Raw genomic sequence first — 72,089 nt, 5'->3', positions numbered from 1 at the left:
AACCTTGAGGGGTGAAATGAAACCATATCTCCCATTCAACACATCTCACATTGTATGAGATTTACAGCTGGAAGAACAACGCAAAGCTTCAACTTCCCGCTTGAGTTCTGCTTGTTGGTGTTCCATTCTAATATTGGATACCTAAGTTGTGACTTGAAGACCGAAAATCTATCATATAAGATGGCAAAAAAATTAGAACATGTTCTACTATCAAATTATTTCAACTATGGCACTAGATATTTAAATTCTATAGTGAGATACGTAGTGCAGACTTCTAAAACTAACAGGTGAGTACTGGTTCAATAATATTCTTGTATTTTGTTATGACTTAAGAAATCAAAGTTTTGGAATGTAGTCGGGAATGGTTTTTTTTTTTTTTTTTTTTTTTTGCATGTATCAGGAGAATCTCGATGATATATTGAATTTATCTGACAAATTAGTTCACGAGTAATTAATGTGCATTTACTTCTGTGAGCACCTACATTTTTTTATTTTTTTTAATTTAAATATTATAACTTAATTTCTAAAAATTGGCTTAATCACTGATTTAAATAATGATAATAATAATAAAAAAATTGCATGTATTTTAATTGGACCGTCAGGATCAATTCCAATATGTTGGATGACACGCGTGGGCGACTATGATCATTGGAGATGGGAGAGGCGTCTATACGCGTCGGTGGTATATAATTGTTTAGACATACACTATAATATGAAATTTATGACAAAATATTATTTGAAGGAGGACCTCCTTATAAGTAGGGCATGACAAGTTTGACTATGAAAACTGTGACTAGTTGATTAATTGTAATGTCTCTCAATCAGCAACTAGGCTACGTTAGCATGGATGGGTCTGAATTCGACCAATAATGTAGGGCATGAACGGTCCAATTATTGTGAAATACTCATGCACCCTTTTAGAGTCCGTCTCGGGATAAATAAGGATGAATTCGTAGATGATTGTTACGTGGTCAAAAGTTACGAGTTTTTTCCTTGGAAGATATGTGCACGTCATGATTTCGACTCTCTTTGGAGGGGTCACAAGACGAGGAGGCAAAGAATAGCACGTCATGATTTGGACTCCCTGTGGAGACGAGAATGATTTTGAAGTTAATTAGCATTTCTATTATTTCACTGTGTATTTATGCATTTAGATTTAATATTAAAAAAAATCAGATAACCAGCACTATTTTCATGTTTTATTATATTAAAATTTGATTGATTTATTTGTTTAAATTTAATTAACGCTATTTTAATTTGATTAAAATTGTTTAACCTTATAGTTGTTTTAAGGTAGTGCAATTTGATTAAGGTTTTTGATATACCAATATCGGAAGAATATTTTAGTATTTTTAGAATAAAAAATAAATCCTTTTAATTTTTAATATAATTTTTTATGATTAAAAAAATAGAGTGTTGCCTCTTGCATCGCATTGGGAAGAAGTCCGTGCAAGTACAATGGAATTTAAAAATTACTTATTTTATTTTGTAGATTGTGATGGGGAAGCCTATAAATAAATGGTAATGAAACTCTATTCTACACTTATACTATCTCAATCTCTATTATCCACTGTATAATCACATATAAATATTTTTATATATATTTTAGTCATTTTGAAATAAAATATTTTTATATATATTTTTATAAAATATTTTTTATATATATTTTACAGTTGAAGCTTTGTGCTGTTCTTTAGATTGTTTAGAACAATTTAGTTGAATTTATACTATTTTACATTAAAAACAATAAGCTTAATTTTATACTTCTAAATAAAGGGTCTTATACAGAAATATTTACTTTTTTTAAAAAAATGTTTTTTATTTTTAGGTTGATTTTCTATTATTATAATTTCGTCCATTCAGTTTAACTGAATAAGAAATTGTAAAATTAAATTTAAACCGAATTAATCAATTTTTTTAAAATGAATTTCTAAATAAACCAACCGATTTTTTAAATTCGGTCGATTTGATTGGTTTGTTCCATTTAATTGAACTTTTGCTCATCCCTATCCGTCACTTTGCTGCGTGCTGCCACCTTGCTAATTAATCTCATGCGCCATTGCCCCGGCTGCTCCACCACCGCCGAATGGATTACCTTTAGCAGCGAATATGACTTCGGTTGTATGATAAAGGCGTTGTCTTTAGATCAATGATTACCAAAAACTCTGGATGAATTTTTTTTACTGCAAGTCGCCTACTTGTTCGGTAATTTTATCGATGCCTTTGTATGGTAAAGGCATTGTCTTTAGATCAACTATTATCAAAAACTCTGGATGAATTTTTTTTACTGCAAGTCGCCTACTTGTTCGGTAATTTTATCGATGCCAAGAATTTGATGTACCACTATGATAGATTGTTCAGTAAATTAGAGAATGTTGACAGGATGATGGCGATAACTCGTGAAGTTGGCGGTGCACACAAGGCTGGATCTTATAGCTTATTGATCGCGCAAGTCTTTCTAAGCTTTTCTTCCCTAGCAAAGCTGACATGGCAAGATATGGGAATGCTATTTTGGGTTTTAGTGAGTGTCAATATAGGGGCATGAGATTTTTGTCCTCCACATAGCATTAATTGTGGATCATTGTCAATATAGGGGCATGAGAGTTTTGTCTTTCACAAAGGATTAATGTTGGATATAGGGGATGACAATCCGAGATAATTCAAAAATGTTATTTATTTTATCTCTATCCATCTAGGCCTTTTTACCACAAAATATGTTTTTTTAGAATTTTATTATTGTTCTAGGCCTATTTTTGTTCTTTTAGAATTTTTTTTTAAAAATTTCATATTAAGTGAATAAAAAAAAAATGCATGGACAATTATCCTACAAAAAGATGCAAAAGAATTTGCCATTGACAATTATCCTAAGGTATGTTTAAAATTTCATACAATGTTTTGCTTACTTTGAAAGATGGAAAGAGGGAGGGAAGAAATTGATGGTGCTGTGGGAAAAAAAATCATAGGAAAAAGTGAGAGAAAGGAAAGAGAAAAAGATAAGAATGTAAGGGAAAGGAACACAAGAAAAAGGAAGGTGGGAAACAAAATATATTGGACTCGTGCAGAAGAGCTGTTGCTATGATTTCTGTTATGCAATTGTAATCATATAGAGACCTACACTTAATCAATTTCCTCATCTGAGCTTTTAAGAAGTTTATATTTGAATAATGACCTTTATGCGACACTAAGGATTCACAAGAGATTATGAGAGAAAACAAATCTCACAAAGACCCAAGTCAAAAACATATATGCCCATGCATTCTTAATCTTAATGATCTCTTTCAGCAGCCTATGCATATTTTAATATAACTTGTTTTGATTGTTCTTGACATATAGTCTTGGTTCTACTTACCATACTTGGCAAAAAATACCTAGCTAAGATCTTGAATTGTTGTATCTTAAACTATTGGATACAAATTACCTTTATATTAATTGAGCTATTATTATAATAGGAGTCTTGGCACACCGATATCGTCTATCTCTAATGCAAGCTTTTTAAAAGATTTGTAAAATTAAAAAATCCTCAACAAAAAACTTTAATGAGTGTGAAGGTAAATTTGGGGTTTGATTTTTCAAACATATTTTTCTCCTTTTAGAGATGGAATCATTAATCATTGAAAAAATAATATTATATTTTTGACTTTTTAAATAAGTAAAATGTTTTAAATATATCATGAATGGTTAAAATTGTACTCCTTTCTTTTATAAATAAATATATTTGATAAGTTAAAAAAAATACAAATGACTAATTAAATTAAAATTCATAAGTTAATTAAATATTACATGAAAGTTATAAATTAAATTAAATTAAAATTTATAAGTTAATTAATTTATTAATAAAAAATTATAAATAAATTTAATTAAAGATTAGAATTAATTAAAATATTAAGTAAAAATTATATAGATATATTGAATCAAGAAATAATAAATAAAGATATGTAATTTGTAACTTAGGATCCATAAAAAAATTGTATGGAGGTTTTTTTATTATGGAGAGAATAATAGATTTTTTTACTTTTGATGTGATATATTAAAAACTAAAAAAAAAACTTACCGAGAGGTTTAACTATTGGAGGGATTAAGATTATGTACAATAGGTTATTCCCTAGGGCCCTATATTAGTGGGAGTTTCATACACTAGAACACGTCCCGCATTGTATGAGATTTGCAGCTGGAAGAACAGCGCAAAGCTTCAACTTCCAGCTTGTGTTCTGCTTGTTGCTGTTCCATTCTAATATTTGAAACCCAAGATGTGACTTGGAGACCCAAGAACTATCATTTAAGATGCCTAAAAAAATTGTAACATGGTCTTCCATCAAATTATTTCAACTATGGCACTAGATATTTAAATTCTACACTGAGATAGTACATAGACTTCTAAACCAACAGGTGAGTAGTGGTCCAATAATATTCTTGTGGCTTAATCTTAATCACAGTTTTCTTTGTTAATGTATTTTATTATGACTTAAAGAAGCCAAAGTTTTGGAATGTATTCAGGAATGGTTATTTTTGCATATATTAGGAGCTAGAATCTGATTGATTTATTGAATTGATCTGGCAAATTAGTTCATAAATGTTCAATGTCTATTTGTTGCACTATATATGAAACATAGATAGAATTGTTCAAAGATAGCTAGACATACACTATATATAACATGAAAATCATTTTGACATATTATTATTATTTGAAGGAGGACCTCCTTATAAATAGGGCATGGCAAGTTTGACTCTGAAAACTAGTTGACTAATTGTCATGTCTCAATCAGCAACTAGGCTAGGGAAGCATGTATGGGTCTTAGATTGACCAATAATCTAGGGCATTAACTGGTCAAACATTGGAGAATAAAGAGACAATTCCACATCATCCAATAAGTTAAACATTGCTGTGCATTTAATTGATGTTGGACCAAGAATGATGAAGCACACAGTCACAAGACAGGAGGCAAAAAAGAGGACAAAATTATAAAAAATTGGTGGGAAAAGCAATTAATCAAACAATACAATCTGCATTAAATCATATGGAATGGGTAGCAAGTAAAATAATTCTGCTGCTTGGTAGCCAATGATGTGATCATAAGTGGTAAGATGATACACTAATATAGGGAAGGTTTGATTGTCTCATTTGTTAGGAGATATTTGTACTTTCTGATTTTCGTGGTGGGTAATGGGAAAAGGCCGGGGCAGTCATTTCCCCGATTAGCCGGTTTAACGAGCTGGATAAATGGATTAATAAAAAAAATCATGTAATTGTGTTTTACAAGATAGGTAGCAAGATGTTAATGAAATCCTAAACCCTGAAGTAAAGGATTAATAGGATTTTGAAATTAATTAGCATTTCTATTATTTTACTATACTTGGTATTTAGATTTAATATCGAGTTAAAAAATATTAGATAAGCATCACTATTTTCATGTTTCATTATATTTAAATATGGTTTATTTAAAATTGTATAAATTTAATTAAAGTTATTTTAATTTGATTAAAATTGTTTAAACCTTAATAGTTGTTATAAGGCGGTGTAATTTGATTAAGGTCATTCATATGCCAATATTGAAAGAATATTATAGTATTTTTTTAGAATAAAGAATACACCCTTTTAATGTTTTACCTAAAAGATGCATCTCTTTTTCATTTTACTCTTCTTCTAAAACTAACGTGTTCTTCGCTTCTTTGCATGTAATAATGTTTTTTCTTTTCTCTTTCCTTTTAAATTAAATTAAAACTTTCTCTCTCCTTTGCAGGCATGTAACAACCACTAGATGATGATTTTTAAAAATCTGCACAGTAGTTTAATTACACTAGCAACAGCGGTGTTGGTCTAATTAAGTTGTGGCATTTTTTTTTTTAAAAAAAAATTATATTTCGACTCTAGAGCATTGCCAAAATTCACAAAAGTTGACATGTGAATCTAACTAGAATTATCTAGGTCCATTAATGAGTTTTGATGAATCTTAGAAAATTAGAATTTTGAAAAAATTGACATGCATATAATGGAAGAGAATAATGCAATGAAGATTTTTATGGTATTTATGTCTAGTTCTGATATCCCTGCGATAAATTATGTATATGTGTTAATTGTTTTAATCTCATAAATTTTGAAAACTTTTGACTTAAGTTGATATTTCTGAGGAGATATAGACTATGAGGCACTTCAGAAATATGTGACATTTGGAATGATTCTAATCCTAGCTTTCTAAGTTTATTAATAGATTTTGATCGAAATATTTTAATAGATCCGAAAAGACTTTAAATAGTATTTTGTTTTGACTTGAAACTAGGTTGTTATAAGTTTCATTCAGGTTTCATTCGGCAACAAATGCAGATATCTAATCACTCTTTGATAAAAAAAAATTATCTTGTTCTAATATCCAAGTTAAAAATTATGACTTTCGAAAGCAATACATACACATGGTGGCAAAAAGATGAATACGCTCTCCCTTAGCACCCCCGCCAATCCGTCCGAAGGACAATACGGAGGAGGTAAATCACGGGCGGCTACTAACCTTTAGAATAATGACTAGCACATAAGGGAGACATTTACTTCGGCCTTGTCGAGATTCGAACCTTAGACCTCATGGTGGCAACATCTCATGCGCTAACCACTAGACCGTCCCGAGGGAACAAGCAATACATATATACACATAACTTATTGTAGGAATATCAGAATCAGATATGGACACCATACATATCTTTATTGCACTACCCTCTTTCATTATATGTCAACTTTTCAAAAATTCAAATCTCTTAAGTTTATCAATGAGTTTCAATCAAAATCATTGACCTAGTGAATTCCAATTAAACTCATTCCAAGTGTTATAGATTTCCGAAATGCCCTAGAGTCTATACATACCTAGAAATGATATTAGTTTAAAATCATTAATAACTTGATCAAAAGGTTTTTAAAATTTTACGACTTTAAGACAATTAACACATACACATAATTTATCATAGGAATATCAGAATTAAACATAGGCCTCATAAAATATCCTCCCACTATTTTTTTTTTATTATATGTCAACTTTTTAAAAATTCAAATTCTCTTGGTCCATTAATAGTTTTTACCCATTGATGGATTAGAAAACTTCAACTTGATCCATTCCAACTTATGTGGATTTAATGTTTCGAAATCTAAATATGCCATTCTTTATTATTTTAAAAAAAATCATTATCACAACTTAATATATTGATATTATCGTGGTGTTAGAGCATCTACATCAGTTACCCTATCTAAAAATTTTACCCTAAATTTTAGATAAGATAACTAAAAATTCTCTGCATCAGTTACCCTATTCATTCCCTAAATTTAGATTTGATGAATAGTGATTCTCTAAATTTAGGGAATGAAACCTCTACCCTAAAAATAAAATAATATTTCTTTTTAATCTCTCTCCTTCCACTCAATCTCTCTCCTTCCACTCATCCCATAAATATAATAATAAAAAATAGAAGAAAGAGAATAAAATAATAAAAAAAATAAGGATCATGAAAATTTTAAGGTATTTGATGTAGTGTGTAGTGAAAAGTGATTATCTAAATTTAATAAAGTGGATCATTTACCTTAAATTTTAGATATATTAATAGAGAAACTGATGTGGATGTTCTTAGTTTTTAAAAAACCAACACTAAAGTAATTTTTGCATGTATACAAAAGAAAGAAAAAAAAAGATAAAAGTTTAATTTTTGAGAGGAAAGAGGGGAGAAAATTATTTCACGCAAAGGAGAGAGGAAAGAAAAAAAAAAAGTTAGCTTTGACGACGTAGGGGTAAAATAGAAAAGAGATGCATTTTTGGTATTTTCAAAACACGCGAAGTAGTATTCAACGGGTAGAAAAGTTAGAGGCATACAAAGGAGATATCAAAACTTTATTCAGTTCCCCTGTTCCTCTATGGCATATTTGCTACTTGGATTAATATTGAACTTCATAGTCTCCTCAATATAACTCCACAAAAGGAACCCTAATCTATATATCTATATCTATATATATATATTTTCATTCCGCAGTCCATCACAATCTATTTCGCCACATTCAAAACCTTCAATCAGCTGCAGAAGGAGATATTAAAAAAATATAATAAGCATTGATCAAAGTTTTAGGGACTTCATTGTTAATTTTCATTCTTGGATTAGCATTTAGCATTGCTATGTCTATCATTCTTATTTAATTTCATTGCTAATTTTATTTAGTCTATAGATTGATCAAAGTCGTACTCGTGTTCATTACTTTGTTACTCCATATATATCACACTCAAATTGCATCTACTTTCTAAGATGCATGCTCATAAGTTTTGAGATTTCCAACATCCTGTCAGAACGTGCCTCAATATTCAACCTTTTTAATCGAGACTTGGTACTAGACAGCTGCTATATTGCTCATGCAATTCCTTTTAAGTCACATATAGTGTGCTGGGTGCATTTATGTACATTCATTGCAATTAACAGGTAGTGAACATGTAGATAGATAGGTTGATAAGGGCTGTAAATAAGTCCAGTCTAGTTTTAGGATGTTGAAATTTATTTAATAAGATAATTGAATCGAAATAATTATTCAAGATTGGTTAGGTTTATTTTTTTTTATGAGCTTGAGCTAGCTTGTTTGAAATTTGACTTGAGCTTGGTTCATTTATATGTTATCGAGCTCTCAATTCAAATTTAACTTGAGTTTAGTTTGTTTAAATATTATCAAACTCTCAATTCAAAATTGATTGATTGTTTAAATTTTTTAGCTATTTGATTAGTTATTGAGTTTCATAATTTAAATTTATTTATTTATTTTATTTTATTATTTATTTAACATATTGAAAAAATTTTTATTAATGAATATGGTTCGTGAACATTATTATTTATAAACATTGTTTACGAATATTGTTTATGAACATTAACAAGCTGAACACATATGTGTTCAAACTTATTTATTTAACTTAATGATTTATTCAAACTTATTTATTTAATTAATCTTATATATATATTGATCCTGTCCGAATCAGGAGCCAAGGGACGCTGGGCACGTGGCGCTTCTTGCGGAATCCTCGAATGCTCCGGTGAACCTGCAACAAAACCGAGCCGGGAGGGGTGTCCCGGCGACGGTCCTCCGACGCTCAAGTCAGGCGAGGAATAACAAAAAGGTGGCTCCCAAACTAAGATTTCGCATACCTATGGTGGAGAAATGGAGGCCTTATATAGACCTCTTGAGGAAACCTGGGTGCTCCAGTCAAAGCAACCACATGCCTTTGACCATGCTCAAGTATGGGTCTGTCAGAAGGGTCATGCCCAAATATGGATCTGTCAGAAAGATGTCCATGAGACCATACTGCTACTGTATCAACCATTCCACGATGTGACGGCAAGATCCTCCATCGTGCGATCTTGTGTACAGCCTAATCGTCCGACATGCTTCTGCTGATATCCCATATCCCGAGCCGAGCGGGTTGTCCGCTCGGCCACCTTTGTACCCTCGCCCTTATTCTGGCCGAACGGACAACCCGATCGGCCCTTTGGCAACTGCCGAGCGGACTCCCGCTCGGCCCTTCGATCCTCCTGTCGGCGTCGGAAACCCAAGCCCATGGATGGGTTATTTCTAGCTCCGCTCGGACCTACCAAGCTGCTCGGCGCGGCCATTAACCGCTTAGTCAGCCCTTCATCGGTCCTTAAGTTGAGACCCTTCAGGAAGTGGGTCCCCCATTCTTACCGCCGGATCACTTGCCTTCCCTTCAAGTCTAGTCGAAGGAGGCAGTGAGTCCGACTGACTGGACTATATGTGTCCGAGCGGGTGGTCGCCGCTCTTTCGTAGCCTTCAATATCACTGGAGCCGACCGGCCCTTCTGCCAGATTCAGCCGCTCGGCTCTTTATTTTGGTTGTCTTGTCGCTCCCTGTTGATGTTCGCTTGTCTAGATCTCCTCGAAAATTGTGCAAATCCTCTCCATTAAGTGGGAGCATGCGCGACGTGGGCGCATTAATTACACTCGGTGACAGAGCGCCACGTGTCGATCCTTGTGTGGCGGCGACGTCACATACGATGGGATGCGCCCGTTTGAAATGGATGGCCCGATGGCGTCCTTGTTTCTCGTGACCTGGATCGGACGGTGGAGGTTAACTGGCCTCGGCTGTATAAAGCCTCCGTCCCTTTCTTGGCCGCCTATTCGCTCGCGCGTTGCCTTCTGTTTCATTCCGTTGCTGCGGCTTCCGGCGATCTAGTGTCTGGTTTTAGGCGGCGATCACCTCATCGGTGATTCTTTCCTCCCGTTTTCTTCCCTGTGAGTTTTCTCCCTTCACTTATTAGGTCTTTCCTGCTCATTTCGCCCCTTTCCTTTCCCTTCCTTCGATTTCTTGCTATTTTTTTCGCCTTTCCGAGATGGCAAGTTCCTCCGAACCCGCTGCTAGCGTTCTGGGCCCTTGGTACTTGACCATGGAGAGCCGATTCGATGAGGAGCACGCCCGGCGCCTCGTTCGGACATATGAGCTCCCTGATGACCACGAAATAATCCTAGCCGACTCGACCGACCGGCCACATGACCCGCCGACCGACTCTATTTGTTTCTTTTTAGACCAATTCCAGGGCGGCCTCAGATTTCCTACTCATCCCTTCATTTTGGAAGTTTGTAACTATTTCCGCATCCCGCTCGGCCAGCTTGTGCCGAATTCCTTTAGGTTGCTGAGCGGGATGGTCGTCCTCTTTAAGTTGCACAGTATCCCCCTCGACCCTAAGATATTCCATTTCTTCTTCTACCCCAAACAATCCGAACCAGGCACTTTTATCTTCCAAAGCAGAATAGGCTTTAAATTTTTTGATAACATGCCGACCTCCAACAAGCACTGGAAGGAGTTTTTCTTCTATCTTCGACTTCCCCATCGGCCAGCCTTCCGAACCCAATGGCAGACCGCCGTGCCGGCCCAGCCGGAGCTTGGCAAGTTCAGAAGTAATCCAGCCTATCTTCATGCGGCGAATTGGTTGTCCGGTCAGCGATATAAGATCGACAAATTGCTCTTGCCGGGGGTGCTATATATTTTCGGATTATCTCCCGTTCGGGCGAATCTTCCCTTCCGCATGAGTAAGGACTCTTTACTCTCTTAGTCTTTTTTGTCTAACTGATTTTAATTTCTTTCACTGCAGCTGACGTCATGTGGCGATCCAAGGCTACCACTCACTTGAAATTGAAGTCTGTAGAAATTGAATCGGCCACCAAGAAGGAGCTCGCCGCGCGGGGTTTAATCCCTAGCCGCCCGGCAGGTACAGGAGAAGGAGGGGCACAGTCCGCCCCTGAAACAGAAGCTGCCTCGTCCGATTCTGCGGCGGTTGAGGCGGAAATCGATCCTGTTTCCTCGGCTCCCGCCGAGCTGGGCGTTCCGCATGTCGAGGATCCCCCATTGGAGGTGCGGCGGAAACGTCGAAGAGACCCGAACCTTCCGCCGACCCAGGAGGAGGGACCACAGGCGCCGATCGGCGTGACTTCGCCCGACCGCACGCCATCACAGATCGGGACCCCTATGGCGTCGCCACCAGCACAGCTTTCTGGTTCTCCTCCCCGGACTCGTCGTCGCCTACGACGGTTCGGCGAAACTTCCACTATAGGGGAGTCTTCGGGCCAGGCTACTGCAGCTGCAGAAGCGGCGTCCGGCCATCCGACCATCAAGACCACCCTCCGATTCCCATCGGAGGAATATTTGCTATCCGCCGATCGGCCGTCGAGCCCTGTCCACGAAATAACCTTGACGGGTCCGCTCGCCAAGCTCTTCGAGGACGCCCAGATTCAGGCGGCCCTCATGACGCCCAAGCAGCTCGGCGATAACAATATGCAGCAGGCGACTCAGGTAAACCCATCTTCATTCCCGTGTCATACTATTGTTTGATTCCTGATTATTATTTCCCTTACAGCGCTGGGCTGAACAAATTGCCACTAGCCGTCGGCTAGCCGAGTTAGAGGGCCTTCTGGAAAAACTCCAAGTGTCGGAAGGTTCCACATCCGAGCGGGAGAAACAGGCTCTTGAGGCCGAACAGAAGAAGGCTGCCGACCTGGCTGTTGAGGTAGCTCGGCTAGAGGGCTTGGTGAAGAAACGTGACAAAGAGGTGAAGCGCGCCGGTAGCCGGAAGAGGCAGGCGATCGCTGACCTGGACAGAATGAAAGTGGATGTCCATGCGCTAGGTCAGCGATCCAAGGATCTGGAGGCCCAGCTGAACGCCGAACGGGAGGTCCGTTCGGCCGAACGCACAAAGGCTGAAGCAAACTTGAAGGCCCTCCAAGATTCCTTAACTGCTTCCCGGGCGCTGCTCAAAAAATACCAGGAGGGGGAGCCGAGTCGCCTAGCTGCAGCGCGCCAAGAATACATCCGCTCAGAGCGATTTGGCGAAAAGTTTGGCGGCAACGTCTCCTCAACCTTCCTCGAGGCAGTCAAGGTCACCACAGCGTACTTCAAGAAGGGGGGGCATCTTCCTGCTGACCTTAGCATCCCATCTCCCGAACTGACGGCCATGCTCGACGGCATCCCGGACACCTTTTTTAATTTTGAGGATCCGGAGTGATGTGCGTTATTTAAGCACTTTTTTGTACTTCCTCCGCTCGGCGGATGTGAACTTTTTGTATGTGCCGTACGGCATAATTTTTCTTCTATGGAAACGTTTTCACTTCTTGTCCATAATATTCTCTGGTTTGCTTAACATCAAAGCTTGAAAAATTTTCGCCAGCCGTGCTCTTAAGCTTTCTCCCTCACGCGTCCGATCGGCTCGGCTCATATCCCGCTTGCGTGGAGTCAGCAGATGCCGAGTGTCGGAGGACCAACCTCCCTTCGGGCCTGACTGCTTTAATATTCATAGTTTCCGCAGTTTCTTACTCTGATATTCGTTCCGCTTGTTATATTTATAGCCGGTCGACGCGGCTCTCGATTTTTAAAGCCGGTGCTTGTCGACGCGGTTTTTATAGCCGGTCGGCGCGGCTTTGCGGTTTAACGTCTGGGCTAGACGGCTCGTTCGCTCGGACTATTTATAGACGCCTGCTCGTCTCTCGATATTTATCGTCGGAGCTCGACGGCGCGGTTTTTATAGCCGGTCGGCGCGGCTTTGCGGTTTAACGTCTGGACTAGACGGCTCGTCCGCTCGGACTATTTATAGACGCCGGCTCGTCTCTCGATATTTATCGTCGGAGCTCGACGGCGCGGTTTTTATAGCCGGTCGGCGCGGCTTTGCGGTTTAACGTCTGGGCTAGACGGCTCGTCCGCTCGGACTATTTATAGACGCCGGCTCGTCTCTCGATATTTATCGTCGGAGTTTATAGCCGGTCGGCGCGGCTTTGCGGTTTAACGTCTGGGCTAGACGGCTCGTTCGCTCGGACTATTTATAGACGCCGGCTCGTCTCTCGATATTTATCGTCGGAGCTCGACGGCGCGGTTTTTATAGCCGGTCGGCGCGGCTTTGCGGTTTAACGTCTGGGCTAGACGGCTCGTTCGCTCGGACTATTTATCGGCGCGGCTCTCGATATTTATCGTCGGAGCTCGACGGCGCGGTTTTTATAGCCGGTCGGCGCGGCTTTGCGGTTTAACGTCTGGGCTAGACGGCTCGTTCGCTCGGACTATTTATAGACGCCGGCTCGTCTCTCGATATTTATCGTCGGAGCTCGACGGCGCGGTTTTTATAGCCGGTCGGCGCGGCTCTTGATTTTTAACGACGGTGCTCGTCGATCTTCAAGTGAGACTATATACCCGGCCGAGCGGCTCGGGCCTTCCCATCGAGCGCTTAGCTCGTATATAATCCTCTCCGAGGTAGCCTCGGCTAAAATGTACCTGGCTCGGGGGGCCTTCGATTTCGAGCCCCTGGCTCGGATATAAACCTCCCGGCCGATCGGCTCGGGGGGCCTTCGATTTCGAGCCCCTGGCTCGGATATAAACCTCCCGGCCGATCGGCTCGGGGGGCCTTCTATTTCTAATGATCCGGCCTTATTTTTGCTCTTCTGACTTTCCATTTCTGCATTTTCAGTAATCAGTCGAAAAATGTACACGCGGTAATTTACAGTGATACCCCATTCACCCCGCCCGATAAGGCTGGAGGTGGATCGCGCTCCATGGCCTATCTAGCTGCCGACCGTCTTCATCCTCCAGATAATACGCGCCCGAGCGGAGCTTTTCGATGATTTTGAAAGGGCCTGCCCATGGAGCTTCCAGCTTACCGACGTCGCCAACCGGCTTGACCTTCTTCCAGACAAGATCGCCGACTTGGAATGATCTGGGAATGACGCGTCGGTTGTAGTTTTGTTTCATCCGCTGACGATATGCCATCAGCCGGACGGACGCCTTTGCCCTCTCCTCTTCGACCATATCTAGCTCCATATTTCTCCGCTCGGCATTGCCTTCATCATAGCACTGGATCCGAGCGGACTCGACGCCGACTTCAACCGGAATGACGGCCTCACCGCCGTATACCAAATGGAACGGGGTGGCTCCTGTCCCTTCTTTTGGCGTCGTCCGGATGGCCCACAAGACGCTCGGCACTTCATCTGGCCAACTCCCTCCCACATGGTCGAGCCGAGCGCGCAGAATACGAAGAATTTCCCGGTTGGCGACTTCAGCTTGGCCATTGCTCTGAGGATAGGCTACGGATGTGAAATGTTGCTCAATGCCGTAGCTATTGCACCAATCCTCTAACATCTTCCCTGTGAACTGCCGCCCGTTGTCGGACACTAGTCGGCGAGGGATGCCGAACCGACAAATGATGTGTTGCCAGATGAATTTTTTCACCATTTGTTCAGTAATCTTTGCGAGCGGCTCGGCCTCCACCCACTTGGAGAAGTAATCTACCGCCACTAGTAAAAATTTCCTTTGCCCGGTCGCCATCGGAAATGGACCTACAATATCCATTCCCCACTGATCGAACGGGCATGAGATGGTTGATGCCTTCATCTCCTCTGCCGGTCGGTGGGAGAAGTTGTGATACTTCTGACATGAAAGGCAGGTAGATACTGTCCGAGCGGCGTCTGCTTGCAATGTTGGCCAAAAGTACCCGGCCAAAAGGATCTTCTTGGCCAACGAGCGCCCTCCCGGATGACCGCCGCATGATCCTTGGTGTACTTCCTGAAGGATGTACGCTGAGTCCTCTGAGCTTACACATTTCAGCAAAGGGCGCGAGAAAGCTTTCTTGTACAGCTGATCTCCGATGAGTGTAAACCGACCGGCCCTCTTCCTGAGCAGCTGGGCTTCGTCCCGGTCGGAAGGTATTTTTCCCGATTGGAGGAACTCTATGATTGATGTCCTCCAGTCGCTTGGAAATGAGAGGCCTTCCATCCGATCGACGTGCGCCACCAGCAGTACTTTTTCGATTGGTTGTTGAACAGCGATCGACGTTATAGAACTTGCTAGTTTGGCCAACTCATCGGCTGCCTGGTTCTCCGTTCGGGGAATCTTTTGAATAAGGACCTCTCGGAAAGTGGCTTTGAGTTTTTCAAAGGCTTCAGCGTAGCGCTTAAGCCGAACGCTATTGATTTCAAAGGTACCAGAAAGTTGTTGAGCGGCCAACTGTGAATCGGAATAGAGTGTCACCGCGTGTTGTCGTCCAGCCTCATCCATTGTTTCCGATCGGATGTAGGAGCGTTCCCACAGACGGCGCCATATATTAAATGAATATAAATAAATTCTTACTAAACCAAATACCAAATTTATTCCCGAATGATTGATTTCTAATCATATAATTGCAGCCATATATATATATATATTTTTTTTGTTTTTACCTTTCCTTTTGTTTGTTTGTTTTTTTTAAAGATTTTTCCAGCTTGGATTTGTGGTCTTGTCCAGACAGTTCTTTTATATTACTTCGTAAGGTAAGATGCTGAATCTTCTACTTCCTGGGGAAAATTTCATTTCACTCCCTGTAGTTTACTTGCATTTTCAAAATGCCCTCAAAGTGTTTAATATCGTCAAAATGCCCCTGTAGAATTTGAAATGCTGTATAATTTTATCGCTCAATTACTAACACCATGAAGTAATTGGCACATATTATTTGAGTCACGTAACAGTATTAGTGATCGGAGGATTGGAGGGTAAAATGGCAAAAATAAAATAAAATCAACTCTATGGGGAAATTTGATGATCTTAAAACTCTGAAGGATAGTTCGAAAAAGTGAGTAAACCTCGAGGGGTGAAATGAAACCATATCTCCCACCCAACAGATCTCACATTGTATTAGATTTGCAGCTGGAAGAACAACGCAAAGCTTCAACTTCCCGCTTGAGTTCTACTTGTTGTTGTTCCATTCTAATATTTGATACCTAAGTTGTAACTTACAGACCCAAGAACTATCATATGATATGCCTAAAAAATTCGGAACATGGTCTAAAACTAGCAGGTGAGTAGTACTAGTGGTTCAATAATATTTGGATAGGAATTAGCCGGATTTAAATACATCGAATTTAATTTATTTATCTGTCAAGATCATCCAAACTGATAACTTCATGCTATAGGTGGGGGTTAATTTTTTGCCAAGTGCTGAATGTTGACTGCATATTAGACATTAGCTGATAACCTCATGTTGCCAACAGGGTAGTGCGGTCGATAGAGCTGTCAATTTGGGTTAGATCCGTTGGGTTGCCCCGCCCACCAAATAATTTAAGCGGATTGAGTTTGAATTTTATCAATCCAAGCCCACTACGGGCCGACCTGCCTAGGCCCACGACTCGCACGGGTCGGCCTACGACAGACTTGGGTTGACCCGCGAGTTGAGAAACACATGTGAGCTAAGTTTTATGTTAATTTATTATTTTTTTAGAAATTTGAAATAAAATTAGTACTTTTCATCCCACATAAGTACTCATTTGTGTCCATTGATATTTAAAATATATGTTTATGGATATATTTGTTTGATGAAATCTTTTCGAAGTAAAACGTCGAGGATATGAAATATGTTTTAATTTTTTAAAAAAAATTGATAGGTCCGTGGGTTGGCTCACCAAACCCGCAATCCGTCTTGGATTGGATTGGAAATTTTCCAACCCGTCTAACAGCTCTAGCGGCCGAGCAAGCAGATCAGCGACGTAGTTTTCCTTGAAACATATTCGCTCCACCTCCGGTTGTATTTCGAGATTTTCTTAGGTCGTATGTTTCCCAAGTACAACGGTTAACCGCAATGCGCACCAAACACTGACCCGACCAGTCCGACATTTGGCTTGCGCATACGAGTCAGACTTAGTTCAGTACACTCCGAGCTCTGAATTTGCACCCTCTCTACACCCACATATGAAAGAGAATTTTCCCTATACATTTATTCACATATACGAATTAATGTAAATCAACTAATATACCTTAAAATTTTAAATGTAAAACCAAAATCCTATTTATAATAAAATTTTATATTTCTTCCACCTCTTTTTCATTCACGTATATCCTTCTTCATTCATATATATATATATATATATATATATATATATCCAACAATTTAATCACTGTTTTCTTTGATTATCTATTTTATTCTGAATTACATAAACCAAAGTTTTGAAATGTTTTTTTTTCATATATCAGGAGAATCTGATTGATATATTGAATTGATCTGGCAAATTAGTTCATAAATATTTAATGCCTATTTACTGTTGCACTGTATATGGAACATAGAATAGTTTAGACATGCACTATAATATGAAAATCATTTTGACAAATTATTATTTTTAGGATGTCCTCCTTACAAGTAGGGCGTGACAAGTTTGATTGTGCAAACTGTGTCTTGCGCATACGAGTCGATCGGCTTAGTTCAGTATACTCCGAGCTCTGAATTTACATTTTCTCTGCACCTACGTATGAAAATAATGAAATTTTATATTTCTTCCGCCTCTTCTTCATTCACATATATTCTTCTACATTCATATATATATATATATATATATATATATATATATATATATATATATATATATATATATATATATATATATATATATATATATATATATATCCAACAATTTAATCACAGTTTTCTTTGATTATCTATTTTATTCTGAATTACATAAACCAAAGTTTTGAAATGTTTTTTTTTTCATATATCAGGAGAATCTCATTGATATATTGAATTGATCTGGCAAATTAGTTCATAAATATTTAATGTATATTTACTGTTGCACTGTATATGGAACATAGAATAGTTTAGACCTGCACTATAATATGAAAATCATTTTGACAAATTATTATTTTCAGGATGTCCTCCTTATAAGTAGGGCATGACAAGTTTGACTGTGGAAACTGTGACTAGTTTGACTAATACTCATGTCTCAATCAGCAACTAGGGTTTGTAAGCATGGATGGGTCTGAGTTTGACCAATAATGTAGGGCATGAACTGGTCAATTATTGTGAAATAAAGAGACAATACCCAATCATCCATTAAGTTGAACATTGTTATGAAGCCCACAGTCAAGACAGGAGGCAAAGAAGAGGACAAAATTATAAAAGGTTGGTGTGTTGGCTAGTAGCTAGGAAAGGTCAATCTGATAATATATGGATTAATTAAAAAAAAGTTAAGTAATTGTGTTTTACAAGATGGATAGTAATAAGATGATGGTAATGAAATCCTAAACCCTGAAATAAAAGATTAAAAGTGTTTTGAAATTAATTAGCATTTCTATTATTTTATTGTGTATTTATGTATTTAGATTTAATATTGAGTAAAAAATATCAGATAAGCATCACTATTTTTTTAAATTAAAGCTATTTTAATTTGATTAAAATTGTTGTAACCTTAATTATGATTATAGTTGTTTTAAGGTGGAGCAATTTGATGAAGGTTATTGATATACCAATATTGAAAGAATATTTTTGTATTTTCAGAATACAAAATAAGATTATTTTAATATTTTTTAAAATGTTTTTTTATGATTAAAAATAAAATAAAATGCTTCTATTTGTATGAGGACGAAGTCCGTGCGAGTACAAAGGAATTTTAAAATTATTTGTTTTATTTTATATATTGTCTTTGGGATAAAAAGCCTATGAATAAAGGGCAAAAGCAAAAACAGGCGTTCCTTTTTGCTGCCAAACTACTTTACTTTTTTAGTAAAAAGGCGTCTCTTCCTATTGTTCGTAGCAAATATGAAAATGTAGTTTTTTTTAAAAAAAAAAAATTAAAAAGTAAGGTGGGGCACGATGATGCCTACAAAATTGGACGTCTTCTATTCGGTAAGATTTTATTTCTGTTTCCATGGAGTTACTTAATTAGAGGATATGATAAATTTATTATTAGGAGTATAAGAAGTCAAGCGTAACAAATGAGAAAGATAATATTAAAAATGAGTCGACGGATTCGATGCATCTAAAGAATGAGAAGTTATGGAAGAGTGCACTGGTAGAACGAGGACTGTTGGTGTAGCTTGCACTAATGGTCTAACTAAAGTTTTGATAAATGACAAAGTAAGTTAAGTTATATATTGTTGTGGTCTAACCATTTTACCAAGTGTACAGGAGTTAACCAGATAGGTCAACGGGCCGATCAGATATCTGGCGCGAAGTCTAGATAGGTCAACGGGCCGACTAGATATATGGTGCGAAGTCCAGATAACTCAACGAGCCGACCGAATATCAGGCAAGAAGTCCAAATAGGTCGACGGGCCAACCGAATATTTGGCAAGAAGTCCAGATTAGTCGACAGACTGACTGGATATCTGGCAGGAAGTCCAGTTGGGTCTGCAGATCAGATAACTGGCAAACTGGTAAGTAAATGTAAATCACTCGAGGAGGGTGACTAAGTGAGAACACGTCCCGATTGAGGAGACAGTAGGCGTCGGTCCAAGTTAAGTTTATTTAGGATTCTTAATCTGAGACCTTGATTAATTCCAGGTTTTGAGAGGATAGGAATTAATTATACTCATTATTATAACTATGCTAATTTTGTTTTGTAAGATAAATATTTTAGTTTTTGACTAACATCTTTTTACAGAACAAAAGAGCAAAAAAATCTTCGAATGAATAGTATCCGAAGGCGCCTTCAAGATTGATGGAAGGCACCTTAACACTGTTCATGAAAGACGCCTTCCGTATGATGAACTTTGGACGTCGTCACAAATAAATGTCGGGAAGATCGGATGAGACTTCTCGGGTTGAAGGCGCCTTTAATGAATATAGAAGATGTCTTTCGAGCGCTTTATAAGGATGTTCGCCCAAAGCTTCAAATACAACCTTCTATACGGGCTACTACGCGATAATTTGAGATTCCGACTGCTCCAGGCTCTTGCTGTGACTCTGCTACACCCGATGACTACTCCGAGGACTTCCGATCGAGGCCAGCAGAACAACACCCACACACGAAAGCTCTCACTTCGATCCCTATCTATCGACAACAAAGTTTTCATTGTACTTAAATTCTGCAAACGGAAAGTGTAGTTTGTTATACTTCTCCGATCTTCTTTGTATTTGATTTCCTCTTTCGGTGGTACTCAAAGAGGTTTTTAGTGGATTAATCATTGATAGGTGTGTGGGACCTGGATCTTGGAGTAGGAGTCGTCGAAGGCTTCGAACTAAGTAAACCGACTGTGTTTTCTTGTGTTTGTTATTTTCAATTTCGTAAGTAATTTCCACTACACGCACTCGTATTTTTAAAATGATAAAACAAGTTTTTGAAAATCACGTGATTTACTTCTCCCTCTCATGTGCGTATCGATCCAACAAGAAGGACGTGTGAGCCGGTTCGAGGGATGAGAAGACGAGAATGAAGACTAGTTGAAGAGAAGATCAAAGTTGGGTTTGTGTGAGCTTAACTCTGAATGACCAGAGTATCACTCAAAAGGAAGAACGAGAAAAATTAACCTTTCTTGAATGTTAATTGTTTAAAGCTAATTGATGGAAGGTACCCTCAAGCAGATAACTCTATCTTCTTAGAGGCCCCTTCGAACGACAAACATTAACGAATATTTCATCCCAAGAGGCTATAAAAAGTTCTCCGTGTTAGGAATGAAAATAACAATTTCTATAATCAATTCTTATCTATGTTCATGAGGTGCCAACATTTCTAAGAAGTTTCTCTAGGTACCTACAATAAAAAAGATTCTTTTAGTTTTTTTATTATTTTAAATTAACAACCATTTAAATTATAATTAAGTAAAAAAAATAGCTTTTATTTTATTTTTTATGTTATTATTATTATTTTTATTTATCTAATATTTATGTATTTACTAAGTTCTAAATCAGAGAACTTCGTAACTCCAAGTGTAAATCATTTTTCCTTTCGAATCAGTCTATTAAAAAAAATTGATAATCCCAATGTCCCACAAAAATTTCCTACCAGCCATCAGGGTAAATAGGGAAGCGCACGCGGCAGCCAACTCAGACGCCCAACATCCTTTGATTGCGCTTCCAATTTAGAGAAAAATTCCTGTAAATACGCTATAACTAAGAATCGAATCGTAGATGTCTGAGTCACAATCTGAATGTCTTATTGGGACATCATGCCCCGAAGACGATCTATTATAATCCTTCCAGTCGGTCTATTAGATCCAAGAAAATAATCCTCTTATTTTTGAAATGATCATATAATTTACCTGCTTTTAAATATAATTTAGGAATGGGACGTGATGAACATAAACATTTTTGTAATCAGAATTTTATTGTCCTAATCACTACTCTCTTATCCCCGACGGTGGGAACGCACCTCTATAGTCAGTCAACGGCTAGAAAAGTCGGACGGCACACACTGACCCCACCAGGTATTAATAGACTGCATGGACAATAGATATCGTCCTTTCTTAATCATTTCTCTTTAGAAAACAAAAAAAAAAAAAATCGAAGAACGCGTCGTTTGCTGGTCCACATGGCGCGTACGAGCGAGTCAAGCTGGCACGTTGACTTTGACTCGTGTCACCTCAGACGGATGGAGATTATGAGCGGGCCCCGCCCTTCATTTGCCTATTGAACTCTTGTTTTCATTAATTCTTTGAGCGAATTTAATTGGGTTAATTCCTAATTTAGTCCCTCAATATTTGATGTAGTCTTAATTTCATCCATAATTTTTCAATTGATCAAATTTAATCTTCCAATTTTCGAACATTTTCCCAAATCAATCCTTCCGTCCAAATACTCGTTAAAATAGACGAGAAGACTTGTTTAACCAGTAGACGGATAGACGACCCTCTTCGGCGTCGCCTCAGTCGAGTTCTGCGCCATTGTCATCGTTATTCATCGCCAAAATCTAATTTTACGGTCGAAATTCGATTTTTACTGGAACTCTCTGTTAGTTTACTTGGGAAACAAGGTCAATGGCGTTGGAGGAAGACTTGGTGATGTCGGCGTCGTAGGTGGCCGTGAGGTTGAGGCGGAAAAGGTTGAAGGAGCGCTCGGAGGTCGAGCCGGGCTTCAGATCCTCGTCGTAGAGCACGAAGATGTAGGTGTCCACCAACTACCCGGCGCCATCGACGTTCCGGCGAGGGAGTGCAGGTACGCCACCAGCCCGTCGTTGTACGCTTGGGCGTTCTCCACCGTCGCTCCCCCCCGCCCCCCCCCCTTGTATGGCCACCCGGTCTCCGCCACAACAATCTGCACCTTCGGGAATCCCGCCGCCGTGATGGTCGCCCTCATCGCGTCCACCTACGCGTCGAACATGTTCATGTAGGTCGACCCCGACCCGACGTCGTGCCACCCGGCGTTGGGCTGGAAGAGGCAGAAGGCCAGCGTCTCCGGACTCGGATCACTCTGGTACGCGAAGAAAGGGTAGGAATTGATCATGAAGGGCTTCCGGTGTCCTTTAGGAAGGTGAGGACGCCCTTGAGCGCTGGGAGCACATCGGCGTGGAAGACGCCGAAGGTAGGCGGGGCGGAACTAACGAGCACTGACTTGATCAATAGGTCACTTCCACCGGTTAAACAAGTCTTCCTGTCTATTTTAACGGGGATTTGGTCGAAAGGATCAATTTGAGAAAACGTTCAAAAATTGGAGGATTAAATTTGATCAATTAAAAATGAGAGGTGAAATCAATACCATGTCAAATAATAAGGGACTAAAATGAGAATTACCCCAATTTAATTTTATCCTTCTCATTTTAAATATTGGCAGCGATCTTAGTGATAATTTATGATTAAAATAATATTAAGTGATCATTTTTGGTGTTTAGATAAAAAGTGAAAAGGGTCGTCAAAAGAATATTCTTTTCTAGATATTATTCTCAGTGTTTTCTTTTGCATTTACCCCAGGATATTATACTTAATTTGTCCAATCAGACTGATGTCGGCCTCAAGCTGATATGCACTAGTTTTGATTATACTTTTAGTTAAAATTGTTATATAAATTAGAATTCTTTGGACTTACTATATGTCTTCCTTCTTCGGTTTTAATTTGACCCATTAAGAGATATGTGATAATTTTAAATAAAATTAATATATGTCATTAAACCAGTGTAAATTCACAAATAAGTATTTTTATATATTTTTTTAGTAATTTTGAAGTATCTTCCTTTACTAATTTAGATAAGTTTGGGTTCTATAAGAATTTTGAACAAAATTATTATATGAATTTAAATTCATAAATAAATATTTTTTATGTGTTCCTTAGACTTTTTGGTGTCTTTCTGTATCTTTCCTTTTCATAATTGAGACTATTATAAATTTAAAAATAAGTTTAATTTTTTACTTTTAAATAAAGGTTATTTAAATTTAAGTCTAATTTGAAATGAGGGAGGATCAAGTAAGAATAATTTGAAATGAGAAATAAGAGGAAAGAGGAGGTAATGCAAAGTAGAGAAGTAGAATAACGAAAAAGAGAAAGAAAATGGAAATTTGAGAAGACGGGCAATAGAAGGGGAAAGAAGTAGCTTCGATCGTTCTACAGAGAAGGCTCAGGGTAAAAAAAAAAAGGTTCAAAATAAATTTGGGTCCCAATTATTTAAGGCCCTAATTACATGTCTAAAAAGATAAAAGTAAAAGACAATATCAAAAGATTCTGAAATATGAATTTGGACTCAACTATTCAAGACCCCAATTTCTAGATGAATTTTCTAGATGAATATCATAGCTCAATACATAGAGAAATGATATTCATCTAGAAAATTCTTAAGGATAGACACATAAATGATGGGACCCACAAAAAGTGAAATGGTGGGTCCCATCATTTATGTGTCTATCCTTAAGAATTTTCTAGATGAATATCATAGCTCTAATACATAATACTAAAAAAAAATTTGGACTCTCTCAAATCATGGGCTCAGGGTCATCGCCTAGTGCCACCCTCCTCCAGGGTTGGCCCTGGAAAGAAGGCACTAATAATTATAATAGTAATAATAAGTCTTATTGTATTAGGTGTAATTGATTGTATGAATTGTTTTATTGGTTATATATATATATATATATATATATATATATATATATATATATATATATATATATATAATGTTGAGAGATTATTGGTGCAATCATCGGGTTAAGGTTGATCAGTTTGACTAACCTTTAGTATATTCGAACTTGAGTTTTGATATTTGAACAATGTGTTTTTGGATAATATGTGAGAAAGAAATCAAATATCTCATAAAAGACCGAATACTTGACTGTAACTCAAGGGTTAGGCAAGAGGCAAGTCATAATTGGATGTTAGGTAAGACAAAGTCCTAACTTGAGAGTTAGGCAAAGCAAAATTTAAGTGGGTCAAGGAGAACCACATTTTGCAAAGAAAAAAATCTAAGTAGGTCAGAAGGACTGCACGCTAGCAAAAAAAAAAATTCAAGTGGGTCAACAAGAACCGGACGATGGCAAAGAAAAGTCCAAGTGAGTCTAGAAGGATCACACGTTAGTAAGAGGAAAGTTCTGACTGTAGTTAGACAAAAGAAAATTCTAAGTAGATCAAGAAGAACTGCACTTGGTGATCGGAAGACCAACGGGAAGTTGGCACGAGATGGAAAGTGCAAGTGGGCCAAAGGTTGATCGGACACGGTGATAAAGTTCTACAAGTCATGGTTGATTGGATGTTGGGCAAAAGAACCCTAAACTTGAATCAAGTAAGTTAGGGTTGGGTAATTGATCGACCCTGGTCAAATCGATTGGTCTAATCGATTAGAGCCACTTCAATCGATTAGGAGCTTCATGAAGAGAAATCATGAAAATAATGGCTGAATCAATTAGACCAATTGATTCAACAACTACTAATCGATTGAGTTATTTAATTAGGCAGTGTTTTGTTGCGAGAAGGAAGAATTGATTGCGGTAATTGATTAAGAAGTCTTAGTCGATTGGACTAATCGATTAAGGTATTTTCGTGAGCAAACAGAGAGTTTAAAAATTAATTTGGTAATCGATTAAAGCCCTTTGAATCGATTGAGACGGCTCACCAATCAATTAAGGTTCAGAAAAAAGAGTCATTTTGTAAGTGTTTGAACGGTTGGCTGACGTGATAATCCATTAGGGAAAAGCCTAATCAATTAGAAGTGTCAATTGAATCATAGAATAAGGTTTTCACAAAGCCAGGTTTGAAGGCAATACTCTCACACATCTTGGTCGCTGGTTGGAAGAACAAGTGTTGCTGTATTTTCCACCACCAAAAGACTATTCCAAATAAGAAGAAAGAAAACTAAGCAAAGGTTCATGTTGTAAATGTTAAGAGTTGATAAGTTTTTGTCCGAGTCTTCTGTAGATAAAAGTTTGTCCGGGTTTTTAGTGTTGTCCAAGTTTTTTGATTTAATCGTTTGCTGCGTGGTTGAACGTGGAGTTGAATAGGTTCATTGTAAAAGCCTATATATAGGTTTGGTTTTTTGATATCAAGTGAAGTTGTTTTTCCATTCTGTTTCTTCGTTCTTCTCCTCCTCTAGAGTAACAGTGGTATCAGAGCTTTGCACGAGGAATCATAACACCGGCACCGGCGTCACAAATTGGAGACCAGAGGCGATCGTCAGCGAGCAGACACGAGGAATCATAACACCGGCACTGGGTATCAAAACTTTTAAACAGTTTTTTGCACTTCGACGGTGGTGATTTATTAAATTGCTCCTATTTTGTGTGATAAATTATCTTCTTCAATGGCATTTGAAAATAATTTTGTGCAACCTGCGATTCCACGCTTTGATGGTCACTATGACCATTGGAGCATGCTCATGGAGAATTTTTTAAGGTCCAAAGAATATTGGACGGTTGTGATTTCTGGAGTAGCAGAATCGATAGAAGGTGTTGCGCTAACAGATGCGCAATTGAAAGATCTTAAAGCAAAGAATTATCTTTTCCAAGCTATTGATCGCTCAATCTTGGAAACCATTCTCTGCAAGAATACCGCAAAAGATATCTGGGATTCTATGAAAAAGAAGTACCAAGGTACAACAAGAGCTAAGAGGCAGCAGCTTCAAGCACTTCGTTCAGAGTTTGAAATGCTCCGAATGAAATCAGGAGAATCAGTTGCAGAATATTTTTCAAGAACGATGGCAATCGTCAACAAAATGCGAATCCTTGGCGACAAGACAGAGGATGTTCTCATCATTGAAAAAATTCTTCGATCTATGACACCAAAATTTAATTTTGTTGTCTGCGCCATTGAAGAAGCAAACGATGTAAGTCTACTTTCAATTGATGAATTACAAAGTTCATTATTGGTTCATGAGCAGAAAATCAATCAAAATGAAAAAGAGGAGCAAGCATTGAAGGCTTTATCAGAAAATCACTCTACAAATTATAGAAGTGATAGAGGACGAGGAAGAGGCAGAGGTCGAGGAAGAGGAGGTAGAAATAACAACGATCGTGGAAACCAACAACACAATCAACATCAAGAGAATTATTTTCAAAAAGGAGGGCGTGGAGGTCATTATTCAACGACGAATAGAACAAAGTCAACAGACAAGTCCAATGTTGAATGTTACCGATGTCATAGGTATGGCCATTGTAGATCAGAATGTTATACTAATTTGAAAAGGCAAAATGGAGATCAGACTAACTTTGCAGAAGAAGAAGAAGTGTCTCTTTTGATGGTGTGTCACGAGAAAGAAAAAACACAACGACATGTATGGTATTTGGATACAGGCTGCAGCAATCACATGTCTGGAGAAAAAGATACATTTTCTGACTTGGATGAAACCTTTCGCAGTTCTGTCAAATTTGGCGATAACTCTACAATTTCTGTTATGGGAAAGGGAAAGGTAACCATACAAGCAAAAGGAGATACTACCCATACTATCTCTAATGTTCTTTTTGTGCCAGATTTAAAGACTAATTTGCTTAGTGTGGGTCAGCTACAAGAAAAAGGATATGAAATTGCTATTAAAGAAGGAGTTTGTTGCATTCAAGATGCAAAGTTGGGCTTAATTGCGCAAGTTAACATGACAGCTAATCGTATGTTTCCGCTTTATCTTCATACTACATCTCATTCATGTTTTTTAGCAAAATTTGATGATGAAGCATGGTTATGGCACTTTCGCATGGACATTTAAATTTTAGTGGGTTTAAAACACTAAAACAGAAGAATATGGTAGTCGGTCTCCCTCAAATTACAACTCCTTCTCAAGTTTGTGAAGAATGTGTTGTTAGCAAACAACACCGTAATCAATTCCCACAAGGAAAATCTTGGAGAGCAAAGGCGGCATTGGAGCTTGTGCATTCAGATATTTGCGGGCCAATAACACCACATTCTAATGGAGGTAAAAGATACATAATTACCTTTATTGATGATTACAGTCGCAAAATATGGATTTATTTTTTGCAAGAAAAATCCGAAGCTTTTACTGCTTTCAAAAATTATAAAGTACTTGTCGAGAAAGAAATTGGGAACTCGATTAAAGTTTTGCGTACAGACCGTGGTGGAGAATATAACTCACATGAATTTGCAAATTTCTGTGAGAATCATGGAATCAGAAGGCAACTTACAGCTGCTTACACACCCCAACAGAATGGTATATGCGAGAGGAAGAATCGCACTATTATGAATATGGTGCGAAGCCTTCTGACGACAAGTGGTGTTCCTAAAAATTTTTGGCCAGAAGCAGTTAATTGGAGCATCCATATATTGAATAGAAGTCCCACATTATCTGTTCAAAATATGACACCAGAGGAAGCTTGGAATGGAAGAAAACCAACGGTTGATCATTTTCGGGTTTTTGAATGTATCGCTTATGCCCATATTCCAGATGAAAGGAGAAAGAAGCTAGACAGCAAAGGTGAAAAATGCATTTTTCTTGGTATAAGTAATACATCGAAAGCTTATAGATTATATAATCCTTGCACTAAGAAAATCATTATAAGCCGTGATGTTGTTTTTGATGAAAAAGACACTTGGCCATGGAATCAAAATGGCGTTAAAAAAATTATCCCAGCAGATCTTGATGATAATGAGAAAGTACAACAACCTATGGAGGATGAGCACCATGAGGAAGTCTCTCAAAATATTCCTATAACAGATCAAAGTCCAATGGAAGCAGAATCGCAAAGGCCACAACGTGTTCGAAGAAGACCAGTATGGATGTCTAATTACGAGGTGACTGGAATTGATCAAGGTGATGATCCTCTTACACATTTTGCTTTATTTTCAGATTGTGATCCGACAACCTTTGAAAGTGCTGTCAAAGATGCAAAATGACGTAAGGCGATGGATGATGAAATTGAAGCCATTGAAAGAAACGATACTTGGGAGTTGACTGATCTTCCGAAAGGGCACAAAACCATTGGTGTGAAGTGGGTCTTCAAAACAAAGATAAAAGAAAATGGTGAAGTTGATAAGTATAAGGCGCGTCTGGTAGCTAAGGGATATAAGCAAGAGTATGGGATTGATTATACAGAAGTTTTTGCTCCCGTTGCAAAACATGACACAATTAGATTGGTGATTGCATTAGCGGCACAAAACTCGTGGTCTATTTACCAGTTAGATGTCAAATCGGCATTCTTGCATGGAAACTTGGAGGAACAGGTATTTGTAGAACAACCCCTTGGTTATATTAAGATCGGAAATGAGCATAAAGTATATAGATTAAAGAAAGCTCTCTATGGATTAAAACAAGCTCCACGAGCTTGGTATAGTCGCATTGAGTCTTATTTCTTCAAAGAAGGCTTTCACAAATGTCCATATGAGCACACACTCTTTATTAAAATTGGAGATAAGGGGAAATTGCTCATTGTCTGCCTATATGTAGACGATCTCATATTTACTGGAACTGATGATTTCCTGTTTCAGGAATTTAAGAAATCCATGATGGTTGAATTTGAAATGTCTGATCTTGGAATGATGCATTACTTCATTGGCATGAAAGTAGTGCAATCAACTAAAGGAATCTTTATTTCTCAAAAGAAGTATGTGCAAGAAATTTTGGACAGGTTTCAAATGAAAGATTGCAATCCTGTAAGCACTCCAACTGAGTTTGGCTTGAAGCTAAACAAGGATCATGAAGGGAAGAAGGTGGACAGTACAATTTATAAGCAAATTGTTGGCAGTTTGATGTATTTAACTGCGACAAGGCCAGACATAATGTATTATGTGAGTTTAATAAGTAGATACATGGAGAATCCAACAGAAATACATCTGTTAGCTGCCAAGAGAATCCTTCGTTACCTACAAGGAACTAAAGATTTTGGACTATTCTACAAGAAGGGTGAAAAATTGGAGTTGTTCGGATTTACTGACAGCGATTATGCAGGAGATCAAGATGATAGAAAAAGTACTTCAGGCTATGTATTTATGTTGGGCACATGAGCCGTATCATGGTCTTCTAAGAAGCAACCAATTGTTTCCTTGTCAACTACAGAAGCTGAATTTATTGCTGCAACAGCTTGTGCTTGTCAAGCTATCTGGTTGAGAAAAATTCTTGAAGAGCTTCAGTTCAAACAAGTTGAAGCTACTACAGTTTTTTGTGATAATAATTCAGCAATCAAACTCTCTAAGAATCCTGTGCTACATGGCAGAAGCAAACATATCGATGTGAAGTATTATTTTTTAAGAGATCTCAGCAATGATGGAACAATCAAACTGATTTATTGCCGCAGTGAAGATCAAGTTGCAGATATACAGACCAAGCCTCTCAAAATTGCTACATTTGTGAGGTTACGTGGTCTACTTGGAGTTTGTTCGCGTACTGCTATTATTTTTTCTTAAACTGTTTTCTGCCGACTTCAGTTTAAGGGAGGGTGTTAAGAGTTGATAAGTTTTTGTCCGAGTCTTCTGTAGATAAAAGTTTGTCCGAGTTTTTAGTGTTGTCCGAGTTTTTTGATTTAATCGTTTGCTGCGTGGTTGAACGTGGAGTTGAATAGGTTCATTGTAAAAGCCTATATATAGGTTTGGTTTTTTGATATCAAGTGAAGTTGTTTTTCCATTCTGTTTCTTCGTTCTTCTCCTCCTCTAGAGTAACAGTAAAATCATTTTCAATTTCTTTATAACCTAGTTTGTGTTTTTTGTTTGTATTAGAACGTGTGCGATGTGAGGTTTCTCCACTTCGGATTATATCTAAGAATGAGTGTTTTTTTTATAGTGGAGTGTATGCACTGTGCGGATCTTTAGATAAGTCAACTCAAGGAGATGAATATCAAATAAATTATAATGTTAACGACTAATTCGAATTTTCCACTATAATAAATCATCGATGAATCAATTAGTGTTAATTCACCCTTTTTTTAATTCCCGGAGTGTTCTAATATAAAAGAATGTTATCATACTTTTCTTATGGTGCTTACCTTGTGCACAAAATATATATTTTAATTTTTTTTAAGAACTTACAGTTTAGTTTTTAAGATTTAAGGTTTAAGGTTTAAGGTTTTAATTGTTATATTAAAGTTAAATAAATTTTTAAATATATATGATAGATCAGTGTGACAAGTATATGATGGCATTGTCTATAGTTTATCACTCAAACTATTTTGTATCAATCTCTCTTTAGTCACAGTAGATATATTCCTCATTTTCTTCATACATCACTCTCGAATACGACTCGACTCAAAGTAAGACTGAGTCGACCTCAAATTAAATAGAACATTGACGAATGACAAGATCCATTAGACAACTTGACATGAATAATTTGTATCGATTCATCCATCGCTTCACTTGTTTTGTACCGACATCGTAATTTTCTTCTTCTTCTTCAAAGTAGATGGAGTAGAACCACAATTTTAAAATTGAATATAAACGCATGAAGTCTACCATCGAGAAAAAAATATAAATCTATATTCATCCAATGTGGACCCACTCATTATTTTATTTTATTTTATTTGGGAGAGATTGGTATTTGAATTTTTTATATTAAATGTTCTAGATGCCCATATTTATATATATTGAATTCAGATTTTTTTTTTGATGATTTATTAAATTATGCACTTAAGTTTTTTAAATATTCTAGTCGTGTACTTTATTTTTAAAAATATCTTTCTCCTTTTTATCTTATTTTTCTAAAAGCCAAGTGGCTAATACAACCATAAAATCAAGATTAGACGGTGAATTTATTAGATTATAATATTACAAATATAGTCCATATTAAAAAAAATAGATCCGTTACTTTAATGACCCCCCTACTATCGGCCTCACATATATGAAGGGAGGTTCATGTAAGTACACAGGTCATAGGCGCATGACGGGGTAAACTCCAAGTCGTCAGTTTCTGAGAATCGACCCCTGGCTATTACGCCAGAGATACCATGGGCCCACCGTCTGCGCTACGCCCTGGGGGCAAATATAGTCCATATTAAAAATATATGTGAAAGATAGTAAGCTTTTTAGGTAGAATATGAGAATAAAATCATGAGAGCTTAGATACAAAGTGGATAATATCATATTATTGTGGAGCTATTTAAATTGTTTTCGATGATTCAATTGGTATCGGAGCGAGATCGTGCTTCATCGGACTAACCACCTGAAGAAGCACGAGTCAGAGTCATGATCTAAGATCGAACCATGTGGGTGAAACCTTGAACAGCAAGATGTCTGGCAGTACACAACAAGATGTCTGACAGTATCTTTGACGCTCACGTGGCCAACATCGTCACTGTCGACACCAAGCCAAGACGGGGATAGGGAGGGGCGACTTCATGAGGGATACGAAGATGGACAAGAACTACGTCCAAGATAGTGTGCTCATTAGTAGATCGATAAGGATTTCTAAAGTCCAGCAATTGTAGTAGATTTTACGTAGTTGCTATTAGATGATCTTCTTCTTAAATTACCATCTATATTATTCTAAATTCGAGAATGATTTTTTTTCCAACCCGAGACAATTGATATAGGAGGATTTAAAAATTATTATTATTCTTGGTACTTTTTATTTTTTTAATAATATTTATTTATCTTACTATTTTATTAAGAATCTCTCTCCCATTTACTAACTAATAATAATTATTATTATTATTTTTTATTTTGGTGAAGACCAAAATAAAAGTATGTTAATGTCATTTTTTTCTTTACCGGACTAACCGCCGGAAGAAGCACGAGTCAAAGTCATGATCCAAGATCGAACCATGTGAGTGAAACTTGAACAAAGTAGGGAAAGCATTGAGCAGGGAAACCCTGAGCAGGTCAAGAGTAACCCGATACTTGAGGGGGATCCTGTGGTTTTTTGTTTGAGGTGGGAGGGATTGTTGGGGTTGTAAGGTTAAAAACATAACCCCACATTGAAAATATATGGAAAAGATTATGAGTTTATAAGAAAAAGATATTTTCATTGACATGAGATCTTTTGGATAGAGTCTAAGAGAAAAAGTATAAAAACTTGGTCAGATGAGTTAGACGGGTCTAAATTTGTTGACTAAGTTTAGAAGCGGATTTGAGTGAGTTACGGATTTCAATGAATCTGTCTCGAATCCTTCCTTATTTGTATCTTTATTTTTAAATTTAGCGGATTGATGGATCCAATATGTTATGAATTTGTCAAGTTTTAAACGGGATCGAGACGAGGTGGATTGAAAAATTAAATAGGATGGGTCCAGATTTGAATCTATTTGTTTTTTAAAAGTAGGACGGCTTCTAAATTAACTAAATTCGACTCGAACCCATCTCGTTACAATCCCTACACGTAAAGAGCTCTCAAGCGTAATTTAGGCGAGGCAGACATTTCAGGCATGTTCTTCGAGAGGATAAAATTCAACTTTCCCTTAAAATGCAAAGCCATGCGGTGCCAATGCCATGCCTTCGTTTAGGAGATAATTGGTGGTTACTTTTTGAATAAAAAAAAATTAAAAGGAACTTTCATTTTAAAAAGTAAATATTGGAAAATGTTATTAATCTCATATTTTTATTTGATTGGTCCATTATTAGTAAAAATTCTTAGTTTATTATTATATAATTTTTTTTTTCATAATTTACTATATAGGCATTAGACATTGTCTCTTTCCGAGACATCTCGATATTTTCTAATTCAATTTAAAACCCCTGTTGTTGTTTTCGTCATTGATTGTCGGAATTGATTATATATTTGAAAAATCCACTACCTAAATTTTCTATTAATAGTTTGATATCAAAATCTCAAAATAATATCGTAACCTTGAGACAAACCGTTGGTTCTTGTTTCGCGTCGAAACTACATGCGAACTTGTTTATTGTCGTTGTCTCGTTGATCGCCATACAACCTAGGAGGATGGTTTCTTAGAAGTTTTAAGCTCGATTCCAGTCCTAAATCGAGAATTCGGAAGTTGCTTGAGGGTGAGCAAGTTTTTGACGATAATTTTTTTTTGTCACTTAATATACGGATCCCTAAAATTTAAAATTTAGGATTGTTTCTGGTTCCTTTAGATGTTATCGAACTCTTAATTTAAATTTATTTGATTGTTTGAAAATTTTTCATTTTAAACTTGTTTGATTGGGTATCAAATTGGATGATACAATTTTTTTATTCATTTTAAAAGTTTTATTTATTTATTTAATATGTTGATAAAAATTTTATTGATAAATATTATTTATATATATTAATTAATTGAACACATATATATTTAAATTTATTTATTTAGTTTAATGAATTATTTAAATTTATTTATAAACTTATATTCATTTACCGTCCTACTGATTGTTTAGGATTTTTTTTAAATTAATAAATTAATTTTTAAAAAAACACGTCTAACTTACCTTGACGGTGGGTATTTTGGGAAACTGATTTACTAATTTTAAAAAAAGTAAGCCAAGTGTCTGTTTCGGATATTTTAGAAATGTAGGTGCTAATTCAGTAAAATCCATTCGAATTCTGGACCGGTTCGATTGAACCGGAAAGGTGTTGCTATAATTATTGATTCAACTGTTTCGGAACCGTACATTTTCCTTTAGCCCCCGATTTCCCATCATTTCTCTTCGATGCAGTTTATCGTAACACTGTTCTGCTCATCTGCTGGCGATTTAACCGAGAAAGCGACAAGAAGCTCACCAAATCGCAGCCATGTCGCGATAAAGGGGCCGACACTGATAAGAGCGACGGCTGTCTCCACTCCATCGATAGCAAGCCACCGCTTCCTCCATCCAGATTCACCGAATCCGAGCTCGATCGAGCAGCGAGAAAAATGAGCTCTTTTTTGCTATAGATTTTTGTTTGTTCCGGTTCTTGTTCTTCTTTCGATGCGATTCTAGCTCATTGCAAGTGTTAGGGATGAAGATGTCAACAACTGCGATCTGCTTTGAGCTGTTGTTGTTGGCTAGCTGCTTGCTGTTTTCTAGTGTCTTTCCTGTCGCATTTGGGGCGAAAACTCCCAGGATTCACCCGAATGAGAGTACGCGACCTGTTTGCTTGCTTGTCTCTTGCTCTCTCCTCGGAAGTTTTAATTTTTTTTATTGTTTTGTTTGTAACGGCAGAGAATTTGCTGAAGCGGATTTCTACCAAACTGAACATAGATTGGAACTTCGAGTTGGACCCCTGCAGCAGAATCGGAAACTGGAGTTTTCAGGGAGATAAAAGCGTCGAGAGAAAGGTCGACTGCGACTGCTCCTTCAATAGCAACTCCGTGTGCCACATTGTTAACATGTAATCTTGGCTTCCTTCGTTTAGTTTCTTTGGTTCAGTTTTTTGTTCTCGAGATTAGGGTTTAGGAATGAGGTTTTTTTTGGTTGATGCAGTTCGCTGAAGGCCCAGAATCTTTCGGGCGCCATCCCTAAAGAGTTTGGTAGTCTTCGCTACCTCCAACAATTGTGAGTCCAAGGAGCTCTGTAGTCTGTCCTGTCCAAAGAAAAAAAAGGAGGGGATAAATGGATAGATGTTAGATTGTATGCTTTTCTGATGATTAATTTGGTCTCAGGGATTTGAGTCGCAATGTCCTCAATGGCACCGTTCCTGATGAATGGAAGAATATGCGGCTGCAAGGCTTGTATGTCTACTTATTATTATTATTATTATTATTATTATTATTATTATTATTTATTATCATCATCATCATTTAAAAAAAAAAATCCTGAAATGCGTCTCTTCTTCTTATGTTGATTCTTGAAAAAATATGACCATTTATTGTGTAATAATTAGCTGAAAATTTGCAGGTCCTTAATGGGGAACCGCCTCTCTGGGCCATTTCCGCTTGTCCTCACAAAGATTACCAGTTTAACTAATGTGTATGTTTTCTTGATTCAAGAACATATGCCTCTTGCTTTGCTGGTTCATTTAGTTTGGCGAGGAGAATGGCTGATAATTGCTTTATGCAGAAGCATTGAGAGGGTCTCTTTCATGGGCCACTGCCACCGGACCTCGGAAACCTTGTTCACATGGAGAAATTGTGAGATTTCTCAGATTTCGTTGTTATTTACTTTATCCAGTAGGAAAACACAGTTAATGGCAACTAGTTTATTGTTTTCCTCTGTAAATATGGACTCAGTGTTATATCCTCCAATAACTTCACTGGAGAAATTCCCAGAGAACTTGCTGAGATGACAAACTTAACTGATCTGTGAGTTAAAGTTTCCCTCTGATTTCATGTTAGAGTGAAGCTTGGATCATGTTTCATGTAATTATATTTGATGGTTTTAACATGGGCATCATAAAATTAGGAGGATCTCCAATACCAATTTAACCGGCAGACTACCTGATTTTGTAAAGCTCTTGAAGAAGCTTGAAAAGTTGTAAGACATTTTTTGGTTATATTTGTTTTGAATTCGGGATATTATCTGTGCATGATCCCTAACTGAGTTGTTCTTTAGGCACATTCAAGGATGCCGTTTGGAAGGACCCATACCCTCTGGAATTTCATATTTAACAAGCCTCAATGATCTGTACGAATTTGAATACATTCATCTGGTTTTCTTCTTTTGTGTTGTTTTTTTCTATGTTGCCACGTAACTCTTCTTTGTTGATAATTAGGAGGATTAGTGACTTAAGAGGAAATATTTCATCTGCATTCCCAGATTTGGGAGACATGGAGACATTGAAAACTTTGTGAGAAATTCACTTGAAAGAATCTTAATTTGCTCTCTGTTAGTGGATTATTAAATTTGAGTAATGGCGCTTTGTATGTACAGGATACTAAGGAATTGTTCTATTCGTGGAAATATACCGCCTTACATTGGGGATATGGAGAAGCTTAAAAACTTGTAAGTTTTTTTTTTTGCTTCATCAGGTTTCTAATTATATGCATAAAAAAATGGAGGACTAAAAGATAGTTACAGTTTTTCAAGTTTGGACTATTAGAAAAGTTATGGACATTGAGTAGTTTTGATTGCCAAAGAAAATGAGTTCTTCTATCTTCTTTACTTTTTTCTTTTTAAAATTTACCTTTTTTTTTGGTGATCAGTTATTGTTTTGGTTATTTGTTGACATAATAATGGCTAAAAATGTTGAAGGTTTAGTTAGGCCTAGAAACCCAACATCAAACTTTATCCAATCCTATGAACATGAATCTTAATCCTATTTTTCAGATATCTTGGATTTATTAGTTAACAAGAAGAGGATATTTATGAAGATATTATTAATAGGATAAACAATGATTACTCAAGATGGAGAGGAGCTTATAAAGTTGTGTGATTGACTTACCGCTTAAAGCTTAATGAAAAGCTTATACACTATGGTACAACTTGCTATATTTTATGAATTGCAATGTTGTGTAGTTTAGGAAGTAAAGCTTGAATTATTGAGATGAGAATGCTAAGATAAATGTGTGAAATTACTAGAAAGGATAAAAAAAATACTAGTGTTTGAAAGTAATTAGGTGTAGCTCATTTAGTTGAAGAAATGAAAGAGAATTTGTTAAGATGGTATTAATTTTTATAAAGATGAGTGATAGATTCTATAATTATTAGTGTTGAATTTGAATACTATATAACCAATCCTGATTGGTCAAATATCTGTCATCTTTGTTATCAAGAGATATGTTGATTTGATTTAATTATTTAAAATCCTTGAACTACTAATCACTGTCCTGCAGCTATAGTCTTCATTTCCTTATAACTCCAAACATGAATTTTGTACATTTTTGAATTGTTTTCTGTTCTTATATCCTTGATTTCTGAGAATGATTATCTTTTCATCATGGTTTGTTCCCACTGATTGTGCTTTCTTGATTCAGAGATTTAAGCTTTAACCAATTATCTGGAGAGATCCCAAGCTCCTTTTCGAAGTTGCAAAAAGTGGATTTCATGTATGCTGCAATTGTTCTTGAAAGCTATTTTAATAAAATCGTTTGTAGTTATTGGTTATAAACCACCTTTTTATGTATCTATATTTAGTCCCTGACTGACAATTCCTTATTTTTGTATTGCAGTTATTTGACTGGTAATTTGCTTACTGGTAATATCCCCAGTTGGATCCTGAGCAGAAACAAGAATGCGTAAGTATATGTTCTTTCCATTAGCAGCAGAAATATTCATCATTAAAGATCTGAATATACTTCACTTACATTAAAGTGTGTTTGCTTTTAGCATAGTGGCTAATACAGGGCTTTGTTTATGCTTGATGTATAGATATTACTAAACTTTTCCTCTATGATATTCTTGGAAAATGAGAAGGAGACAAAATTTGTAGAGAGGAGAAAGAACAATTGCAGTGTGAAAGGAAATTTTTACTAATGTATAAAAACTGAAGGTTACATAGAATGACATATGCTTTGCAAATGGTGAACCCTTATCGATAGAGTGGAAGAATCATTTTTACCTTAAATGTCTAACATATTGAAGAGAAACAAAACCCACTATTAGACATGCAAGACCTGATGATGTAATCTAAGAAAAAAAATACAACAATAATCAAGTTTTTATCCAAGTAAGTGGGGTCGGCTATAATACTTTTACCCTATTAGGCTCTATCCTCATCTATATTTGAAGTACAGTCTATTTTATAATTAAATTAATTCTATTCTGTATTACCGTTGCTAACTAGGTCTTCTTTGGTCTTCATTTTCTTTGATTAATGTGCACATTTGTCATAGGAGAGTAGTCATAAGCTATTTGAGGCATCTAAAGTGTTTAGTGAACAGTCAGTTTTTGTTTCCTATAAAGTAAGGTTTGAAAGTCATGCTTGAATTTTGATTTTTGTCTTTTGATTAGAATGATATGTTTTTAGTATCTTACCAGAGTGCCAATGCATGGTGTGGATGGTAAATGAAGTATCATTCCATGCCAAGTTATAGTTTTGGCATTATCTTGTGCTGACATTTGAAACATTTTGACATATATTGAATCATGTTAAGATTAATTAAGACGGGCTTTATTCATCTAATACTCATTTACTTAGTTTATTTACATTTGAAATAAGACTATAATAATTAGATTTTTGATTGAATTAAATTTTATCATATGATACCAGACAAATAATCTATATTTTAAAAAGTGTTAAGTACACTAGGATGAATTTAGATGAGTTTTACTTGGTTAATTGTTCTTCACCTAGATTTTCTATTTTTAATAAGAATATGCCAATTGGTAATTAGATTAAAAATATTTTTATATATTTTTTTACTTCAATACATGTCAACATGAATTCAATACTATTTGTACTTATAATAATTGCATAATCAATTAAATTAGAATTAAAAAAAAAGTTAAAAGAAAAAATATTAGTTAAATTCATCTTGACTTGTGTCATATTGCAAGGTGAGAATGAGATAAGTGTCGGCACAACACAATACTCATTGGCATGATTGGTACTAAAAAATTAATTAACTTTTGATAATTTATCGAAACAATATATTTTGGCCATGCCACCTAGCACATACTAGATTTCAAAATGCTACAAAGTATATGGAGTATATAATCGAGAAATTAAGTTGTCATTTACCATTCTGTGTTGAGGATGATTAGAAAATTTATTTGAATTTGATCAACCATTTATGGGTTTCTATGCACTGATTTATATACTTGCAAATTGAAGGGATGTCTCATTCAATAACTTCACTTTTGGAGGCTCAGGTCCTATGCAATGTCCTCAAGGGAGTGTGTGAGTCTGATTTTGGCTTGCGTATTGCTTCAACCATTTTTTTTAATGATCACCTATAACAAGTTTGTTGTTTTATTCTTTTCAGTAACCTGGCAGAGAGCTACTCACATGCTGCTGACAACGTGTAGGATTTTGAATACTTAGTCAACTTCTGCTCGATAGATCAATTTGGAAGGTTATTCTTTGTTTTATCCATGGTAGTCAGCTTAAATATCTATCGTTTAGTGCAGGAATACAGTCCAGCCATGCTTGAAAAAGAATTTTCCCTGCAGTTCATCCTCCAGTAAGACATGTGCATTCAACTTGGATTCTACTTGACTTCATAATTATATTAGCTCCCTGCTCACCAACTATAATCTTGGTTGAATAAATATTTCACACAACTTTCTACATGATATCAATATAGGGATTACTTAACATTGTATCTGCTCGAGTTAATCTTGTTAAAAGTTCAAGTCAGGAAAGATGTTAGGAAAGTGAATAATTTATATATTTATTTGAACCAACACCCTCACAAATGACACAAGAGTGGTTACCTGTGCTGATTGGTATTGGATTTTAGTAATTTATGATGTGTGCTTTAACCATGCCACCCAATACAATTCAACAACATTTCCAACCATGACTCTGCTCATATTCAAGAACAATCCTTTATAAAATTCACAATGTACCAAGTGTTGAGTTTAAAGGAAGTGGAATGTGAAACTTACATTAACGATCCATAACATATCAAGTTTGTTTTATAATTTATCAGGTTGCAATAGTAGGATCATATTTTTGTTGTTTTTGTTGGATTTTCATCACTTTCAATTACTAATGATCTTTTTGACAGATCAATATTCTTTGCATATCAATTGTGGAGGAAAAGAAGTTACTGTCAATGGAATCAAATATGAAGCTGATACAGAGGAAAGAGGTGCCTCAGAATTGTATCTAAGTACAAACTGGGCATTCAGTAGTACTGGGAACTTCATGGACAATGATATTGATGCTGACAATTATATTGCTAAAAATTTGTCTGAACTTTCCATGCCCAATTCACAGCTGTACACTAGAGCGCGTCTTTCTCCTCTTTCACTCACTTACTATGGTCTTTGTTTAATGAAAGGGTGTTATACAGTAAAACTTCATTTTGCGGAAATAGTTTTCACTGATGACAATACATTTCAAAGCCTTGGAAAGCGTGTATTCAATGTCTTTATTCAGGTCAATAGCTATAACTAATTGCATTCATCTAAAGTTCTTGTAGATCCTACGCAGCAAATTCTTGTCTATTTAATGAATACAGGATAATTTGGTGTTGGAGGATTTCAACATTGAAGATGCTGCCAGAGGATCTGGAAAACCTATTATTAAGAGTTTCAATGCTTCTGTCTCTGATAATACCTTGAAGATCAAATTTTATTGGTCTGGGAAAGGGACAACAGGCATCCCAAGTAGAGGAATCTACGGTCCTCTGATATCAGCCATCTCTGTGACACCTAGTATGTGAATCTTTTTTTTTTTTTTTTTTGGCACAAAGCTAGGGAACATATATTGAATTAGGAAAAATATCTACATCTACACTCAAACACAAAATTGCCTCATAGAAAAACCCACCTATCTACTTCCACTATGTCAATCATTTACAGATTTCTTTTAATTGGATATATTTACATATGTGAATTTGGATTCAAATGTCTTGAATTGACATTCTATGATCTTTTTGTATATTCTTGTTTAGTATGTGAAAGTTATTCATAGGTGCACAATCATCTAATTGGACTATAAGATGGAAAAATAGAATTCAGGATTCCTTACTCAAGAGCTTTGTAGATAACCATTTGCTGTAAATTCTACTTTTCTTTAAGTGCTTCCAACTCCGTCCATAACGAACCAGTTATAGTCGGTCCCAAGCCCCGGATAAAGGAGGAGCGTTGCGTTAGGTTGCCAACCAACGTTAAAATTATGACAAATGTTCAATGAATGGATCCATTAAACTATTATACTAATGCTAGGTTGTTCCTTGGAAGGAACGCGTTGCAGGATTTGACTGTAATGTCTCGGCAAAGATCGCTACATCTCCGGAACTCGGGTGTAGTGCGAAATATGCAAGAGTTCGCGTTGCAGGGTCGAACTGTAACGTATCGACAAGGACCGCTATATCTCTATGAGAACTTGGGTTTAGTGTTAAATAGGTAAGAGTCTTCACACCATAAGTTGGATAAGAACAAATATGATAGGAACACTAATAGTCTAATATTTGAAACATGAAATATAGAAACTCTTACTGGTAAGTCAATGGAGGTAGTAGATACAATGATTAGGAGAATAATTAGTATTTTATGTATATAAAAGACAAAATGGGTAGGCAAGAAGGCAAAAATGATAGAGAACTCGAATTTTAAGTTATGGTACAGGAAAGAGTAAAGCAAGAAATGAAGTGGGTATTGTTGTAGATAGTTCGTTAAAGGATGAAGTTGTAGTAGTTAGAAAAGGGGATAGAATTATAGTCCTTAAGATAATAGTGACGACAGAAACTATGAACATAATTAGTATATATGCACAGTAAGTAGGATTAGGTGAAGCTACCAAATTAAAGTTTTGGGACGACTTAGATGAAGAATTACAAAAATTTCATTTCGTCAAATGAAATGATTTTAATAGGAGGTGATTTAAATGGACATGTCGGAGTAAAAAATGAGGAATATGAGTGGGTACATAGGGGTGGTTTGGAACGAGAAATGAAGAAGGGAAAACTATATTAGATTTTGCGATAGCATATGACCTTATATTAGCTAATATATTTTTTAAGAAAAGAGAAGAACATTTAGTCACGTTCAAAAGTGGAAATAATAAATCGCAAATTGACTTTCTTATGGTTAGGAAAAAGGATAGAAAGATTTGTAAAGATTGTAAGGTCATCTAAAGCTTAACTATCCAACATAGGTTGGTATTGTTGGATATACATCTCAAGCATAGTATGAATAGAAAGAAAATATATATGACTCTTAGAATTAAGTGGTGGAAGTTAAAGGATGGAAAACAAAATATATTTAAAGAGAAGGTAAGAGTACAAGTATTAGGTGAAATATATGGTGACTCTAATACGACATAGGATAAGATGATATCAAAGTTGAAAATAGTAGCTAAAAGTGTACTCGGTGAGTCAAAGGGACATGCATCATTAAAGAATCTTGGTGGTGGAACGAGAAAGTATAAGAGAAAGTGAAGGAAAAACAAGTAGCTTATAAAGAATTATTTATTTGTAAGAATGAGGAAAACTTAAAAAAATATACAATAGCTAAGAAAGAGGCTAAGAAAGTAGTGATTGAAATAAAGAATGAAACTTTTGAACGATTATATCAAAAATTAAATACAAAAGAAGGGGAAAGAGATATTTATAGAATAGCTAAAGTGAGAGAAAGGAAGACAAGAGATCTTATTCAAATAACATGTATTAAAGATGAATGTAATATGGTATTAGGGAATGATGGAGAAATAAAAAGGCGGTGGAAGAGATATTTTCATCAACTTTTTGATGAAGGTTTAGGTGATCAACTTAACTTAGATAATTTAAGTAGGTCAAATGAGTATAAAAATTTAAATTTTATCATAAAATTCAAACTTTAGAAGTAGAACAAGTTTTAAATGAGATGCACAATGGAAAAGCCGTTGGATCATATTATATTCCGATAGAGGTATGAGTGCCTAGGAAAATAAGGTATCGAATGACTTACAAAATTATTTAATATGATATTGATAACGAAAAAAAAATGCTTGATCAATGGAGGGTAAGTATTCTAGTTTCCTTATATAAGAATAAGGGAGGTCCACAAAATTTTACAAACTATAGGGGTATTAAACTAATGAGTCATTCCATGAACTTTTGGAAAAAAGTAATAGAAAAAAGATTAAGGAAGGAGACCACGGTAATCGAAAATTAATTTGGGTTAATGCCGGGAAGGTCGATAATAGAAGCTGTACATCTTCTTAGACAACTAAATGAAAAATATCGGGAGCAAAAACAAGATCTATACATGGTATTCATTGACCCAAGAAAAATTATATGGAGAATTCTATAAAAGAGAGGTGTTAGTATAACATATATTGAACTAATTAAGGATATGTACGAGGATATAACGAATACTTCAGGCAGAGTAACTGAAGCATTTCCAATAAACATAGGATTACATCAAGGATCAATTCTAAATCTCTATCTTTTTACACTAATTATGGACGAACTCACTACACACATTCAAGATATAGTATCGTGATGCATGTTGTTTGCAAATGATATTATTTTGGTAGATGAAACACATGAAGGAGTAAATGCTAAATTAGAATCTTGGTGGGAAATACTAGAAGGAAAATGTTTTAGGTTTAGTAGAATAAAGACAAAATATATGAAATTTAAGTTTAGCAATATTAGACGTAATGAAACAATTGTTAAGATAAGAGATGAAAAGTTGCTCAAAGTCCAGAGCTTTAAATATTTAGGATTATTTTTGTAAAATGATGGAGGGATTGAGAGAAATGTCTTATAGAATACAAATAGGATAGTTGAAATGGAGAAGAGCATTGGGTGTTTTATGTGACCGTAAAGTATCTCTAAAACTTAAAGAAAATTTTTACAAAATCGTAATTAGGCTGCTATGTTATATGGAGCTAAATGTTAGGCTATGACTTGAGCACATGAGCAGAAGATGAGAGTTGCATAGATGAGGATGTTAGGGTGGATGTGTGGACCTACGAGAATAGACAAAATAAGAAATGAGAGCATTAGAGAGAAAATCGGAGTTGTAGCTATTGAGAAAAAACTTCGAGTGACACGTTTAAAATGGTACGGACATATACTTACGACCAATAAATATTCCAGTTAGGCAATGTGAAACTATGACAAACATACATATCAAATGAGGAAGAGGCACACCAAAAAAGATTTGGGTAGTAACAATAAAACAAGATAAAATTTATTTAAGTATAGATGATGATATAGTAGGAGATAGAGCTCAGTGGTGTAAAAGGATCCATATAACCGACTCCACTTAGTGGAATAGAGCTTGATTGTTGTTGTTGTTGTTATTTAAGTGCTTCCATATGATATTTGCTACTCCAGAGATCAATGCATAGACTTAAACATAGCTACTGAAATTTTACTTCTTTCAATGGCATTTTCTTTATTTTATACGCAATTAAATAGTTTTCTTTCTCTCTATAATCATACATGTGAGATTGTTAAATAACTTCACCTGCATTTAATTCATCTTCAGATTTTCAGCCACCACCAGCTATTAAATCTTCCATTAAGAAAAAGCTCCATAGTATTATCATTGCTGTGGTTATCGCTCTGGTGTTTCTAATAGTTCTGTTTACTCTCGGCATTTGGAGGAAGAAGAGACAGAATATCTTGTACAAAGGTAATTGACTTATATTATGTTAAATCCGACTTATATGATGTTTGTGGTCATACTTGTTTCTACTGTTTTATTGATTACCAGAAGATGGCTTATTTTGGAATGAGTGCTTCAGAGTTCTATTTCTTAGCTTCCATTAGTGATAAAATGTGCACTCCTGATTGATGCTTGATTTCTCTTAACTCAGTGTTTTCCATCAGCTCTGCAAGGGCCGATATTAGTCTATTCCCATGTACATCAGCTATTAACCAATCTGTTTATTATTTCCTTAGGAAGAAATAGCTACTTTGCACTAGACTGCTAATATTTATTCTAAGTGTATTTGTCAAGAACCAAAGTGCTACTTCAAAGGAGTTGATGCAGCAACGCTACCTTTGTCTCTGTAGCCAAAGGTAGTGTACATTGTGGTGATTTCATTGTCAGCCTAATTTTCTGGTGTCATGTACATCATGAAGCCACTTAGGTCCAATCATAGAGAGGGGCTTTGTATTGCCTCCTAATGCGACAATCTTTTCTCTCTACTAATTAAAACTTTTCGGCTATAGATCCTGTTCAGCAAGGGATTGTAGGCCACTAAAAACTCAATTCTCACAAGAGTGCCTTGTATTCACAAGAAAGACACCTTTGCTTATTGCTCAATATAGATGTGGGGTGGGTTCCTACCTTTGTTGTTTGCTTCCTAGATGTCCAAACTTTTGTGATGGTTAATGCTTGTGATCCTAAAATGATTATATGTTAAGAATAAAATTCTTTTGGACTATGAAATGCAGCTAGATTGTTAACCTATACCTATACGATTTTGCTTACTTTCAAATAATTTTTTGAATTAAAGCATTTCTAATGCAAGGTTTTTGGAGAGGTTTGTCAAACCAAAAAGCTGAACAAAAAAGCTCAAACCATTGTGAGCATGAGGTTTGAGGTTTTTAGTTCAAGATGATAATCTACAAAATCTAATTCAAGATATGACAAATGAGGAAAAACACGATAGATATAATTAGATGTTAAAAATACCTGGAGCAGAAGATGTCGATGAGTTCATCTTTGTTTCTATGAGAGAAACCTAAACAATAGAGAGGAAAAATAGAGAGGAACTGCTCCTATCACCCGAGTCGACAAAAGTACGTGTTCATCTCAATAGGGCGACAATCCACATTTAAAATAAGGGTTAGGAGTAGGGGTCTCTGCAGAAATTAGGAAATAATGGGCCAAGCCTACCCATTATAGCTAAGCCCAATAGCATCCTATTAATTATGCTAGTCCACATAAATTATCTAACATTCTCCCACTTGGACAACATAATACATTCAGATTAATCAACAATATGTGACCATAATAAGATGCCAAAATAAGTCAACACATAACACGAAAAGGTCCAAAATGGAACTATAAGCATCTTAATAATACAGAAAATCACATTTGAAGGAATAATGATATCATGCATTGTAAGATACTTATATCCTGTGACCCAACAACAAAATAGAATATGGATAAATGGGAAAGCCCAACAAAATGACATGCCAAAATTTGAATAAAATGCTATTTCCCAGTAAAATGACCCAAACATATGCCCAAGATGTCATATAATAACAAAATTGAGACTGGGTCCGAAATGTCTCCACAATACACAATATGCCATCACAATATATATACAACAGTAGTTATTATTTGAGCAATATCTCAATATTGTTCAATGTCTCAAATATTATAAATATGAGGTCATAAGAAAACATAAGCATAAACTCCCACTAACCCAAAATATCAAAAGGCCTTACTACACCCATACGGGTTACATGGTCAACAAAAGCTTTAACAGTTATGCCTTTGGTTAGAGGATCAGCAATATTAAGCTCTGTAGGGATATGCTCGACACGAGTTTTAAACTCTTGAACCTTCTCTCTCACAAACATGAATTTTGTGTCAAAGTGTTTGGTCCGCTTTGAGCTCTTATTTTTGAGAGAAAAACTCACCACGGCAGAGTTATCACAATATATAGTGAGAGGCCTAGAGATACTCTCCACAAAATCAAATTCAGCAATAAAGTTTTTCAACCATATCGCTTGACATGTGGCCTTATAACAAGCTATGTACTCTGCTTCCATGGTTGATGTAGCTGTAAGAGTTTGTTTGACACTTTTCCAAGAGATAGCTCCTCCAGCTAACATGAATATATATCCTGATGTGGACTTATGATCATCTGGGCAACCTCCATAATCAGAATCAGAATAACCTGTTACCTCAAGATGATTTGATCTCCTATATGTGATCATATAATTTTTGGTACCTTTTAGATACCTCAAAATACATTTTACAGCCTGCCAATGTGCCACACCAAGTTTACTCAAGTATCTCCCAAGTACACCCACAACAAAAGCAATATCAGGACGTGTACAAACTTGAGCATACATATGACTGCCAACTGCAGAAGAATATGGAATTTTCTTCATATTCACCATTTCACTTTCAGTTTGAGGACACTGGTCATTAGATAACTTTTCACCCTTTTGAATGGGCGCAGCACAGTGCTTACAAAATTGCATATTGAACCGCTTCAGAATTCTATCAATATACTCTTGTTGAGACAAACCAAGGATACCACGAGATCTATCACGATGAATCTCAATGCCCAAAACAAAAAATGCATTACCAAGGTCCTTCATATCAAAATGAGTTGTAAGAATTTGTTTAGTGTCATTTAGAAAACCAACATCATTACTGGCCAAAAGAATGTCATCAACATAAAGAACAAGAATGATAAATTTTCTTTCACTCTGTTTTAGATAAATGCACTGATCAACTGCATTTTCCTCAAAGCCAAGAGAACTTACAATATGGTCAAACTTCAAGTACCATTGTCTAGAAGCTTGTTTTAAACCATAAATGGATCTTCTTAATTTGCAAACCATGTGCTCTTTACCACTTTCAACAAAATCTTCAGGTTGATCCATATAGACATCCTCAAATAAATCACCATTTAAGAATGCTGTCTTAACATCCATCTGATGAAGCTCTAAATCAAAATGAGCAACTAAAGCCATCACAACACGAAAAGAGTCTTTGGTAGAGACAGGAGAGAACGTCTCTTTATAGTCTATGCCTTCTCTCTGGTTGTACCCTTTAGCAGCAGGTCTGGCTTTGTACCTCTCTATCTCACCTTTAGCATCACGTTTAGTCTTAAAGACCCATTTACAACCTACTGATTTGCAACCTTCGGGTAATACCACTAAATCCCAAACATTATTCTTTTGCATAGAAGCTACTTCATCTTCCATAGCAATCAACCACTGTGAACTATGAGAATCAGAAACGGCTTCATAGAAAGTAATAGGGTCAGAATCCCCAACACTAGTAAACTCATGTTCCTGCAAATAAACAACATAATCCTTAAATCTAGTAGATCCAGTAAGATGTGGGAACGTACTTAGATCGCCTTAATTGAGGCACAACAACATCAGGATTCTGAACATCATGATCAACATGCAGATCAACATTTGCACCAACAGTAGAATTTGTGGTTTCATCATGAGTGAGAACGTCTGGCATAGAATTAGGCAAAAGAGCAATGGGTACAGGAATAGCGACACGCTCTTCTCCAAAGCTAACAACACGTGGCTCCTGAGTTACAATATATTCTGAATCATTTTCAAAATAGACAGCACGATCAGATTCAACAACTCTAGTGGTATGATTAGGACAATAAAATCTAGAACCCCTAGAGCCAACACAATATCCTACAAAGAAATCACTAATCGTCTTAGAATCAAGCTTCTTTATTTCTGGATTGTAGAGCCTAACTTCTGCCTTACAACCCCAGACACGAAAATGTTTTAAAGTAGGTTTTCTCCCTATCATAAGTTCATATGGAGTCCTTGGAACTGACTTACTTGGTACATGATTTAAAATATAAGTTGCTGTCTTTATGGCTTCTCCCCACAGAAAATCAGAAAGAGTTGAATGGCTAAGCATACATCTAACCATCTCTATGAGTGTACGATTTCGCCTTTCAGCAACACCATTTTGCTGCGGAGTCCCAGGCATAGTATACTGTGCCTCAATGCCACAATCTTGTAAAGACTTTGCAAAAGGGCCAGGATTCCTACCAGTTTCAGTATACCTTCCATAAAATTCACCACCTCTGTCAGATCTAACACTCTTAATTTGTGTGCCAAATTTCAACTCAACAGCAGCTTTAAAATTCTTGAAGACATCTAAAGAGTCTGATTTCTCACACAACAAATCAATCCAGCAAAACCTTGAGAAATCATCAATAAAGGTAATAAAATATCTATATCCTCCTAGAGCAATGCGAGTAATTGGCCCACAGATATCTGTATAAATCAACTGCAGTATTCCTTCACTCCTTGCAACTCTATTCTTTCTGACTCCAGCAGTAAGCTTACCCTTTACACAATCAACACAAGTATTGAAATCCGAGAAGTCCACATTATGAAGAATATTCTCCTTGATCAATCTCTCCATCCTTTCTCGGGATATATGTCCCAACCTCTTGTGCCACAACATAGAAGAGTTCTCAATAGCTCTTCCACGCTTTTGCCCAACAACATTATTAATATTGGAATATCGTTGTTCAGTAGAAAGAGGATCAAGAGTTAACATATACATGTTATTCAACTTGACACCATAACCAACAATAACAGATGCAAAATATATGATAACTTTGTTTGAACCAAAATGGAAAGAGTAACCACAATCATCCAAAACAGATATTGAAATCAAATTTCTTCTCATAGAAGGTACACAAACAGTATCTTGCAAAACCAACTCATATCCACCACTTAATTTCAAAACAACTATTCCTATGTGCTCTACTTTGACACTCATTCCATTTCCAACTGCAACAGACACCTCCCCTTCATTTGGCCTTCTCCTGGTTTTGAGCTCCTGCACAGAATTTGCAATATGAATTGTTGTGCCAGAGTCTAACCACCAAGTATGAGAAGGTACATCTACAAGATTAGATTCAAAGCACACTAAAGCGAGACAAATACCTTGCTTTTGCTTCTGCTTCATCTCTAGCCACTTCTTAAACTTAAAACAGTCAGATTGTTTGTGCCCGAACACATCACAAAATTTGCAATTGCCATTAAATCTCTTTTTAACTCTAGATGGTTCACTATCTTCATGAACTACAGAAGGTCCTGATTTATCATTCCATTTTTTCTTGAATTGAGGCTTGTTATTCTTAAAATATTTCTTCTTTTTGTCATTGCTCTTATGACAAACCAACTGAACAACTTGAGCCTTACCCTTCTTCATATTTTGCTCCTCTTGATTAAGAATGGCTACAAGTTCATCAATAGTCCATTCCTCCTTTTGTGCATTATAAGAAGTTTTTAGAATATCAAATTCAGAAGGAAGAGAGTCCAATATTTGCCAGACCAAAAAATCACTTCCCAATTCCACTTTCATGGATTTCAACTTGTTGTACCAATTGGTGAGCTTCATAGCATGCTCACGAACCCCCGACACACCATCATATCTAGTCTTTGTCAGTAATGAAAGATATGAAGCCTTTTCCGTCTTCTCAAATTTCTTGAATTTCTTCTTGCCTACAGACTCAAGAAACTCCTTAGCACTATTCGTCTCAGGGACATTGTCTTTGATGGTCTTATCCACAGTGAACTTCATGGTCATCAGACATACTTTATTAGAATGAACCCATTTTTCATGTTTTGTTATAACAGTAGCGGAAGATTCAGTTGTGGGAACATCAGGCTCATTCTCAGTAAGGGCAGCATCAACATTAGAAATGGCAAGGAATAACTTAACAGAGTCAACCCAGTCCTCATAATTGGTTCCATTCAACTTTGGTAAAGAGTTCATACTCATAGGCAAAGTTGGAATTTAAACATTAATGGGAGATTATTGTCGAGCATATCCAACAAAAGAAATAGAGCTTATGACCACAATAAAGTTATCTCATGCAAATGTAATCCTACCGAAGGGTCCCGAATTACAATGCATAAATTAATTCTCACATCACATAAAATAATTATATTCTTAAAGTTAATATCGAAAGGATATTGAAAACTTTAAAATATAATTACCAATCATTAGAACTATATCAATAAAGACAAACCGATAGGGTAAGTGCATTATTAAAATAATTCCTAATGCCACATTAATAACAATTTTCCAACAATAATATTTTATCATAATCCGTCTCGCGAAGGCGAGCTCACAACTATGAAAAAATTATCAACAACAATACAAAATTGGTCTTAAATTTAAAAGACTTCTTTTAAATTATTCTGTGGACTATTGCAGTTAAAACTGAAGAAGATGGTTCTTCCATCAAGCGCCGTGCTAAATGCGCACGATATAATTTATTTATTTATTTATTTAGTTTTTTTTTTTTTGAAGATTTATAATTATGTTATAATTATAAATACGATGTTGACGAAAGCCATGATATTAAATATTTATTCGATCGTGAATTACTGTTTAATAAACGTTTAAATATTTAATCTGCTGTCAGGAAAATATCAAAAGGGGAATCATATTATTTATATGAATAGATACAAGTGATGTGAAGGCAATCATGTTCTTCACGAAGGTCACGGAGGAACTCGCCCAATGGCCGGAGATGCATCAAATCGCAACGCGATGATTTTCTCCAAATCACAAAATCAATTTAGGGAAAAGAATTGATTGAAGAAGGAAAAACTCATTGTCATATTAGAATTAGTTAACCTGGCTCTGATACCAAATGATAATCTACAAAATCTAATTCAAGATATGACAAATGAGGAAAAACACGATAGATATAATTAGATGTTAAAAATACCTGGAGCAGAAGATGTCGATGAGTTCATCTTTGTTTCTGTGAGAGAAACCTAAACAATAGAGAGGAAAAATAGAGAGGAACTGCTCCTATCACCCGAGTCGACAAAAGTACGTGTTCATCTCAATGGGGCGACAATCCACATTTAAAATAAGGGTTAGGAGTAGGGGTCTCTGCAGAAATTAGGAAATAATGGGCCAAGCCTACCCATTATAGCTAAGCCCAATAGCATCCTATTAATTATGCTAGTCCACATAAATTATCTAACACAAGAACAATAGTGAAAATTCAAACTTGATTTTTTCTTTTGAAAATAAAAATGTGAGTGGAGGCAGTAATTAATTAACAATGAGGTTTGAGGTTTGTAGGGAGGTTTTTTTTATTGTGGAGAGATTAACAAAGTTTTTATGCTTATGATGTGGCATATTGGAAATTACAAAATGCTCATTTAGAGCTTCAACCATTGGAGATGTCCTTAGTTGAATGTTGAGTGCAGCTGAACTTGCTAGAACTATCTTATTAGGGCATCTCTAATCGTTAAAAGTTTGAATGAGCTTTTTTTAGAATTCTAACATGCCATATTAACATTATAAAAATTCATTGAAACATTCCCAATCGTTAAAGCTTTGAGTGAGTTTTTTTTTAATTCTCTCCACATGTAGTTGCATGACTCCATTACATCAATTTCTATACAAATCTACTATTCTCTCCACAATTTAAAAAAAAACTTGCATACAATTTTTTCATTTAATATCTTTATATAGTTTTTATTTGATATTTTAATTAATTATAATCTTTAATTTAATTTATTTATAATTAACAATTAATAAAATAATTAATTTATAATTTTTAATTTAATATAATGTATCATTTTATTTAATATTTAATTATTTTATAAATTAAATTTACTTATAGTCATTTGTATATTTTTTTAACTTATCTCAAATATATTTATTTTTAAAAGAAAAAAATATAATTTTAATTATTACTAATTATTTATAAACTGAAATATTATAATTAGCTCATCAAATAATTTATTTTTAAATTATTTAAAAAGGGTCAATCATGTACATTAATTATTGGCTCCACCTTCAAAAGAAAAAGCAGGTTTAAAAACTCAAACCTATTCTTGAATTAAAAACCCCAAACCTCAACTCCACAATCATAAAAGTTTTTTTAATGAGATTTTTAAATTTTACAAACTTTTGACAAAGCTTGCATTGGAAATGCTCTTATATCCATTTCACAAGTTCATGTTTTGAAAATTGAAGCATTTAATTCTTGCTGGCATGTTGCAATTGTTAGAATTTTTCGGGCCACGAAAACCGCTTTTCGCGTCGCGGAAACCCCGAAACACCCTAGCCAAGGATCTCGTGCAAAGAAAAAAATCCGATTCGAAAAATTCCACGTATTTATATCATGCTTAATACCCGAATATGTTAGATCTACTCCTAGATCTATAGTTTAAAGAAAAACTACCTTTGATGCGTGTCCTACGTTTATCCCGCTCAACCAAGGTTGAAGTTGGATCTAGAGGGCACAAAGTAGAGCCCCTCTATATGTGTCCACACAAGCAATTAGGTGGAGAAGATGACCGAAACAAGGTGTGCTAGCACCTATGTGGTTTTCGGCCAAGAAGAGGAGGAAGAGAGGGAGAGGTTGCCGAGAGCACCAAGGAAGAAGAAGAATAAAAAAAAATTGAATTCAAAATTCAATCAATCCACCATATCATGTGGCCGGCCACATAAATGTCATTAAGTGGGCAATTAATGCTCTTAATTGCCCCCTTAATGTGGCCGGCCAGGAGGTGGCAAGCATGAGGTGGCATGGTGATGTGTAGCATCCCTATTGGTTCTCCCATGCCACCTCATCAAATGTGGTGGCATCCAAGTCAAGTCAATATTAACTTTCAACCTTCCCAATTTGGCCAAAGTCAAACATGACCAAATTAACTCCCTTAATTGATTTATCCAACATTTGGATCATACTTGAGTCTAACTCATAGTCAAGTCAAACTTGTGGATTTAGGTCAAGTCAAACTTGCCTTTTATAGACTTTCCATATTTAGCCAAGTCAAACTTGACTTCATCTTTCCTCTTGGTTCATCATATGAACTAGTCTCCATCTATTGCTCTATGTGTGTGACCCTATAGGTTCTTGTCAACGTTGGCAATGTCCCTAAATCCAATTAGGGACATAAGCAATGAGAGGTATCTAGCAACACATCATTGCTACCCAAGTTACAAGAATGTTGAGATCCAACATCACCAATATGACTAATAATTGTGACTCTCACAATATGTGACATTGTCCTTCTATCCTTGATATCTAGATTGATCTTATATGAGGCATAGACCGTGTCATCCTCCAATCAATCTAAGTGTCTTGAACTCCAAGTAGACTCACTATAATCAAATAAGCGCAATATCACATATTGCCTTATTTGGGCATGGCCATGCACTTAGTGATCTCACTCTATCAAGACTACGATATCACTCCCGTAATATAGGAGGATAGATCCCATCTACATCACTCACATCCCTCCGCATAATTTGTTACATACCCAAGAATCGCCTTTATAGTCCACCCGTTACGGGTGACGTTTGACGAAACCAAAGTACATAACTCCTTACGTAGGGAACCATGGTGACTTCAGTCTAAGGACTAAAGTCATACTAATAGTCACTGAGAAAGTATATGACACTCATATAACGATCCATGATACTTTCTCATGGCGGGTCATTCAGTATACATTCTCCAATGTATACCCATGTGTCAACTTGATATCTCATATCCATGACTTGTGAGATCAAGTCATCATGTTGACCTACATGCTAGTCTCAATGCATTAACATTGTCCTTCTATGTTAATACTTGACTAGGAATAATTAAGTGTAGTGTTCTCTATATCATCTCACTATCGATTCAACTAATCGATTGATATAGATATGAACCTACTACCCTAGGACATTATTATACTTATTTATATAGCACAAATACACACAAGTATAATAATCACAATGCCTTTATTTATATATCAGAAATATATGTACAAGAATATGATACAAAGAGTCCAAAAAGTAACCATCATATGATTGGCTCTAGGGCTCTCACTAACAGCAATGTCATAAGTTCTCTTTGTAGAAATTGATGCTAAAGAAAAGTAGCCGTCTTTATTGATGAATCCAAAAAAAGGATTAATAGAAAATAAAGAGTACAAAGTCTTATATAGAGAATTATCAGAAAACCTAAACCCTAAATTAAAGAGGTAAAAGACTAAATTGCCCTCAAGGTTATAAACAAATAATTCTAATTATATAATCTAACATGCCCCCTCAAACTCACGATGCTATAGCCAGAAGCATTGAGAGTTTGTCAGATAAAAATTGGAAGCGCGAAGCGGAATGAGCCTCGGTAAACATATCAGCTATCTGCAGTGAGGAAGAAACAAAAGACAATGTGATAGTGCCAATCTGTAGATGATGATGAGTGAAATAACAATTTATCTCAATATGCTTCGTTCTCTCATGAAAAACTGTATTGCGCGCAATCTGAATGACACTCTGATTATCACAATGAAGAACAGTAGGTTTCTGAAGAAAAATTCCCATATCTGCAAGCAACCAACGTAGCCAAACAATCTCACAAGTAGTGGTAGCCATGGCACGATACTCAGCTTCTGTGAAAGATCTCGAAATAACATCTTACTTCTTATTTTTCCAAGAGATAAGAGAATCTCCAAGAAAAATGCAGAAGCCAGTGGTCGACTTACGATTCGTAAGATCACCCGCCCAATCAGCATCAGAGTATGCACAGAACTCTAATGAGGAAGTAGAAGGGAATAAGAGACTCTGAAACTGAGTTCCCCGAAGATACCGAAGAATGCGAAGAACAACAGCCCAATGAACTATGGTGGGTGCAGTGACAAATTGACTAACCACATGTACAACATACGCAATATTAAGACGAGTTACAGTGAGATAAACCAAGCTTCCCACAACTATACGATAGAGGTTAGGATCTGGCAAAGGTGAACCATCTGATGGAGAGTATTTAGCATTAGTCTCAAGGGGAGTATCAACTACCCTGTTGTCAGTGAGACGTGCATGCTCAAATAGATCAACTATGTACTTTGATTGAGACAAGAGATAACCTTTAGATGAAGAGACGATCTCAATCCCCAGAAAATAACGCAGTAAACCCAAGTCTTTCATAGTGAAACAACGAGCTAATTCAAATTTCAAAGGCCCAATTCCATCAAAATTATCACAGTAATCATCATATCATCCACATATAAAGATAAAAGTAGACGACCTGCAAGTGTGCACTTGATAAATAAAGCTAAATCATGATTACTGGGATGAAAATCAAGTGAGGTAACCACCGTAGAGAACTTGTCAAACCAAGCACGTGGTGCTTGTTTGAATTCATAGAGAGCTTTGTGAAGCCTGCAAACTTCACCAGATTGGTGAACAACTCCAGGAGGAGGCACCATATACACTTCTTCTTGAAGATCACCATTCAAGAAAGCATTTTTGACATCCATCTAAGATATTTTTCATTGACGAATAGAGGCAACAACAATTAACATACGAATAGTGGTCATTTTAGCAACAAGGGCAAAAGTTTCCTCATAATCCATGTCATACTCTTGAGAGTAACCTTTAGCAACAAGACGAGCTTTGTACCGTTCGATAGAACCATCAGATTTAATTTTGATCTTATAGACCCAACAAGAACCAATGGCACGTTCCCCTGGTGGCAGAGGTACCAAATCTCAAGTATGAGTATAATGCAGAGCAGTTAATTCCTCGTCCATAGTAATCTGTCAAAGAGGATTACTAACAACTTCTCTATAGGACAAATGTTCAGAAAGATGATAAATAGAGGCAACAAAAGAGGCAAAGGAAGTAGAATAACAAGAATAAGCAAAATCAGGTAGTTTAGTAGACTTACGAGGATGTGTAAATCGACGAATAGGATTGTCCGCAATCTCTGGAGGTGAAGGAACAGTCGTAGGAAGGGGAGGTGGAGGTAGAGGAGATGCCTCAAGAATACCAGATTCAGTGAAGCCATCATGTGGAAGAGTAGCCGTGGGGGAGGCTTCGTTGGTGTCGGTACTGAAGGGATCAATGCGAATAAGATCTGCATGAGTCATGTCATGTGATAGAAGAGGTATGGAGAAAAAAGGAATATGCTCAAGAAACACAACATGACGAGAGACATATAATTTTTTACTAACTAGATCCAAACAACGATATCCCTTTTGACTAACACCATAACCAAGGAAGACACACAAAGCAGACTTAGATGACAACTTATCATACTCAACATGTGGTCGGAGAACAAAACAGGTACAACCAAAAACACGTAAAGAGGAATAATCAGGAGCATGACCATATAGTTTTTGAAAAGGAGACAAACCTGAATTGTGAGAAGTTGAAATCCTATTAATTACATGAGTAGCAGTAAGAACTGCTTCTCTCCAAAAAATACTAGGAACCTCTGCAGACAATAAGAATGAACGGACTGTCTCAACAAGATGTCTATGTTTTCTCTCTGCAACCCCATTCTGCCTAGGTGTTTCTTGACATGAGGTTTGATGTACAGTATATTCTGATGCAAGTAAATGAGAAAAATTATTGGAAGTGTATTCGCCTCCCAAAAGAAAATGAAAACACTTGATAACTGCTGAATGTTGAGTTTTGACAAGAGCTTTAAAATTATTGAAAATGGTAAGATAATCAAATCTATGTTTCATAAGATAAACCCAAGTATAACGAATGTAATCATCAATAAAAGAAACATAATATCTTGATCCCCCTTTTGTAGTAACAGGAGAAGACCCCCACACATTAGAATGAACAAGATCAAAAGGATTAGGAGAAAAAGATAGACTTTTATTAAAAGGTAATGTAGAAAATTTTGCCAATTTACAACCACTACAATCTGAAATATCATGACTTTTTAAAGGTCATAATACTCCAGATGAAGCTAAAAATTGTAAATGAGAGGCTGAAACATGACCTAGACGAGTATGCCACAAGTAAAAATTAGAAGAAGAACGACTCAATCGAAAAGATGACAAATCGACACTAGAAGCTGCAACATCTGGTACTTGAAGCTTATCCAAGACATACAGTCCCCCTTGCCTACGACCTATCCCAATCACCTTCTGAGATCGCGGGTCCTGCACATAACAATTGGACGAAGAAAAAGATATTAAATATCCAAACTTAGACAATTGACTAACAGAAACAAGATTAAATGTAAGATTAGGAATATAATAAACATCAGGAAGAGACAAGCAAGTTATAGCAATAGAACCAACACCTAATAAAGGCATTGGAGTATCATTAGCCGTTATAACTGACAAAGATGAATTAGAAGATAAGGAGATAAAAGATGATAAGTTAGGTGACATATGATGAGAGGCTCCAGAATCTAAGATCCATAAAGAAGAAGATATACCTGATGTACCAGAGGATGATAAACCTATATGAGAAGAAGCAAACATGACAAAGGGTTGTGAAGCAAGGAATTGTTGAAACTGCTCAAGCATATAAGGATCTAAAGAGGGGGCAACCACTGCATTACTAGACTGAGATAGTCCATTTGGCGACTGTTGTGGTTGATTACCAGATTTCCATGAAGCATTCTGATGTAGCAATGGTGGCTGTTGAGGTTGTTGTTGCTGATATTGCAGTTGTGGTGGTCGTTTTTACCGCTACGGTAGTTTACCTTTGCTTAACAATAATGGACATTGAGACTTTCAATGTCCTTTTTCTCCGCAATAAGCACACTCATCAATAGAAACCTTCGAAGTCGACCTACTTTGATTATGCGGTATAGACCGCTGTGGTGCTGTAAAAACAAATGGCGTAGATGGTGCAGTAGTCCTTTTATCAACCTGAGACTTAGGACGAATCTCCTCAGCTAGCAATTCATGTACTACTGAATCAACGGAAGGGAGAGGACTACGATGCAAAATTGTTCCACGCAATCCTTCAAAGTCATCATGAAGAGCCATTAAGAATTAGACTAGACGTTGCTCTTCTCTATGAGTGACATAAACTGGGAATGCTCGCAATTCTGAGGATTCTGTAAGTGCTAACTGGTACCATAGTTCCGACATAGCAGAATAAAAATCTTGGATCCCCATATCTTGCTGCCGAAGTGCACGTATATCTGCTTCTAATTGATATTGTTTGGCAAAGTTAGACTGCGTGTATAATCTTGCCAGATGATCCCAAACCTCTTTGGTTGTCTTGTACTTGGCTAACTGAGCACCAATGGAGTGTGAAACAGAATTATTGATCCATGTAATAATCTTCGCATTATCGGTCTCCCAAACATCCAACGACTTTGCATAATCATCAACATTAATGTTCGTAGGTTGAACTCGCACACCTGAAACATATCCTCACATAGATTTTCCTCGCAAAATTTTTTTCATAACATATCCCCAATACGAATAATTCTTTCCATCCAATCGGACACTGATTGATTAAAGCGAATCTTCTGTACGACCACTCATGATGATAGAACAAATTGTGTTCACGAATAACTGAACACCAAACAAAATCAAGTATTGCGAAAACAAAAGAAACCCAATCAAAACTGTACAGTTCAAAAACATGGAGATGAAGGCTCTGATACCATGTAGAAATTGATGCCAAAGAAAAGTAACCGTCTTTATTGATGAATAAAAAAAAAAGGTTAATAGAAAATAAAGAGTACAAAGTCTTATATAGAGAATTATTAGAAAACCGAAACCCTAAATTAAGAAGGTAAAAGACTAAATTGCCCTCAAGCCTATAAACAAATAATTCTAATTATATAATCTAACACTCTTTTTTTAGCAAATCATGCCGTAGGTAGATGACATGACAACTAAGAAAACTATATTAATGAAACAAAGCACTACAAAAGAGTCAAAGCTAAATTTAAATGCAATAAAGATGCAATATTTGTTGGGACCAGTTGGTGAAATGGTTGGATGAGCAAGAGGGGAGTGAATAACCATTGCATCTGCAAATGTAAATTATTTCTAGCGCGACTAAATAAAAATATAAAGAGATACAAGCAAGGTTTAAAATTTCGATCCGTATCGAGGTTTTGGTCTTAGACCGAAACGATACGGTTTTGGTATTATATCGTGCTGTGTCGATATAGTTTTGGTATTTTTTATATTTAAATATAAATGTAGATTAATATTTGATTATTAAATATGTTATATATTTTAAGATGTTGAATTTATATTTTAATATTTTCTTATAAGATAATGCCAATTAATTTTTTATAAAAAACAATTTAAAAAATAAGTAATTTTAAAATTCAAAACTAAATTTAAAATTAAAAAAATAATTATAAAATAATTTAAATTATTTTAATGTATTTGTAAATTTTTAATTTTAAAAAAATTATTTGAAATGTTTAAGAATTATATATTTTTTAATTTTTTAGATTATTTTAAATTTATGTTTAATTTTAAAAGTATTTAAAAAATTTTAAATTATTTTATAAAATATTTATTAAAATTTAAAATTATTTAAAAATTTTGAAATAATTTTTAATATTTTATAATTATTATTAATAATGGTTTATTTATAAAAAATAAAAAATTAACTAAATAAAAAAATTGTGGTTGCAGTGACTCATGGAAACCATCGTTACATCCCTATAAAAGGTTTTAGAAATATATAATATTTTATTAGAATTTTTAGAATTTTAAATTAAATTTTATATATTTTAATAGGATAATTTAATTAGGATTTTAAAAAATATATTTGATTATTTATTTAAATTAGAGAAAATTAGATCATTAAAAAAATAATAACATAACTAAAATAAATAAATAAATAAAAATTTTATTATATATTTTAAAAATTAAAATAAATAAAATATTTAATTAATTAAATAATTTTATTAGGATTTATTTTAAAATTAATTAGATAGTTTATTGTTAGAATTGTCCCCATCTTGCGAATTGTTTTAATTAAAAAAACTTTAATTAAAAAATGGCGTGACTACTACGACCCCTAATCATGGCTACGGGGGTTGCGCGGTCCCTTCCATGCGGCCGTGGGGGTCACCCGGCCTCTCCGAAGCGGCCACGGGGGCCCCCCCCCCCCCCCCCCCCCCCCTACAGTCGTGGTGGTTGCAACGGCCTCCTGCGCGGGTGTCGCAATGCCCCTGCGCGGGCGTCGCAACGCGCCTCTAGCGCCTCTGCGAGCGTCGCAACTGTCACTAGGACCGGTGCTGGTTCGTGCCTGTGCCGTTCAGTGGGCGGAAGGAGATGTTTCGCCTATTTCTACTGGCTTGGCACGAAATCTCAATCCCTCGATATAAACATATTAATCAATAACACGGGCATATAACATGGTTCGGAAATCTTGTTTCTACTCCATGGCCTATGATTTGTTAGTGAGTTACTCCCAGAAAGCCACCCATCTTTAGTGATTCCTTCTTGGTTAACTACTTTTAGTGAAGAAACCTCTTACAACATAAATTACAAGAAAATAGAGGAAGGCTTAAGAGTACAATGGAGAGACTAATAGAATCTAACCAATCTTATTTTCATTTGCCTTCAAGTTTTTATCTTTCCATTTTATAGCCTTCAATCCCTCTTAATTCTTCACTTGTTCAACTGATCTGTTGCCGATTAGTTGCTTAAATCCACCCATTAGTCTACTGCTTCCTTTGATTGCTTTGGCTCAAGTTTGCCAATGGCTACCAGAGTTGACAAAAATCCACTAGTTGTCGATTGGACCATTATAACCCTTATGATATTCAACAATTACAATGCAACTTTATCAGATTAATGACTCTTTTCGACCTTCCCTCTGTACATTAGTTGACTGAATCCTATAATCAATTGATTGATTCCAACTCAATCAATTGCCCAGTCAACTCAGCTAAGAATGGAGATATTTGGTTCACCACCTACCCAACTTGAGTCAACTTCTTAATCGATTCAGCTCTCTAGTCGACTGGAACCTGATTACAATCATCCTAACGATCAAGTCTATCCTAAGTCGAAGACTACCCTTACTCACAAGAGTACAAGTCTCTCAACTTTCACATCTAACCACCAGAGCTTACCTTTCGCATCTGAGTTTGCTGCCAAGGTACACCTGAGTCCTTGATTTGCTCCACATGGCATCCTTCGCGCTCTGCCTACTTAGTTTGTTTTCTCCTCAAATTTCATGAATTTTTTATACTCTTCTTCTGGTCCCTTGAATATTTTATTTCATCCTTTTATGATCTCTATAGACCTTGAGCCATTGAACTGCCAAGTTGGTCGCACCAACTCGTGCTTTAAAGCTGATCCAACACCACCTTAATGTTCCTTGTCCTACAATCCTTTGATCACCTTGCGAAACCTTTTCCTATCTTCATGGACCTTTAAGCCACTTAGCGTGTTGTCCTTGGTCACACCAAGTCTTCATCAATGATCACCATGTCCTCCCTCACCGAATCACAAGTTTTTTAAGCTCCACGTGTGCCCTACTAGTCTCTTCACAACCTAAACACACATAAAATACACAAGAACTAACCTAAACCCTTTACACAAACATCAAAACTCAAGTACCAACAATATTTTGCATGATAAGGAGTAGATATGTATTTTTCCTCCAATAGATTACCTTGATTCATAAATGTTCTTATGCATTTCATAGAACTCGTATACATTCTGTTTTTCTACTAGAACTTGGAGCTCTCGACCTACAAACTGGATGTTTTACCTTACGCCAAATCAAAGCAGCAACAAAGAATTTTGATTCTGCAAATAAGATAGGGGAAGGTGGATTTGGTTCAGTTTACAAGGTAGTATGAAACCTTACTGTAAGAGCATCTGATCATTTCATGTTTCTTGCTTCTGTTTTCTCTACAAATTATCTTGTGAATGTAGGGTTTGTTATCCGATGGTACGATAATTGCTGTTAAGCAGCTTTCATCCAGATCCAAGCAGGGAAACCGTGAGTTCATCAACGAAATAGGCATGGTTTCTGCCTTGCAGCATCCTAATCTTGTGAAGCTTTATGGATGTTGTATGGAAGGCAACCAACTCTTGTTGATTTACGAGTATATGGAGAATAACTGTCTTTCCCGTGCACTATTCGGTAAGCATTCCAAACTCACCACCTACCTTTGACTATAGATCTTAAAGGTTTATGTTGAAGTGAAGAACATAAGAATTATATAGGCAAAGGAGTAAAGCACAAAATAAAGCTGGATTGGTCGACAAGATGCAAGATTTGTATCGGAATAGCCAGAGGACTTGTATATCTTCATGAGGAGTCCAGAATAAGGATTGTACACCGAGACATCAAAGCTAGCAATGTATTGCTAGATGGTGACCTCAATGCCAAGATTTCTGATTTTGGTCTTGCTAAGCTTTATGAGGAAGACCATACTCACATCAGCACTCGAATAGCTGGAACGATGTAAGTAACCACTTTCCACTTTTCGTCTTCTATAAAGCAATTTAACTTTGTACTCGTCATATTTTCCAAAAAATAAGATGGCCCTTTATCCTGAATGGCACCATGATTACAAAGTAATTGTTCTCCAGATAGGAAACTGTTGTCTTAGGATATTCATAAAAAAGTACTATGGTGGATAAGAAATATCTTGGGCTTTATCTTTTTTTTTTTATTTGGTTTTTTCTATTAAAATTCACAAGTTATTGATAGAAGAATCGTTAGTGGTTAACTGTAGAAATTTAGCACAAAGCACAACAACAACAACTACTAAATCTTATCCTATTAGATGGGATCAATTATATGGATTTTTTATGCCATTGAGGACTATTCTCTACTCGTCATCATTTTTATTTAAATAAATTTTATTTTATTTTATTATAGTTAACTAAGTTTGTTTTGGTCTTCTCGTTTGATGTGCACATTTGTTATAGTTTCACTATATGTTTGTACCATCTTAAATATCTCTCTTAGAATTTTCTCTCAATAGGTGTTATCTTGACTTTCTTTTTAATATTTTCATTTCTTATCCTGGCTATGTCCACACATCCACCTTAAAATTCTCATCACTCTAACTCTTATCTTTTGTTTATATGTTCCAGGCATAACCCAACATTTAGCTTTGTAAACATAGTAGATCTAACTATCGATTTGTAAAATTGTAAATTATCCATTCTGTTAAGTAGATTAATGAACTAGGGCACACCTGTAGAAACTCATAAGAACACATTCTGATACAGATAAATGTATTACACAAGAAGAGTTCATACATGGATGTAGAGAATATGATGAGAATTCTTCTATTCTCTCGTTACAAATGCCAATATGCCTGAAGACATAAGCACAGGTTTGTGTTTTTTACTTGGTTCTTGAAACACAAGCAAAACATTTCATTACAACACATGGAACAACCCTAGACGATGAACTCCCTTGTGAAACTTCATAACGATGGTGATGCAGCTGGAGGCTTCCATGATGTGGTGAGGACTGAGGAGCCTCCCCTGAGCACGCAAACCTTCTGCGGCGACAACAACACAACACAAGGCCTTGAAGCTTAGGGATCAATATCCCAATTCTCTTCCTCCTTCACCATTCTTTGTTTTGCATTGACACATCTCCTTTTGACCAAGGACCAAAACCCCCAGCTCAGTACAATATTTTAAACCTAGAATATATCTTAAAGTCTATGCCACAATCTGAACTGTAAATTGGTGTTGTTTTCACAGTTTCATTTTTTGTTATTTGTTTTCAAAAAAAATTTACCAATACGATTCTCTTTTTTCTTCTATAGTAAAGTCCATTCGATTGATGACTTTGTACAACTACCTCTACCATAAGAATCAAATTCTTTAAGAATTCTGTGTATGTTCAGAGGTGATAACATAGCCAATGTACCTTCTGACATAGCCAGCCTTTCTTGCTTTCTTGCAATTCAAGTTCTGGTTAAGCTGAATACAATTTCGATCTACATATCCATTGATTCATTTGGCACGATCATGAATGGGCAATCCTTCAACGACAACTTATTAACATATGTTCTCATACCTCTGGTACAAACCTTTTGATTTATGCAGAGGTTATATGGCTCCTGAATACGCAATGCGAGGTTATTTGACAGATAAAGCCGATGTATACAGTTTTGGCATTGTTGCTCTAGAACTCGTGAGTGGAAAAAGCAACACAAGCTACCGGCCGAAGGATGAATTTGTGAATCTTCTTGACTGGGTAACTTCCAAATTTCAAACTTAAAATCATTGTAGATTCTCAATATGCTTTTCTAAAAGATTTTTTTTGATGACATCTAGGCGTGTGTTCTACACGATAGAGGCAATCTTATGGAACTGGTAGATCCTGATCTTGGATCAGCCTACCCGAAGGACGAGGTGATTCTAATGTTGAATGTGGCTCTTCTGTGCACTAACTCATCGCCCACACTCAGACCGACCATGTCGAAGGTGGTGAGCCTGCTTGAGGGTCAGACCCCTATCCAACCATTTCTCTTGAAAGTCAGTGCATCAGCTAACAGCTTGAGATCCGGAGGGTTTACAAGAACTTTCCGACAGAATTCAGGCGAAAGCCAAAGCCTCATGGTCCATGCTTCGAGTATGGATGCTGCGTCCAATCACTTCGACCCCGAGGATGATGTGAGCTTCCAACTACTCGCAGGATCCATTCACAACACCGAAAGGGACTTGCTCCAGTTTTGACACGACACGAACAGCTAGTTAAACGAGTATCCCTCTGCAATCGAACACTCGAAACCATTATGGATCACTGGTAAGACAGTAAAGTCATCTAATCTCTATTTAAATGACATGATTAGCAAGCTGTAATTACCCAACTACTCTGAAGCTAATGACTTTGAGAAGAAATTTTTCTTCTTCTTTTCCTTATTCTATTTGTTGCTGCCTAAACTGGCGCCTTCTGTTCTCCTTAGGTAATTTTTGCTATGATTATAATATAAATCAAGTCTTATCTCACTAAGTGAGAAAGGCTATATAGAAATTATCCTCTACTGTGTGTGTGAATAAATAAGTTGTTTTCACTAGTTATGAAATGGTTGAGAGAATAAGGAAAAAAACTACAAAATTAAATTATCAATATCTGGAAGTTATTGTAGCAGTTAGTATCATAACTGTTATGTGTATAGATTATCTTTGTACCTTCTTATTTACGCCGCCTAACATTCTTCCAAATTAAGGTTATAAACAAATCAAGTTATGGTTAACTGGAGGTTTGATATACTAAGGGCCTTACACCCTGTGTATATGTAATTTTTTTTCTTAATATTATAATCCAACTTCTAAACTCTAAAGTCGACTGAATTGTCTATGACCTTAGGTAGTTAGCTTAAGAATGTTTTGGTTAACCGTATTTAAACTTATTTATTAAAAATTTTATTCTTATCATTTAAATAAAATGTTCATGTAATATATGAATCTTATATTGTTTTCAATTTTAAACTGTATTATTAACAATATAAGATGTAAAATTTTATATTTTACTATATTTTTATTCTTTGATTAAAAAAATAAAAAGAAAAATTATAATTAATATTTTAAACAAGTTAATATATAAGTTTATTCATTAAGAGCTTTATTTAAGAATAGAATATATATATATATATATATACCATATCAACATTATGTTTTTTTTTAATTATTATTTTTTAAGATTTTAAATTTTAAAAATTCAATATTTCTTTATATAAAATATTAATATATAATATATTCCCTAAACATATTATAATACTCCGTAAATATTTAAATTTATTTTATTTTTAATTTTTTTTTTAACTAAACATTATAAATTCAATGGGAAAGCCTGAATCTTAGAGGTAAAATCTTAAAAAAAAAAAAAATTTACTTAAAAATTATAACTCAATTGGAAACCTGAATCTTAGAAATAAAATCTAGAAAAAAAAATATTTTAATTTTTTAAATTTTAAATTAAAAAAATATATTTCTTTATTACATTCAGACAATCCACCGTAAATATTTAAATTTATTTCATTTTTAATTTTTTTTTAACTAAATACTATAATCCAATTGGAAAGTTTGAAAAGATAAAATCTTAAAAAAGTAAATTAACTGAAAAATTATAACTCAAATAGAAAACGTGAATCCTACAAATAAAATCTTAAAAAAATATATTTTAATTATTTTTTAATTCAAAATTAAAAAAATAAAAAAAACAAAGAAATATACTGTGCGATGCGTACAATCGTGCACTGTAGTGTCACGCAGTTTATCATAATCGTATATATATATATATATATATATATATAACAGTCTATCAATATAATTTATTCTGACCCAAATATTCCATCTTGAAAAGGAAATCTCACCTAACATTTATGGGACTTTTGCATATATAGTTTTCATGTTTTCTTCACCTTTAAGCATAGAAGATCCATCCAGGAGAGTTAAAAAATTCAAAATTCATTTTTTTATGATCTAGAATCCATTTTTTTTCTCTTTATCTATGATTTCCTTGTCAAACTTAAGATTTTATCAAGATTGGAAAAGGGACATTTTAATAATATAATTATAATAAAAAAAAGCCATCAATATCAATAAAATGTAACTGCTACAATGGGTTAAAGCAAACAAGTTCAATCAAAATTACTATATGAAATATTATCATATCAAAATACTTAACTCAATTTTTTTAAAAGTGATTAAAATTATTTTAACTTTTAAAATCACTCCAAAATTATTATAACAATAAATCCAAGCAAATTTATAAAAAAAATATTTTAATATAACAATCTTGATATATAATAATCTTTATCCAATTATAGGCATCCCATTAATTCTCCAGGTAGACAGATATAATTAACATTAATAGGCTATCAAGAAAGGAAATATCTTAATATCTTCTTTATTTAAAAATAGAGATTATGAAATTAGTGAAAATACTTCAATTCCTACTACAATAGAAAATCAATCTAGTGAGTCTTCTCATTCCTAGCATCCAACTTCCTTCAATTTCTTCTCATAGCGAAGACCATCGATCATCTTATCCTTTGCTTATATTGAACAAGATGTGGGAAAAAGAAAATAAATATGTGAATATCATATTAATATACCAAATGAGATAAGACATTTATATCTAAAAATGTGGTCTTATCAACTAGATATATTTGAGTATCATACTATAAAATTTAGAAGTCAAAATTGTTAGTTAAAAAAAATGATTCCAGAAATTTCATTGGTTGAAGTATTTATCTTCAACAAATAATGCATATTGTTTCCTTTTTCTGAATGATATTAATTCATATAATATCTCAGTATTAGTCAATAAAGGATTTGACAATTAGAAAAGGATAAACTAAGAAAAAATATGTACATTTATTGGCCATAATGGTTTTGCAGCTTTTTCGCTTTATACTATGCGTGAGAGAAGAGCTGAAAATTTGATGAGACTCTTTCAACATATTGATGCATATAATGCATGTTCAAGCTAAAGAGAAAAAGAGAAAAATTATTTGCATTTGAAAACCTCAATTGTCATTGTTCGTTGGCTAGCACTTCAAGATTGTACCTTTAGGGTGCGTTTGGTTCGGAGGTTATTCTTAATAATCTTGGTTATCCATCCAAGGTTATCAACAAAAACCTTGTTTGGTTTAGGTATTCGATGATTCCCGAGTAATGTTCCATGTCCGACATGTCAGCAAAATGGTCATGCAGTCCGGAATCGGAAAACTTCAGAAAACTAAGGAGCGTTTGGTACGCGCGTTTTCCATTTTCATTTTCTGGAAAATGCGCGTTTTCTGAAAAACGGTGTTTGGTTTGCGTTTTCCGCGTGCGTTTTCTAAAAAATTGACTATCGTTTTCTAGAAAAACAGAGAATGACAAAAAGTCGTTTTCTGTTTTCTAGAAAACGCGCGTTTTCTAGAAAATGAAAATGAAAACGGTGCAAACCAAACGCACCCTAAGATTTTTCTTGATTCTGAGGTTAACGGATTTTTTTTTACCAAAAATACCCTCCGATAAAAAAAACATGGAAAAAAGAGAAAAAATGTAAAATAAAAAATTAAAAAAATATTTAAAAAATTTTAAAAATTTTAAAAATAAATATAAAAAATATAAATTTTAAAAATAAAAAATTTAAATTTTAAAAAATTAAAAATTTTAAAAATTTAAAAAAAATTAAAAAATTAAATTTTTTTTTAAAAATTTAAAAAAATTTAAAAAAAAATTAAAAATTTTAAAAAATGTAAAAAATTAAAAAAAATAAAATAAAAAATTAAAAAAAAATAAAATTAAAAATAAAAAATTAAAAAAATTAAAAAATAAAATAAATAAATAAAAACTAAAATTTTAAAAAAATGAAAAAAATATCAATATAAATATAAATAATATAAAAATATATAAAAACATTAAAAAAAAATAAAAAAACACATAAAAAGTAAAAAAAATATACAAGAAAAAGAAAAGTAAAAAAACATAAAAAAATAAATAATAATAATAATAATAATATTATGTATAGTTGATTTTGTAACTGAGGGTAATACGGTAAAATATTAAACTAAGGTATTCATTAAAACCTTCAAACAAATAAGTTTTTGTTGCATTACCTAGTTGAACCAAACAACATTTGGTTATGTTTTATTCCCCATAACCTTGGTTATGTGATTACCTGGTAATCACATAACCAAGGTTATGCATAATAACTTGAACCAAACGCACCCTTAGAGGTAATGATGAATCTCTATTTGCATTTAATTATGGGAATTTTCTTGAATTGGTGAAAGCTTTTGCAAAAATGAGTACGAAAATTGATAAAGTTGTACTTTGAGAATGTTTTAAAAATTGCCCAATATATCGCTCCAAAAAATTCAAAAAGAAATTTTACATACTATGATCAATAGAATACGACAAATGGTTCGTGAAGAAGTTGAAGATAAATTCTTTTGTATTCATGTTGATGAAGCATGAGATATATCTAAACTAGAGAAAATGGTCATTATCTTGAGGTTTGTGAATAATCATGGGATTTTGACAAAAAAAAATTTTACCATCAAAAGTGTTAGTGACAGTAACTCATTGAATCTGAAAAAAAAAATATCAAATGTTCTTATTTGTCATGACCTACAAGTTAAGAAAATCATAAACCAAGGATATGATGGTGTTAACAATATGCGTGGCACATGAAATAAACTTCTATGCCTATTGTTTTGCCTATTGATTACAACTAACATTGATTTCTGCAATCAAGAATGTCAATATTATTTGAGAATTTTTTTTTTCTCATTTAGACAATAATGTCAATATTGTCACTTCTTCTACTAAGCACATCGCTGAGTTACATACTATACAAATTAAGAAATGAAATCAAATATATGTTGACAATTGAAGAACATGATTATAAAAATAAGGTCAATTAGATTAGTAATTTGTACTGGCAAAAGCTACTCGTTGAAATTCTCACTATGCTTGGGTGAGTGCCATAGTAAGCATGAAATAACTCTTGACTGTTGAAGTTATGGAATCGAGCGGTCAGCTTTCATTGACCGAGTGAGTTGGACGAATTGAGAGGAATGGTCTAGCTGGGCGTGGGTCGACAAGCTAACAAGAGAAAAGTCAAGTTATAAGTTGTTTTCACTAGTTCCATGGAATGGTTGAGAGAATAAGGAAAAAAACTACAAAATTATCAATATTTGAAAGTTATTGTAGCAGTTACTATCATAGATTATCTTTGCAAACTCTTCATGTACAAGGAAGGGTTTGGGCATTTCACAACCATCCAATGGTCGAAGTTTCGTACAACATAACGTTGAGCTTACACTCTTTGTACCTTCTTATTTACGCCGCCTAACATCTCCTCCGTGTTGACCTATGGACGAATTGGCGGAGGTGCTGGGGGCGAGCGAATCGCCCTTTGTCACATTTACGCCGCCTAACATTCTTCCATGATTAAGGTTATAAACAAATCAAGTTGTGGTTAATTAGAGGTTTGATATACTAAGGACCTTACACCTTGTGTATATGTAAATTTTTTTTTGACAATTTACCAAAGGACGTTGCTTGGATATTGTATTTATCAAAAAGTGGATCGTAGGTTGGTATTTACCAAAAGCGTTGCTTGGATATTGTATTCACCTTCCCCCTAAGATATAGTTATGATTGGGATGGTGGTCGGAGGTCTCCGACGATGTGCTAGAGATGACGAGTAAGATACGGGGATAGAAAAAATTGAAGACAGAGAATCCGACTCTAATTACTTCTTCCCTTGCCTGACAGTACAACTTCTTTCAAATGGTCTTTATATTTTTTTTTAATTTAATTTTTTTAAAACAATTTTATTTATGATTTCTTATCAAATTTTTATATATAGGAATTTTTATTTTTATTTTAGATTTAATCAATTTTGTTTTTATTTTGATTTAATTTTAAATTATTTTTATTAATTTCATATATATATAATCTACTATTAAAAAAATACAAATATATAATAAAAATATTCAAAAAAATAAAACTGATAAAAAATAATCTTTTGTTTTATTTTATTTTTTTTTAACACTAACTGATAAAAAGAAATAAAAAGTATATTTGAAGGTGTGACTGGGAGGAGTTCAAATCCTCTGTCCCCAAATTTCTCTGTCTCCGTGTCTCCTTATCGATCGGACGGATCAGATTACATCTCAAGGATACCTTGCACATCATGAGGATATTGCACACATCTTAAAGATGCTATAATACCTTGAGATGTAATCTGATTCGTCCAATTAACAAGAGACACGGAGATAAAAAAATTTAGAGACAGAAAATTAGAACTGAACTGGGAGGAAAAAGCGTCAGGGGGAAATTAGGTCTCATAAATATTAAAGCAAATTGCTTTTCCCCCCCCGGTCAACGCGCACTCCCTCCACTTCCCCTCTCTCCCCCGCCAAAAAGACGCATGTAACCTTAACCTCCTTTTTGTTGTTTTTTTTTTTCTGATTTTATTTTTAATTTTTTTTAACTCATACTTATATATTCATACTTATATATTTTTAATTTTTAATTTTTAATTAATTTTAATTTTTAATTTTTAATTTTTAATTAATTTTTTTTATTCATACTTATATATTTTAATTTTTTTTTATTTCATTTTTAAAATTAATTTTATTTTTAATTTTTTTCATTCATACTTATATATTTTAAAATTTTTATTTAGTTTATATATTTTAAAATTTTTATTTAGTTTAAATTTTTAATCAATTTTATTTATTATTTTTCATTAATATTTATATATATTTTTAATTTTATTTAATTTTATTTAGTTTTATTTTTAAATTAATTTTGTTTATTATTTTTTCATTAATACTTATATTTTTTTAATTTTTTTTTAGTTTTATTTTTAATTAATTTTGTTTATTATTTTTTCATTAATACTTATATTTTTTTAATTTTATTTCTTTAATCAATTTTGTTTATTATTTTTTTTATCAAATTTATTAAAATTTTTTATTTTATATAATTTTTAAATTACATTTCTAATTTGACACTTAAATTACCCGCATCCAACTATTAACACATATCATAATCTTCTCTCCCTTTAAATCATCCCTCCCTTCAACCATTGACATATAATACATGTCAGAATCTCTCACCCTCTTTAAATTACCCATCATCCAACCATTGACACCTGTCAAAACACTCCCTCCATTTAAATTCGTCATTCTTCAACCATTGACACCTGTCAAAACACCCCCTTCCTTTAAATTAC

At 35.1% G+C, this 72,089-nt stretch overlaps 3 protein-coding genes across 3 annotated transcripts in view; all 3 read left to right on the top strand.

The window, feature by feature from the left end:
• LOC122021717 (ER lumen protein-retaining receptor A-like) overlaps window positions 1–444 on the top strand; it is a 4,377-nt gene extending 3,933 nt beyond the window's left edge. The window contains exon 6 of the mRNA XM_042579872.1: window positions 68–444. Within this exon, the coding sequence (XP_042435806.1) occupies window positions 68–104 (37 nt within the window). The 3' untranslated portion in view covers window positions 105–444. The remainder of the gene's footprint in view (window positions 1–67) is intronic.
• Window positions 445–34,125: 33,681 nt separating this feature from the next.
• Window positions 34,126–65,266, top strand: LOC122018784 (probable LRR receptor-like serine/threonine-protein kinase At1g07650). Its single transcript, XM_042576199.1, has 24 exons — window positions 34,126–34,552; window positions 34,635–34,803; window positions 34,896–34,967; window positions 35,075–35,143; window positions 35,310–35,381; window positions 35,472–35,542; window positions 35,642–35,713; window positions 35,814–35,885; window positions 35,964–36,035; window positions 36,124–36,198; window positions 36,282–36,353; window positions 37,325–37,396; window positions 37,520–37,585; window positions 39,124–39,189; window positions 39,275–39,313; window positions 39,420–39,472; window positions 40,022–40,395; window positions 40,478–40,673; window positions 44,442–44,588; window positions 62,099–62,217; window positions 62,303–62,513; window positions 62,597–62,837; window positions 64,448–64,598; window positions 64,679–65,266. Exons 6-24 carry the CDS (start codon window positions 35,532–35,534, stop codon window positions 65,078–65,080), a joined length of 2,511 nt encoding a protein of 836 aa, XP_042432133.1. The 5' UTR covers window positions 34,126–34,552; window positions 34,635–34,803; window positions 34,896–34,967; window positions 35,075–35,143; window positions 35,310–35,381; window positions 35,472–35,531; the 3' UTR covers window positions 65,081–65,266.
• Window positions 34,432–35,480, top strand: LOC122019604 (probable LRR receptor-like serine/threonine-protein kinase At1g07650). The gene is made up of 6 exons (XM_042577057.1): window positions 34,432–34,552; window positions 34,635–34,803; window positions 34,896–34,967; window positions 35,075–35,143; window positions 35,310–35,381; window positions 35,435–35,480. Exons 1-6 carry the CDS (start codon window positions 34,432–34,434, stop codon window positions 35,478–35,480), a joined length of 549 nt encoding a protein of 182 aa, XP_042432991.1.
• Window positions 65,267–72,089: the final 6,823 nt, after the last annotated feature.

Source organism: Zingiber officinale, chromosome 9A, assembly GCF_018446385.1.
Source record: "Zingiber officinale cultivar Zhangliang chromosome 9A, Zo_v1.1, whole genome shotgun sequence".
Lineage (NCBI taxonomy): Eukaryota > Viridiplantae > Streptophyta > Magnoliopsida > Zingiberales > Zingiberaceae > Zingiber > Zingiber officinale.
Note: the sequence above shows the minus strand (reverse complement) of the source record. Positions and strands in the feature narration are given on the sequence as shown.

What these genes read in the sequence shown, in the direction of transcription:
- LOC122019604 (XM_042577057.1), top strand. Translation starts at nt 34,432, where the DNA reads ATGAAGATGTCAACAACTGCGATCTGCTTTGAGCTGTTGTTGTTGGCT. An exon ending in CAGGATTCACCCGAATGAGA is followed by an intron (nt 34,553 to 34,634) that starts GTACGCGACCTG and finishes TTGTAACGGCAG; the next exon opens with AGAATTTGCTGAAGCGGATT. An exon ending in CTTCGCTACCTCCAACAATT is followed by an intron (nt 34,968 to 35,074) that starts GTGAGTCCAAGG and finishes ATTTGGTCTCAG; the next exon opens with GGATTTGAGTCGCAATGTCC.
- LOC122018784 (XM_042576199.1), top strand. An exon ending in TTGAAGAAGCTTGAAAAGTT is followed by an intron (nt 35,886 to 35,963) that starts GTAAGACATTTT and finishes GTTGTTCTTTAG; the next exon opens with GCACATTCAAGGATGCCGTT. An exon ending in TCACATGCTGCTGACAACGT is followed by an intron (nt 39,314 to 39,419) that starts GTAGGATTTTGA and finishes CGTTTAGTGCAG; the next exon opens with GAATACAGTCCAGCCATGCT.